The following is a 60948-nucleotide window of genomic DNA, read 5'->3' as shown; positions in this document are numbered from 1 at the left end:
ACCTCTCACAGGGAAACTGAGGGTCACCTGGCCAAGAGGCACTCGAGTCCGGGGAAAGTGTCACCAGGAGACTGGGACTCCCCTGATGCTCCACCAGCTGGGAAGTCCTCAGGGGCCGGGGGTCAGGGTCCCCCTGACCTGCTTCTCCAGCTGAGGCCTGGCTGGTGTTTCAAGTCCCCTGAGGTCAGCCTGACTCCTGGGAGCCTAGCCCTTTCAGCGGAGCCACAGAGACTGAAGCCTCTGTCTGGGGCAAAGGGAGAGGCTCACAGTGTCCAGGCTCCTCTGAGGGGCCAAGGCCAAGCAGCTGAGGGGCGGGGCCCCTCTAGTCCCTGCCTGCCACTGGGACCTCACCCCTCCCTGACCTCTGAGTACGTCACACGGGAAGCATTTCCCCATCTTTGCATGTGGTATGTGTGACATGACCTGGGCACCCCAGGAGTGTCCTGCGTGCTGTGAGCATGGACCGAGACACCACCCATCCAAGGCCGTGTGCTTGCTGTGTGACTTTGGTCAAGTTCCTTAACCTTTCTGTGCCTCAGCCTTTATCTGTAGAACAGGGATAATAATAGCACTGACCCAACAGGGCAGTTCTGAAATTGAATCATGCGTTTGCAAAGTGGTCATTACAGGGACTGCTGAATGCATTGTGGGTGGTGCCTGACAAATGAAATAACCCTGCCTGCTGCCTTGCAGGTGAGGACAGAGGCTAGAGATGGCCTACCAAGCGCAGGCTCATTGCTGCATCAGTGCCTCATGGAGAAACTGAGGCTCAGCCCGTGGCCGGGGGGCCCCCTCCACACAGGCTGGCAGGGCACCTGCAGTAAGGGACTGCCATGGAAACCCCGCCTGCGGGAAAGTCCGGAATTCTACAGGAGCCTCTTCGCTAATCTTGAAGCAGCTGGTGACGCAGGCCGCGGTCCGTCCCAGCTCGATGGCACAGGCACACCTGCAAGGGTTTCACCGCTGTAAAAAAGGGAAGACTGATCTTCCTGGCAGTTTTAAATTCCCCTTAAACCATCGTCCTACAGCTAACGCGTCTCCCAATGTCAGTTCAGCCAATGGGGGGAAAAAACCTACCAGGTGCACAGTGACCTTAGAGGAGGAGGATGCCCAAAGGAGAGGGACGCTGAGCTGCCTGCCGGGGGCGACATTCACTGGTCACCCCTAAAGCCACAGCACCGTGCCCCGGTGCCCCTCGGTGCCTTTGTGTGGGAGTTTCAGAGCCGCTGGCCCAGCAGGTGCCATTAGATGTGACATGAAGTGGCTTTGCTTTCATGAGACCTGGTCCACATGAGTGCGGGGACCGGGAGAGTTGGTTCAGAAGTTTCCTTTACAAAGCAAAGAAAGGCCAACAACCCGCTGGCAGGTGGGGCATGGGCCGGCTCACTCGGTTACGGGAAGTCCCAGTCCTGCCCCTCTGGAAGCCCCCGGGCCTGATTGGCTTTGGGGCAGCACGGCCTTTGCTCTTTCCGTGGGGAGTCCAGTATAACAGGGCACCCGGCAGCGGCAGCGCTCAGCTCCGCGGAAGTGCCCGCCCAGGTGCGCTGGCCCAGGTGCCCGACGGGGCTGGGGATCGCGAGGACCAGGCGGCAGACACGGCCCAGACATCCCACAAGTCCGCCGGCGCTCCGAGGCCGCGCCCCAGGCAGGGAAAGGGGGCCCCTAGACCCACGCTCCAGACCCCGCGATGGCGGGAGAGGCCCGGGCGGGCGGGGACGCGGCCTTGCGCCGTCTCCTGAGGCTGCACCGCACTGAGATCGCCGTGGCCGTGGACAGCGCCTTTCCGCTGCTGCACGCGCTAGCCGACCGCGACGTGGTTCCCGAGGACAAGTTTCAGGTGGGCCCCAACCCAGACCCCACTCGCCGGTAGCCTTCCCCTCCCCCCTCCCAGGAGCGGGGCTGGGGGTGGTGGTGGGGGGGGGTAGATGGGGAAGCTGAGTTCCAGATGGACCCGCCCCCAGCCCCGCCCCTCCCAACTCTCCCACCCCCGACACGCCGCCGCCCCCAATGACCCTAGCTATCCCCTCCCTGCCCCACCTACGAGCCAGGGGGACGATCTCCAAGCCGAGTTAGAGCTGGCCGGGTCCCCACTGCCCCAATCACCAGCTGAGGAGAAGGTCCCAGGACAAGTTCCAGGTCCGCCCCCAACCCAGATCGGCAATGCCCCTCCCAGCGTCCCCAAGCCTCTGTCCAAGCCAGGAGCATGGTCCCCTAACATGAGTTCCAAGTGGGCCGCCCTCTCCCCAACACCCACATGCTATTCCCACGCCTGCCCCAAGCCAAGAGACAGGCACGGTGCCCAGGGCTCGGGTTGGCATCCGCCCTCCAGTCCCCCAGTAGAGGTGGCAGGAAGGGCGGCGCACCAGGGAGGCTCCAGGCAGGGCCCCCACTTCCTGCTGTTGCTTCAGGAGACGCTGCGTCTGACAGAGAAGGAGGGCTGCCCACAGGCCTTCCACGCGCTCCTCTCCTGGCTCCTGACCCGAGACACAGCCGTCATCCTGGACTTCTGGAGGGTTCTCTTCAAGGACTTCAACCTGGAGAGATACGCCCGGCTACAGCCCATCCTACACAGCTTCCCTAAAGGTGGGGGCGCGGGGCTGGGGGCTGGGGCCGGGCGGGACTGTACAAGGGAAGGGGTGTGTATGTCTGGGGGGCGGTAGGGAGCCCCTACACATCACCCAGGACCACCTTGAGTTTTAAGAGGCAAAGGCTGGAGGCCAGGCCCGGCTCCTTCTCACGCCCTGCAGATGTGGACCTCAGCCAGCCCCGGAAGGGGAGAAAGCCGCCCGTTGGCCCCAAGGCTGCAGTGCCCCTGCCCAGACCCCCCACCAAGAGGAAGGTCCTGGAGGAGCCGCGGACGGCCCCGGCAGCCCTGTCCCCAAGGGGTGCCCCCAGCCCAGGTATGCAATTTGAGGAGCCGGCTGGGTCACAGACCACCCCGGGAAGGCCGCCGCTGCCCCCACCACATGCCCTCCAGCTGGCTCCAGGAGCGTCTGCCCCACCAGATCAGCCAGAGCCAGCCTAGTGGGGGCAGCAGAGGTCCCCTGGGGGTGTTAACTGCACACACTGGATGTTGTCCCAGGGGCCATGAAGTAGACAGGTGGGTGTCACTTTTCACTGATGTGGACACCAGAGCCCAGTGAAGCGAGGGAACCCACAGGAGCAGGGCAGACACCCCTCCCCACTCTCCATCCTGCCTGTGGACTGGCCCTGGCAGAGAGGAGGGCCTGCAGCCGCACCTCCCCTGCAGGCTCTCAAGCGAAGGCCAAGCCCCACAAGAAGCCGGAGACCGCTGCCGAGCCACAGCGCCTCCCACTGGGGAACGGTGAGTAGGCCCCAGGCTCCTGCTCCTAGGCCAGGGTCAGGGGTTCCACCTGTGGCCTGCCCTCCAAGGGCCTGTCCTGGCACCTGGGACCATGCTGCCCTGGAGTCTCACCCCAAAGCCACACCCGGGAAAGAGGGCACGCCTTGGGTCACCTCTCCTGTGCCCATCCAATGGCCAGCTCAACTCTGCTTCCTCCAGAGAAGCCTCCTTGGTCCCCTCCCTGCCCCGGGACACGGGACACCAGAGACCTCCTGTGCTCACCGGGTACTGACCTGGGAGCAGGTCCTGGGTATTCTGCTCCCTCCCTGCACAGCCCCCGGGGCCATGTCCTAGGGGGCCCTGTTCATCCTGCCCGCCACGTTCAGTCAGCACACACACACACACATCACACACAGACATATCACACACATATCACACACACACACATCACACACATCACACACACACATCACACACAACAGACATAGCACACACACCACACATATCACACACACCGCACACACACATCACACACACACACCACACACACAACAGACATATCACACACATATCACACACACACATCACACATACATATCACACACATATCACACACACATACTCACACACACATATCACACACACCACACACACAACACACACACACACATCACACATCACACACAGACATATCACACACATACCACACATATCACACACATATCACACACATCACACACACACACACCACACACACAACAGACATATCACACACATATCACACACACATACTCACACACACATATCACACACACACTCACACACACATCACACACATACACATACACCACACTCCTCACCCCTCATCCTCACACTCTCTCTGCTCTGACACAGGGCTTTCTGCCTGTCTGTGTGAGGGGCCGGCCTCCTCTGAGACCTGCCCTAGTGGAAGGAAAGAAGGATCCCATTGCCCTGGACCCTCGGTCCTCACTGCCCCCACACAGGAGGTGCTCAGGGGACATCACCCCAATTGCTGACCACCATCTGGTGCTCCCTTCCCCAGGAATCCAGACCATGTCCGCTTCGGTCCAGAGAGCTGTGGCTGTGTCCTCTGGGGACGTCCCAGGAGCCCGTGGGGCCGTGGAGGGCATCCTCATCCAGCAGGTGTTTGAGTCAGGTAGACGGCACAAGCCCCCTGAGCCCATGACCCCCTTAGCTCTCTGGTGGCCCCAGAGCAGACAGGACAGTGGGCAGCCAGTGGTTCTGCTGGCTCTGGAGGGGCAGGGCTCTGAGGGCCCGCAAGGGGGCAGCGGCTCCCGGACGCGCAGGCCTGGGGACTTCCGAGAGGCCAGCGGTCCATGGCCGCATCCTGGATCACTTCCGTCCACTTGGATGAGCCCTTCCAGCTTGCGCTCACGCCCTGAGAACGAACGTCCTTGCTCACGGGGTCTGGTCTTCGGGCATGGCTGCGCTGCTCGGACCCTCTGGGGGGCCACTCTCTCGGCAGGACAGTCTGTAGCACCCCAGCACCGCCTTCCTGCACTCTCTGTGCTGGGCTCCGGCTGGCTTTGCTGAGGACCAGCTGGCCCTGGGAGCTGCTGTGGGCCTTGGGCTCTCACCAGGGATGGGCCCAAGGACCCCACCTTAGTTCCCTGGGCTGTTATGACAAATTGCCTCAAACTGAGCAACTTAAAGCAACAGAAATTCCAAATTCGAGGTGTCGGCAAAGCCACGCTCCCACGGTAGACTGGAGAGCAGAATATCTCCTTGCGTCTCCCAGCTCCTGGTGGCTGCTGGCTCCCTGGTTGCCTGTTTCCAGCCTCTGCCCCCATTGTCACAGGGTGTCTTCCATCTGTCTTTCTGTTATCTCTTCTCATAAAGACACCAGCCATTGGACGTAGGGTTCAGTGTGAGCCTGTCTTAACTAATTCTATCTGCAAAGACGCTACCTGCAACTAAAGTCCCATTCTGATATTTCAAGGACATGAATCTGGGGGAAACATGCTTCACCCAGTACAGTCCCCCAGCAGAGAGCCCTCCTGTGCCCAGGCCCCTGGCCCCAGACCTGAGTGGGGGCAGGTGGGGAGAAGCACCCAGGTGCAGAGCTCACCTGGCCACGGGCCTGGGGCCTGCAGTGCGGCCCAGCAGGGCCAGCTGGGCAGGCGGCCAAGCCAGTCAGTGTCTCCTCCCAGGTGGTGCCCAGAAGTGCATCCAGGTTGGGGGTGTTTACACACCCAGCAAGTTTGAAGACCCCGGTGCGGGGAAGAACAAGGCTCGCAGTGGTGGTGGCCTGAAGACCCTGGTCCGAGCCAAGGGGACCCAGGCTGCTTCCCCTGTAAGTGTTGTCCCAACCCCCCCAGGGAGGCCCCTTGGCACCGTCCTGCCCCCTCCACCAGCACCCAGAACAGCAGCAGCGTCCCCGCTGGGCCAGGAGCTCTACTGGGGATGGGGGTCCCTGCCAGGCTGCAGCCCCTGTTGGTGACCCTCTTTTCTCCCCTGCAGGCTGGAGGGGACCCGAGGGCAGGTCAGCAGGGCAGGGGCCCAGCCCCTCCTTCCCTCCCCAGCGAGCCCCACCTCCACCAGGTAACGCCCAGACACGGAGGTGCCCCTCACCCCACGACCCCTCCGCCGGTCCTGCCACTTGGCTGCTTGTCCAGGTCACTCACTCCAAAGACTGCAGGACAAGGCCTAGGCTTCTCTCCACAGGGAGGAGTTCTTTTTTTAATAGTATCTTGTTCTGATAACGCAGTTTTAAAAATTCAAATAAGTCAAGGAGAGTGAATCCTCCTGGGCTTTTAAAGTCGTGGTGTTTCGTCCAGGTGCCATCTGTCCCTCGTCTCACAGTTGGCCCATGGGTGGAGCAGTGGCCCCTGCTGAAAGCCAGGCGCCCAAGTGTCAAGCGCGTCCTTGGGCTCCCAGCACCGTTTCTTAATGAGGCAGAACCGTCCCAGGCACTGAGCTGAGCCAGGCACCCAGGAGCCAGCGGCACCCGGGCCTGCTCCCAGCTGGCGGGGTCCAGGGGACTGGCATGAGTGTGCTCATTGCTGTGCAAGGCTGCCCAGCCTGGCAGCCCAGGGGCTTCTGGAGGAGGCAGCATCCAGGAGGGCATGGTGGGTGCCACGCAGACAAGGGCACAGCAGGAGGGCTTGTGTGGAGGGGACAGCAGGTGGCTGGGCCAACAGGAACAGCACCGGGCCTGCCCGGCTGCTGCCCCATGAGGAAGGGCAGCGTGGCTGTGTGCGTGCAGCTGAGGGACCTCCTGGGGCACAGGTGCCCACGAGAAAGCCTGTTCTTCCCAAGAGGGATGTACCAGGACATGTGTGGAGGTGAACGCGGTCTGGGGGGCCCCAGGAGCAGGCAGCAGCCAAGAGGGGCGCTGTTCTGGGGCTCTCGGGAGGGCGTGGCCCCATCCCCCGTCTCCCAGAGGACGCCGTCTCTTCCTGTGTCAGAAGAACGAGGATGAGTGTGCAGTGTGCCGCGACGGCGGGGAGCTCATCTGCTGTGACGGCTGCCCCCGGGCCTTCCACCTGGCCTGCCTGTCCCCACCACTCCGGGAGATTCCCAGGTGAGCCTCCGCACCGCCCATCCGCCGGCTTCGCGGGGCCTCTACTCACTGACCCTGAGTGGGAGGACGCCCAGAAGCCTTTCCAGTCTACGGATGGGAAGTGAAGACTGGTGGGGAGGGGGGGCTTGGTTCAGGTCACTGGGCAGTGGAGCTGGGGCCTGGGCTCCATCCATCCACCTCCCTGTGTGACCACAGTGTCCCCTCCAGCCTGGCCACAGGCCCCTGAGGGTGGCAAAGCAGAATGGAGGCCCGAGGCAAAGAGTGGCCAGCCTGCCCCATCTCACCCCACACTGCGGGCTAATCTCCCGCAAGCAGCTGACCCCCGACCCCAAGCACAGTTCAACCGCAAGTCGGGGTTGAGGAGCACAGAGGCCACAGGGCTGCACCCCAAGGGCCAGTCTGCCTCCTGGCGCCCCTTCCCCTGGCCCACCGACAGAGCCCTGTCTCCCCAACAGTGCCCACAGGTCGTGGTGGTCTGCGGGAACAGCATGGGTGGAGTCCAGCCCTGGCCCTGCCCACTTGCTTTCTGTGTGACCTTGACCTGCTCACATCTCTCTGAGCCTCAGATGCTTTGGCACAAAGCAATCGGGTTCAACCAGGGTCGTCATGCTGCTTCCCCCACCCTTCCCCTGCCCTGATCATCTGTCATTCTTCCATTCTCTTCCTTCTGGCACATGACGGGCTCCTTTCTGCTGGGCACCCGCCCCCTTATGGAAGGAGGTGGATCTCGGGATATAAACCCCAACCTAGCAAGTCCCCCCTGCAGGCCAGGCCAGTGAGAGCCAGGCATGGCTGCTGCAGGTGCAGTGTTAGGCAGTTTGGGGGTTCATCAGAGGAGCACTCAAGGGGACACTGACCACTCTGGTGAGAGCCACCCCACCAGGGGTAAATATTGGGCGTTCTGGGCTCTCCTGCTGACTGGTCAGGCAGGCCCTTCCATTGTGACTCTGCCCACTTCCTGCGTGAGCCTCAGTTTCCCCATCTGTAAAAGGAAAGGGTGACCTGGAGGAGCCCTCAGGCCTCCCCTGCATTGTGGCTTTGGGACTCTATCGTCCCCCTGTCTTGCCCTGCATGCCCCTGGCTGGTGACACGAGCAGTGGTACCTGGAGGTGCTCCAGCTGCCTCCAGGGAGGAGTCCAGAGAGACCTGCCCCGGGCCGAGCAGCCGTGGCCCCCGGAGCTGCCTGCCGAGACACCGGTAAGCACAGGCCCAGCCCCAGGCTCTCTGCTTGCCTGGAATACTGCCCTTTGGCCACTCCTGTGGGTCAGTCCTGCCCCAGCCAGTGAGCAGTGCACCCTCACTTCAGCCCAGCCACATGGCCCGTTTCTCAGTGCTCTGACTGGGGGCCTTGGCTCTGCCCAACACAGGGAACGCACTTTGGGCACTGATAATGTTTCCCCAAATGTTTGCAGTGTCTGTTGCAGCAACAACATGAAGGCTATGACACATGCCTGGGTGTAGACCCTGGGTTTACTCTGACAGCCGGAAGCCCCAGAGCACCCTGTCTTTAGATGGGGAAAGGGTCGCAGGCTGATGACCAGAGCTGAGACTACCAAGCCCTGTCTGACCCACTGTGGGGTTCCTCCCAGGACCCCAATAGTCACTACCTCCCTGGGTGGTGCTGGATAGGCCCCCTGCCGCACCACAAGCACTGACTCTGATTCCAGGTCATCCTGGGACTCAGGTCGGCAGGAGAGGAGGCGAGGGGACTGCCCAAGGAGACTCCAGCTGGGATGCACACTGCTGTCACCTACAAGCACCCGCTGGCCCCACCTTCCGCGGCCCCCCTATCCACGCTGGACCCCTCGGCCCTGCGCCCCCTACTATGTGTGGGCCCCGAGGAGCAGCAGGTCAGGGGGCTGGGGTCTGGTAGTTGGTTTCGGGGAGCTCAGGGCCTGCAGGGCAGTCAGGCAAACCTGAAACAGGAGAGTGGCGCGGGGAAAGTGGGTAGGAGTCTGATGGGGGTGAGGGGGCAGGACTCCACGGAGGCCTATGACAGAGCAGCCAGATTGGCCGTGGGGCGTCAGGTGGGAAGAAGCTGGAGGGAGGCACGCAGCTGGGTGCTATGGGGAGCACCCAGGACAAGGTGGGGGCTCCCGGAGGGATTCCAGCAGGGGTGAGGCATTCTCTCCTCATTCCTGAAATCCCCACCCCAAAAAGAGGCAGGACAATAGCCGGGATGGGATGTTGGAGAGCACCCAGGTCCCCCAGCTTCTCCCGCCTCCTTTGGGGCGGGCCATTCCGGGGACTCATGGACCAGCTCTAAAGGGGGTAAGGGGCCCACTAAGGGGGAGCGGGTCGGGGCACCTGGTTTCTCTGGGCTGCAGCCCTAAGGTGCAGGGCGCCCCTGACTTCCTGAGGCTGGATCCCCAAACCGCGGGGCCTTACGAACGCCCCTCCCCGACGTCCAGCCCCAGTGGGGTCCCTGGGGCGGTGCAGAAGGCGCAGGGTGGGTTGCACCCCTTTGCTAGCCCCGGGTCACAGCTGTGTCCGCTCTGCAGGGCCCCACGTCCGGCGCGCGGTGCGGAGTGTGCGGGGACGGCGCGGATGCGCTGCGGTGCGCTCACTGCGCTGCCGCCTTCCACTGGCGCTGCCACTTTCCCGCAGGGGCCAGGCCGGGGTGAGTGCGACGTCAGGGGAAGCGGGGTGGGGGGGCGGCCCCCGCGGCTACAGGAAAGACCCCTCCACGCCCCCTGGCCGAGCCCGGGCAGCCCGCAGCCTGTCTTCTGTGCGCAGGGCCGTCCTGCGCTGCAGATCCTGCTCGGGAGACCCCGCCCCGACTCCTGCTCCGGCTCCGGCTCCAGGGGAGGGGGCGCCCGCCCCGAGCTCCGCGCGCCAGGCACCGGGACCTGCCAAGGTCAGTGCAGCCGTGGGGAAGGAGGGCCACGTGGGGTTGGGAGGTGGGGGAGCCCATCTCGAGGGGAGGCTCCCGCTCCAGCTTCGCGGGTTCGAACTATATCCCCAACCGTGTGGTCCTTATTTATATGCAGTGTTTTTGTTTAAGTCGACTTTTTTTTGGTTAATGTATTTAAAAAGGAAACACACCTGAACGGTAGTGATAGGAAGTTGGCTGCACGTCTGTGCCCAGAGCTTCTCTAGCCCCCAGCGCCGCTCCCCAAGCCCGGGGAGTGCTGTGCACCGAGCTCTGCTGCCCCGGTGAGGGGTGGGGTGACCTAGCGGTGAGGGGTGGGGTGACCTAGCGAGCGGAGGGAAGCCCCGCACTGGGGATGAGCAAGCGCAGGCGATGACCGAGGGACACACACACGCACACACACACACAGCCTAATCTCACTGAGTCTGCTTTCACCCCTGTCCAGGTAAGAAAGTCCAAACCTGTATAGAATTTTTATAAAAATTTATTGGAGGTAAACAGAAGATATGCCTCAGAAATAAGGTCTCAACAGACTGAGATAAATGCTTCTGCCAATTGCAGTTTCTTTTATGCATCTGAGATGAAGGCGGTGCCGTCAGGAAGGGTACATGGGGACGGGAGAGCGCAAGGTGGGGTTACAGGTTGTTAAGCTCATTTGCTCTCTGGAGGGTGGTTAAGTCTTAGGAGGAGGGTCTGAAAGGCATGTCAAAGGTGTGTGAAGCCAGACACACAGGAACGAGGGACAGGGCTGCTTAAGGCAAAGATAAACCTTTTGCTGAGGAAGTTAGATGCCTGGGGCCAGACTACCCGCCAGGGCCTGCCCAGATAGGAAGTGAGGATCAGACCACTTGTGAGGTTCCTTTCCCTAGAACCCCTCCTCCGTCCACACCCCCATCCACCCCGTCCTGCCCCATCCAGTGCCAGGAGTTCCTGGAGAGAAGAAACTCTCGGTCCTCACTTGGCCAGGGCCCCAGCTGTGAGTGAGTCACCCAGGGCTCCCTCACATCCTGGAGGAGGGGTGGGGTCCCGTGTGTCCCCAGTCAGGAGCCCCCACAGTGTGGCATCGCTCGCCTTGGCTGCCCTACACAGAGGCCTTCCTGACCACGTCCCTGCCCCAGAGGAATCTTTGGGGGCCCCATGGGGGTGACAAGTCCTCACCCCATCCATGCCCATCCTGCTTCTTAGCCGAGCCTGAGGCTCGCAGACACACTGTGTGGGAGACAGGGTACCCCAGACACTGCATCAAGGCCCCGCCCATGAGGGGGGCTCACAGCTGCGGGAGTCCTGCTCTGGCTGGAAGCCTCTCTCAGGGTCCCCAAGCCCCCTGACATGGCTTCTCCTCCAGGAAGCCTTCACGGAGGTCTCCAGGGAGGGGGTGCCTCCCTCCAGAAGATGCTTTATTGAGACCTGGGTTCTTTTCTCGTAACAGCAAAGGCCCCTTTCTTTTCATTTGATGTAAAACGTGATGCCATTTTGAAGTAAAAAGTGGCCCCCCCCCTTGCCCCTCTTCTGGCCCCCTTCCCAAGGTGTAGTCACATGCCTGTGGGTGTGGCCCCAGACCCTTTCCTGAGGCCTCTGTACACCTGGGGCAGTGCGCCTGATCCCAGCACCTAGGGCTGCTGGGCCCTGGGCAGGGCCTGTGTTTATCAGGCCTACCCAGCTGGAGGTGCTGACATTTGGCTGTTCTGAGCTACAAACCTGGCAATTTCACAGGGTTCCACTTAGAACAGCCTTCTGTTGTCCCTCCTGGTGGCAGCCTCATTGCCCGCTCTGGCCCCTCGCCCAAGGGCATGGCTGGCCCTGGCCATGCTTGTTGGCTGGTTGAGTGGCTGGCAGTGGACCAGGCACTTTCCTCTCTGGGCCTCCGTTTTCCATCAGTGGCAGGGTTCTCTGAGTTGCCTCCCACTCCCCAGAGGGCCACACACAGTGTGTGGAGGCAGGCAGGCCTGGGGGGCCTGGGGCAGCCAGCTTCCTGAGGTGCAGGGCCCTGGGCAGGCCACCCCAAGCTTGCTCATGCCCCAAGTTCGCCTGTGCCCACCACCCCCAGAAGGAGCGAGGTGTTAGAATTCAGTTCTCACCCCCCCACCCCCTAGAGAAGCACCTGCAGCTCCCCCACTGCCCTGGCACCAGCCCCCCCCCCCCCCAGCTCCTGCTGCCTCTGTGGGGAGCCCTGTTGCCATGGGATATCCCAGCGGGGGTGTGCAAGTTGGGCTGACCTCCCCTTTCCTCGGTTCCAGGCAGGGGACGATTCTGGTCACGAGCCTGTTCTGCACCGGGATGACCTGGAGTCCCTCCTGAGTGAGGTAACTACCACCTGGCTGGGCCTGCACCTGCCCTTCTCCTCCTGCTGTACTGCTCCCCCCATTCCCGCCCCAGGGCAGCCAGCACCCTAGCCACCACCAGGGGCCTAGGACACCTGGCCCCGGGCACTCCATGCAGCACAGGGCCACACACTCCAGGATGGCGCTGACCCCTCCGCACACGCGCAGGAGCCCTGAGTGTACAAACACACTAAGGAGCCCTGAGCCACTCCCCCTTCTAGCCTGCCCAGAGGTCCCAGGGCCTGGACATGGCTGCAGAGCCAGCACTATGGCCCCCAAAGCGTAACTCGGAGGCCACGACTTTCCCCAGTGTGGGGTGGGCACCCGAACCTGGGCCCTTTGTGGATCTGCCACTCCTCGACCCGAAGACGAGCAACTAGAATCTCTGGGAAGAAAATGTGGCTTTTAGGGGCCCATCTTCTTTTGACAGGAGGTCCACTCCTCCAGCCCTTCCCAGACCCAGGTCCCCAGCGCCCTCGCTCTGCTCTGTCCCACAGCACTCCTTTGATGGCATCCTACAGTGGGCCATCCAGAGCATGTCCCGCCCGCTGGCAGAGGCGCCCACCTTCCCCTCCTGATACGGGAGGGGCCACCGCAGCGCAGGGGGAGGGGCTGAGTGAGAGCAGGCCCCACCCCCACATGGGTGGACCTGAGTGCTCCTGCTCATTGTGACTCTGCTCCGAGAGGGACAGGGGACGCACTCCCGCACCCCTGGAAGTGTCCAGGTTAGTGCCAAGAGGACCTGGAAAATTCCAAGTGCTGGCAACACTGGCTTGTAAACACAGCCCGTCTGCGGTGACACGAGCCAGCATGTGTGCTGAAATTAAAGTCACTTTTGTGTGGTTTGACGTGCTCTCCAGGGGTGTGTGTTTATTTTGGGATGTTTGAACCCCTGCGTTTCTGGTGCCTGACGTGTAGGCTGAGCCGGCTGGCTAAGAACTCGCCGTAATAGCAGAGAAATGCCATGAACAGGAGTCACAGCGAGATGAGACACAGACATCACACCCCACTCTGCCCGGTGCCACCTGTGCCCGAGACCCACCCACCTCTGCCTTTGGCCCCACTGTGCCCTGCCCCTCTCTGTTCCTCAAAGGTCCAAGCTCCTCCCTGCCCCAGGGCCTTTGCACAATGGTGCTCTCTGCTCAGATTTCCTTGCCTTGGTGCTTCACAGTCCATGCCACCCTCATTCATTCACTCAACAAAGCTTCCTGTAGGTCCTCTGTAAGCTGAGCATTTTGCCAGGCACGGGGTCTGGAGGGATATTCCGGTGGAGGGACAGGTCACACACAAGAGGACTGTAGCCTCAGACAGGGTAATAACCGCTGTGAAGCAGAAGGCAGGACAAGGGCGGGGGTGAGAGCGTGCTGGGAGGGGCCGGTGTGTCTGTGGATGGGGGGTGGGCGCCCAGAACAAGACAATACTCTGGACGCAGTTAGACTCAAGCTAGTGAAGCCGCCTGGCTCTTGGCTGGTTACCTGAGCTGGGCTGGACGTGCACCTCACATGCCTGTCATTTGACTGCTGACCTGCTGCTCTGAGGACAGTTTGGAGAGACCACACCTCCGTTAATTCTCGTGGGACTCTGAGAGTCCCCTCTGGGAAGCCAGTAGGGATCCTAGGGACAGGCCACTGAGAGGGAGCACATACGTAAAAAGAGAATATGCACATATGCATATAGATATGAGTATGTATGTGGACATGTGTACATATTGGAAGGAAACGCTGAACAATGCACACAGTGTGCGGCAGAGGGGATTCCAGGCTATTCGTCCTCTGCACGTTGTCCTGCCATTCTGATTAAGTTCTCAGTAACGGAACAAGCATGACTTCCGAAAGGCAAATGCACTTCACAGCAACAGTCAGCTGCCAGCCGTGCACATGAGCAGACGGGCAGAGTGGCCGGGCCGTGAGCCCCGTGGGCTGGGTGGAGTTGCCACCGGCCCCAAGGCCCGGCCTGCCGGTCTCAGCAGTGCTGTCCATGAGTGCATGAGTGAATGAATGAATGAATGAATGAATGAATGAATGAGTGGGTGAACGGACACCACTTTGTCCTTCCACGTATTCAAGTGTGGTGTTCCCTACCTCAGAGGTGGAACCCGGGTACCCTGTTCTCTGTGAGCAGCTCACCTCATTCCAGCGGAGCTGACCTCATTGCAGAGGGCGAGAGGGGTAGCCTGGTGGACCAGGCAGAGCAGCAACCCAGCCAGAGCTAAAGGGGTGCAGGGGGGCAGGGCAGTGGGTGGGCTTCCCATGTGGACCCCCAGAAAGAGGCCCTCCAGCCCTGGCTGGCCTGCCCCTCCCTCCAGAGTGACCCAGCCCCTCCAGCGTCCCCCCCACCCAGGCGCTTTGGTTGGGCCTCCTAAACATCTTACAGACCCGACCCTTCTCCACCGTTACCACCCTAGAACCAGCCATCACTGCACGGCGACCCCACTGGAGCCGCTACCCCCAGGTGTGCGTGTCCTTCCATGCTTCGCCTAGAGTGGAAACCTTTGTGGGGGCTGCAGGGGACGTGGGGCCATTTTCCTGCTCTCTCTACTTAAGTGCCTGCTTGATCCTCCACAGCAAAATGGAAAAGGCAGCCAGGAGCCGAAGACAAACCCCAGACAACAGGCTTCCAGGCACATGCTCCCAGCCCCAGATTCAGCTTCCAGCCAAGTCCAGCCGCCTGCCTCCCAGAGGAGCCCCGCAAGCGACTCCCCCGTGAGGAGCCCAGAGGAGTGCCATGCTCCGGGCAGGTCCCCTGCCAGCTGGCTGTGGGACCCTGTACCTGGGCTGCAGCACCTGCATCTCCTGGTAACCCACAGGCCAGGAGTTGGGGGCAGGCAGATGAGGCTGTTGTGGGAGCCCAGGGAAGGTCTTCCTTTTGGCTGATGGATGAGCCGGTGGGGCAAGCTCCAGGCCAGAACAGGTGGGCGGGGAGCTCCTCCAAGTTACATGCCACAGTCTTCTAGAAGTTCTCCAGGCATAAATGCCCATCTGGTCAAGTGTCGGGTGGCTCTGAGGCCTCGGTACACGTGCCCGGTGGGACCCCACCTCAGTGGAGGGGTCGGGAGAGCCAGCTGAGAAGCAGGTGGAACCCACGCCCCTCTGTCACCCCTGCAGAGGTCGGGAGATCTGTTCTCTGGAGTGGCAAGCAGAGTGTCTGCACCGGCAATGCCACAAACAGTTGCAGCAGGGGCACCACAGGGAAGGCGCGTGGCCAGGTGACCACAGGCAGAATGCTGAATGAGGGACCCACCATCTCTTCCTTCAGCTCTAGACAAGGGACAGGAAGATTCTGGACTCTGACCAATCTAAAAGGACAATGGAACAAATGGCCCAGCAAGACCATCTACAACAAGGCTCAACCAACCTCCTTGTCATGGTCTGAGGTTCTGCCCACTCCCCGACTGTATGCCTACCTAACGTCTCGGACCTGCCCGCACCCCAGCCTGCTGTCCATGGTGTGTCCCCAGGACTTGGACAGGCCTTGCTCACACCTTCCCCGGAAGGGGCTGCTGGGGGCTTTAAAAGAAGTCGGCACATCTTTGATACTGGTCTCTTCCAGCGGTGGGGCTTTGCTCCCTCCCCTCCAGCGTGGGCTGGACTCAAGAGCTTGCTTCTCATGAACAGAACTGCTGGACTGCCGTGTGTGACTCCTGAGTTGAGGTTGTGGCTTTCGTCTGGTCGCTCACTCTGGGGGAAGCCACGTTGTGAGAACAGGTGCCATTCCAGAAGCACCTCCTCCAACCCCGGTCGAGCCTCCAGTGATGCTGCTCCGTTAGAGACCCAGAGCCAGACTCACCCAGAGGAGCCACTCCCAAACCCCGCCCCTCAGAAGCCATGAGATAAGACATGTTTCCTGCTGTCTCGGGCCCCTATGTTTGGGGGTACTTTCTTACATGGCACCAGGTATCCTGTGCCGTGAGCTCTCAGGGAAATGGGCCAGATCACAGCCAGAGACTGTTTGTCTTCTCTGAGAGCTTCCATCCAACAGGCTCTGGTGGCCTTTCCTTGCCCAGTCGTACTGTATTTGCCACTTAGCTTTTCATGACAAAACTGTGTATTTTTAAGAATATACACAGGCACACACACACGTAATAAAACTAGAAGAAAAGCAAGAAAACATAGCAGCACATCAGTTACTCCAGGGGTAACACGTGGTTCCTTACTCATGCTAATTAGTCCGGACACGGAACTTGTCCCTCCTTACGTCCGTACATGTCACCATTAAATAATGCAAGTGGGCTGCATTCACGCTCACCATCTCCTGGGCCCCGCCCCTCTCCTTGCCAATCCCATTCCTCCACTATTTCCAAATATTTTACAAAATGTAATATTGTATTTTTGGGAAAAAATATTTAAAAATTTTTCTCTTGCTATAGGGATGGAGTCCCAGCGAGCAGTTTCCAGGCTCTCGACCTCATGAGGAAAGGTGCTGGCTCAGGTAGTAGATGGCCATCGGCTGTAAGCAGTTAGCTGTTAGCCACTGATACAACTGCCATGGCTACACTCAGGGGTTGGTTGGTTGGTTGGCAGAGAAGCGGACGGCGGATTGCGGCTAGCAAGTGTGGTTAGCAAGTGGAATGTGGATTATGGATCGTGTTGATACTACTTCCTGTGTCTCGCCCGACTGCCAGTGAGATGGGGGTGCAGGAAGACCCCTCATTGGGGTACTGGTGGATGTTTGCTTTTGTGTCTCAACCCGCCGCCATACAGTGGTATGACTCCCCTGTCTATGGCTCCGTTGTTCCTTTTTGGCCTCACCATACCCTGTGTCCTTGTGTGGGGAGCGGGAGCTGGGACTCTGCATTACACTTGCCTTCTTTATTTCATTATAGTTATTACGTAATTATTACTGATAAGAACGCTTTACATGAGCTCTGCCTTCATAGTGAGGTGTGAGTGTACACCAGAATTACTAACCACGGGTACGAGCTGGACAGCAGAGGGCCCGCACTCAGTCACCTTCCGAAAAGGAAACCCTGCCCTCTTTGACTGACAGCTCCGGCTGCCGCTCACCCTCCCCGACAGTGGAATCTTTTTAAGTAAACATTTTATCAGAACATACTACATATAAAGAGACTTACACAAATCATAGGTGATCAGCTTGAATGTTCATAAAGCAAACGCACAGGTGTCACCACTCAGCTCAGGGTTAGCCACGCCTCCCAGCCCCAAGGCTCCAAGCAGCTGTCTGGGCCTTCCCCACAAGCAGTCTGAAGTCAGGGCTCCCAGGGGTGGATGCCTTTTGTCACAGCCCTGGATTTGGTTCACGGGAACTCTCCTACCAGTGACCAGGCACCCTGTCTGCCAGGGCTGGGTCTGTTCTGCTGACCACACTGGGTCCCTATGGGGGGGAGGGGCGGGGCGGAAACCTAGCTCAGAAGTCTCCATCACCCAGCCTGAGCGACCCCCCTGAACATCCAAGGTAGAGGCCACTGTCCTGCCCCAGTTCCCCCCCACCCCCCTCAACGCTGCCTGGTGTGCAAGAGTTTTCCAAGGGGCCAGCAAATATTTACCGAAGTAATGAATAAATAAATGCCGGCTAGGGTTCGTCTTAATCCCATTCTGCATTTTAACCAGTGGCCCCTTTCAGTGGACCCTCAGCTAAAGCAGGAAGGCCAGCACTGCCCAATGGGCGTGAGGGTGACTTGCGGCTTCCGCAATGAACTTGAAAAACAAAGTTAAAATTGTTCCAGGCCTAGGATTACAAATTCTGCGCGTCCCTTCAGCAAAGGACTGTCCGTGGGTCCTGCCTCGCGTTTGGCTATGCCTTCGAGGGTCAGGCCCTTTCCAAGGCCTTGGAAAGCTCCTCGGGTGGATTTAAGAACACCTGGACGACGATGAAATGCACTCTCAGCGAACGGACGTTTCTGTTAGGTCCAACAGGTTTAGAAACTTAAAACGGCTGCCCATGGTCAGCCAAGGTCGCAGATTCCCAGTAGTGCGCTGCTTGCTGGGCAGCCTGTTATGGAGGGTTCAGGCGACCCACATGAGCCCGGGGACCCAGGGACCTTGGGGACAGCTTTGGGCACTTTCGGAGCGGGGGCGCTGGACCCCTCTACCACAGCATCCCACCTGCAGCCGCCCTACCCGCGTGGGCAGCGGTGACCTCAAAGGGGGGCGGGGCCGGCGCGGGGCGGGGCGGGGCGAGGGCGGGATCGACAACAGCGCGCGCCGCGGCGCTGGCAGAGAGCGAGAGGCTCGACTCCGCGCCGCAATGGCCACCGTGGACCTGGAGAAGCTGCGGATGTCCGGGGCCGGCAAGGCCATCGGCGTGTTGACCAGCGGCGGCGACGCGCAAGGTGGGCAGTGTGCGGGGTCTGCCGGTGGGGGGGGCGGGGGGGCGTCCACCTGTCCCCGGGACCCTCTGCGCGCGCCCGCCACCCTCGGCCGGGCCCTGGGAGCGCGCAGCCATCGGCTCCCCCTGGCACACGGCGCCGCCTGTCCCAGACCCACCCTGTCCACCCGGGACCCTCCCCGACGCACCGGTCGCTCGCGTACGTGCTGCACGCCACGGCCTCCGCGCCCCGCCCTCGCACGCCTGCAGGGGGTGTGTCTGCGCCCCGGCAGTGGCTGGAGGACGTAGCGCGGGGCAGGCGCTGGACTGGCCGCTGTGGCCCCTCCTGCTGACCCGGGCCCTCCCCGCGCCGCTCCTTGCATGGCACGTGTCAGGAGTCTTGTTTCATGGAGGCCGTGCTGAGCTACGCAGGTCCCTCCGGAACCTGAGAGCCAGGCTCTTCCTGGTTCTAAAAGGCACCTGGGAACCCTGTGCTTCCCCCAATCATGGCCTCCAGCGTGGCACTGATGCCCGCACCCCTCCCATCCTACCCCCTCCATCCTGGCTGGCAGGAGTGGGGTGGCAGACCGACCCAGAACAGCCCTCTGTCTCCTTTGAGGCCTGGTGGGGAAGAGGGTGCCCTGGGGAGGTGTTTCCTTTGGCTCAGACCTGTTCTCAGCCCCGTTGTACAGGGGAAGCCCGAGGTGGGGGGCTTCCTGGTGGCCTGCCCAGGACCCTGTAGCCGAGGCCTGGCAGAGCTGGGCAAGTGCCCTCCCTGAGGGGTGGGGGAGGGAGGATGTCTGTCCCAGCAGCCTCCCTTCTGGCAGCCTGGTCTTGTCCTGAACTCGGCTCTCCCGTGCCTCTCACCTGGGATGGCCAGAGGGCTCCAGAACCCCAGGACAGACCTCAGTAGACCAGGAAACAGGACTGGAAGGGATGGAGCCTGCACAGCTGGGCTTCGTCTGCCTGCCTCCAGATCAGAAAGTACCAACACACACCTCCGCATCTCCCCTCAGAAACGGAAAGAGCTTTCACAAGTCTGGGCAGGCAGAAAGAGTCAGACTCAGTGTCCTCGCCTGTGATGGGCCTTCCCCTGAGGGGCCCTTCCCTACCAGGGCAGATTGGGGCTGAGCCTGCAGGGCCTGGCCTGGCTGGCAAGCAGTGTGCCCTGCTGCATATCCGCAGCCCCTCATGGCCAGTGCACTTGCTGCCTCCCCTCCCGAGAGCATGGCCAGTGAGTCAGGCCTGGGGTGAGTGGGTTTGGAGGGTGGCCTGAGGGAAGTACTGTCCTGTGAGATTAGACCCCGGGAAAGGTCACCCTGGGAGGGCTGGACCACCTTGCCAGACGTGCAGAGAGGCCGGTGAGGCCCCCACTGCCATGGCTGCTGCGCGGCCGGTCTTCACCGCAGGATCTGGTCTGTACAGTGGAGACAGCAGCACTAGGAGAACCGAAGGACAAATGGCACGCATTCAGGTCAGGGGGAAAAGCCCTGGGGGTGGCATGCACCTGTCCTTTCTTGGCACAGGTTGAACAGAGGATGGGGATTGGTGGGGGTGGCTGAGGGGCCCGGGAGGGTGCTGCCAGCCTGCGCAGGTGGGCCAGCCCAGGGCAAAGCCTGTCAGCTGTGGCCTCGGTGCCTCACACAAGACAGGCAGCACTCCCTTGATGTGGCTGGAGTGTGGCCGTCAGTCGTCAGTGCAGCTGCTGGCTGACTGTGGACCACTTCACTTCATGCCATTTGCTGCAAGGGTCCCTACTTCCCAGATCCCTGGCAACCTTGGCTCCCCCCCTGTTCACTCCTGCCAACCTGCAGACAACTGTTCGCCATGGTTTCTGGTTGGGGCTGTACAGACTTTCCCGGTTTAGGGCTGGGTAGATGTGAGGAGGAAGACGCAGGGCCAGCTGGTATGGTGGGAGAATGGAGCCTTTCTGTGTTGTGAGTTCTGGAATCAGTCAGTGGGCGTGCCCCCAGCCAGCTCTTCTCTAACCATCACTGCTCCTGCGATCCAGCTCCAGACGCGGGTGCTCAGGTTGCCTTCAGGCCCCCCGCCGCCCGCCCCCCCACATCCTTCTAAATAAAGGCTGATCTCGTAGAGACCTGATGGCACCACATGGGCCCTCCCGTGTGTGCCCCCCGTGTGTGCCCACGGCTGATGGCAGCCAGGGTGAGTGGGCACTTCCCTCCCAGCCACTGCGGTCTGCATTTGTTGGGATGTATGCCAACCAGCCAGCGGATGGAGTGGAGGGCCAGACCCACGTCCTGGTAGGGCTGGCATTGACCACCTCTGTGACAACCCAAGCACTTCTCTAGGGCCTTGGTTTCTCCTTATGTAAACAGTGGAGGAGTCAAAAGGCCACCTGGCAGTTTCCTTCCAGCCAGCCTGGAAGTGGCATTCTTTGCCAGCTCGGGGTCTGTCCTTTCCTGGTGGCCACAGGAAGTGTCAGTGAGGTGAGGGAGGGCAGTTGTTCAGGGGTCACAGTACTTTGTGCAAAGTAACGAGAGACTGGCCCGCCCACCATTGCACCCTCAGTCTCTCCGGAGGGCGACACCTCCCAGCGCCTAAGTAACACACAGGTCCTGCTTTTTCCCGGTTCATCGGTAGGATGTGGATATCCTGTATTTGCAGGTGAGGGTTTAGCTCCCGCGCTCCCCACCCCATCTCATTGTGTCCCAGCCAGGTTTCATGTCTACATGTCATCTGGTAATGAAATGTCCTGCTGAGCCTGGTGTCATCTCATGGTCCCCACTCTCTTGCACATTTGTTTTCCCGGGAGCTGATTGTGACGAAAAGTCACAAATGCGTTAACCTCAGACATGAGTTTGGTGGCACCGTGGATTTCCTCCAACAGGTCATGGGTTGTATCTCCCTGCGGTTGGAAGGGTGAGGGGTCACGAGCTCCCTCAGCTGGTAGACGCAGCTGCTCTCCTGCCTACTCTTCTGATCCAGCCTAGTGTTTATTTTGAGGAAGAAAAGCAGATTAAAGGGCTATAAAAAGGCCTTTTTAAGAAGGCAGCTTACAGTGAGGTGTACAGAGGAACCCACACCCTCCAATGGCCGTCTCCAGGGCATCCGGTTCCTGGGCTAAAATTCAAGTTTTCACTGAATGTGGTCATGTGTCCTTTGAAGCTGAAAATGGTACCCTACCCCTGGGGTCCCTTGAGCCCTGCAGCAGCTGGCCAAGATGGGGTGACCAGAGAGACGGAGAGACATCCGGCTGGATGTGTGGCCACTGCCCTCTCCCCTCTCCCCCTCCTCACCCTGTCCCTGGCTGCTGGCCTCCCTCCTGCCTGCCCCAGCTGGGGTTTGCACCTTGAGACTGCAGTGGGCCCAGAGTGGCCTCACTAGTGAGGCGGGCTGTGGGAGGGTGAACTGCCCTGGCTGGCCAAGGCCAGTGAGACGCCCGACACCTCTGCCAGGACAGGGCCTGATGGGGTGTGAATCGGGGGAGGGCAGGGACATGTGCTGTTCCATCCCTCCACCCCACGAGGCCAGGGAGGGCAGGGGGCCTCAAGCAGCAGGTTTGTGAGCTTCAGACCCCGGTCCTGGGGCGGCCCAGCTGTCTGGGGAGGGTTGGTGCCCCCTGGGCTCCTGCTGCCAACTTCCACCTCCGCAGCCCCAGTTCCATGCATTTGGGGGATGTGAGACATTCATGATTTCTTTAGAAATGGGGTTCTCTGGCTAAAGTCCAGCGTGGGAGCCGCAGGTGTGGCCATCTCAGGTCCCGCGGGCCTCTGCTCTGCCTGCCCTGCCATCTGGGTGCCCCTGTGCCGGGAGCCCCTGGACAGTGGCCAGCTGGAGCCTCGGCTGTGGGTGGGGATGGGGGGCTCGCTGTGCCCAAGGAGGAGTCGGGGTGCCTTCATGCTGTGCCTCTGGGACCCAGGCGTCTCACCCAGGCGTAGAATGGGCATATTGCAAATGCCCATGTGCTGTCGTGGCGGCTGGTGCCCTGAGCCTGCCCACTGGCTCTTCCTGAGGTGCGGGGCAGTTCTCCGTTGTCCCATGAGACCTGCTCTTTGCCCCTGGGCCCTGCCTTCCAGGCCGGAGACGTGTAACCAGGGTAAAGGTCGAGAATCCCCACGCTGGGGTCACCATGTGGACCACACAAGCGGCAAGGGACCCCGGAAGCCACGGTGCTCCTGCAGGACGCCCAGGCAGATGGGTACTGCCCACCTCGACAAGCTCAGGGACCAGGAAGGCAGGGATTCCTGGGGTGTGTGGCCACACTGCCATTGGCACCGGCCTCCAGGGAAAAGGCTTTCGAAAGCTTAGGGACAGGTCACAGGATATGTGCACACTCGCATGCTTCAGGCTCAGCTGCTGGGAGGAAAGCGGGGGATGGAGGAGGGGTCCTCGGGGGAGCCAAGCACAGGATGTGACTTGGCCCTGGACCTCGCATCATAGGATGAGACCCTAAATGGGTGACTGAGGCGGTCATTCTTCCTCTCTAAGGACATGGGGAGTCCTGCCTGCCCCTTTTGTACCAAGGCACAGATGTCTTTTGTGGTGTGGACTCTTGAGAAAGATGGTTTGCATTAGTGTGGGGGCTGGGCCTGCCCGGCATGCCCGTGCGGGGCCACCGACCAGCGTACCTGACTGGGCATTCTCTAGGCCCATGGCAGCTGCAGCCCTGGCCATCTGGTCACCTAGAGGCGAGGCCCCATCACACTCTCAGAGTGTGGCAGGGGGACCAGCACGCAGGTCCGCCTCTGGTGCTCCGTGCCTCTCTTGGGGCTGCTATGAGGGCTTCGTTCTGGTTGCATCTCGTGGAGGGAGCTCGGGCAGACACCTTGCCCTCTGTGGGCTTGGAACCAGCTGTGAAGGAAGGAGGCTGAAGATCTCCTGGGCTCGCAGCCTTTCCCACATGTCAATCTTTCCAGGAAGCCTGTGCTGCAGGGTAGTTGCTAGGCACAGGGGACCAGACTAGGGGAACAGGGAAGAGGGGTGGCGGCCCCAGCCTCGCGGCTCCCCTGTGCGTGTGCTGTGGGTGGCTGGAGTGCTCAGCTACACTGCCTGAGACTGTGGACCCCCCAACCCCCAGGCCCTGGGAACACTGCCCTCTGGTTGACTCATGGAGCCCACCCTCAGGGTGTATGATCTCAGGGCTAGGGGCACGGTGCTCAGGACGCTCCCTGAGCTGCCCCCAGGGTGTGGCTTGGGAGCACAGCAGGGCTGTGGGGGGAGCACGGCAGGGAATGAGGAGGGAACCCATGTAATGTTTGCCCAGCGGGTCTCCACACTCTGGTGGGAGTTTTCCTGGTTGATCTCTGGGGCAGTTTATTTCCAAATGCTCAGAAGCTGAAATGACTCGTCTTCACCCTGTGATTTGGGGCTGGAGCTCTGCTCTTGGCTTGGCACCCCCTGAAGAGGGTGGGGTCCTGGACCCCGACATCTGTGCATCTGCACTGACAGTGTCACCCTGACTCCCTTGCAGGTATGAATGCTGCCGTCAGGGCTGTGACACGCATGGGCATCTATGTGGGAGCCAAGGTCTTCCTCATCTATGAGGTAAGGCTGGGCAGGGTCCAGGCACCACGCTGGTGGGCTCTGGGCTGGGGGTGGGGCGCTGGTGGCTGCAGAGGGGACACCTGCCCTGTCCCACAGCAGTCAGTTGTTCAACCTGGACTCAGGCCCAGAGGGAGGGGACGATGACGTGGCGGTGGGACAGTGATCGACCAGGTGATGACTGGGGCCCTCTCTGGGGTGGGTTGAGGACCCCGCCTGGGTCCTGTGGGGTGCACTGTGTCCCTGGGGAGACAGGATGGTGTGAAGCTGCTACCCTCCTCCTCTGAGGCCTGGGACCTCAGCCCCCACCCATCGTCCTCCGGCCAGGTCCCCCTCTGATCCCCAACCCTCCTGCACCCTGACACTCAAACCATGCGTGCCCCTTTGCCTCACCCACCCCCCAAATCCCTGTGTCACAATTGGGGCTGACACACACACACACACACACACAATGAATTTCTGGTTTTCTGGTGTTGCTGTGTTACATTGTTTTCACTTTTTACTCAGAAAGTAGCTAACCCAGTGCCTCCCTCCTGGCCCTGTGGGCTGTCCCTGTCCCTTCCCCTGGCCCCAGGTTGGGCAGGGCACAGCCAACCCCTGGCAGCAGTTTGCAGGCCCCTCCCCTGCAGGGCTCTGACCCTCAGACCAGCCCCAGGTTGTCTTTGGGAAGCAGGTCTCCTCAATCTCAACTGCTGGGCAGGTGGGGCCCACGCCCTGATAATGGCCTAGAACCTGTGGAGCACAGGGTGAGACTGTCCCAGGAGAGGCCTAGGTTCGTGGACGGTGGCCTCCAGACGGGCGGGGTGGGTCCAAGTCCTGGCTGAAGTCCACCTGTGGCAGGTGTGTCCCTTCACCCTTCTGACCCTCAGCTGCTTTTTCTGTTAAGTGGGGATACCCGTTGCTTCTCTGGGGATGGGGTGGGATGGTGTTAGGACACAAGAGCTAATGCAGTGTTGTGATTTAAAGCACTTTTCACAGCCGACCCTGAGAGGGGCTCAGTGAACGGGGGTGGCTTTTATTCATCCAGGAGCCCAGACTGGAGCTATCAGAGTTGATACAGGAGAGCTGCCAGCAGTGCACTCGGCCAGCAGCCAATTCTGGGGCTGCCTGGGGGCCTGGCCTGGGGCGGGGGGGGGGGAGGGCAGAGGTGACACAAAATGGGTGGTGTGCAGACATTCTAGAAGGTTCCAAGGCTAGGAAAGGAGGGTTGTGTCTGTGAGACTTTGATTCAAGCTGAGCTGACTGACCGGGTTGGGGTCTCTTGGGCCTGCTGGGTGCACAGTGGGCAGGGGCCAGGCTGGCACCACCCGCGCTCGGGCTCTGTGCCTGGTCCTGGGTTTTTGCAGACTGAGATCCACCTGATCTGGTAGCTGCTTGCTAAGGACAGTGCCTGCTGTGGGTTTGCAGGCCATTTTCCTGTTTTTCTGTGCAGGGGTGGTGGTGGCAGAGCTGGCTTATATCCTCGTGGCCAAATTCCTGACCAAAGGTGGGGGGTGTGGGGGTAGGGAGGGAGGGACATGGCCCCAGCTGTTGAAGGTGGTTTGCTTGGTGGTCCCCAGACTGGGGCCTCAGTCCTCCTGTGGCCCTGAGAACCTTCTCCTTGCTCCGGTTCCTGCAGAGTGGGCCCCTGCCCCTCCAACCTGGCCGGGCCTGGGTGGGCTGGGGGCTGGGGAGGGAACCTACCATGCCCTGAGTTGGAGAACCATCCCTCCCTGGGCCCTCACTGTACTCCCCATGTGTAGTCCTCCCTCTACCCTCAGGGGCAGGAGCATTTGCCCACCCCTCCAGGGCCTCACTGCCCAGGACCTTACAGGCCTGCGTGACAGAACAGCATGGGTGAGGGTGGCCCAAAGGGAGGAGGCGGAGGGTGAGTAGATTCCCAGAGCCAAGCTGGGCTCCAGCCGCAGGCAGGAGCATGGAGGGCTGCCCGGAGGAGGCAGCCCTGCTCACCTCAGCACGAGTGCTTGGCAGCATCTTTCCATCGTGTATAAAACGCACCTGCCGTCTATGCAGACGGTGTGAAGAACTCCTACTAGTAAGAAAGCGGAGGCCACGGTACAGAGGAAATGATCTGGACACCTGCCCAGGCACTCCTTACAGAAGTGGTCCAGACGGCCAGTGGCTTGTGTCATAGGGAAGCAGTGTGTGGTCTGACAATTAGGTTCGCGAACTTGCCACCGTGCGCTTCCATCGGCAGCGCTGTACACACAGCTCGGGAAGGTTTCATAACCTCGGTCTGTATATCAGTGTCCCACAGCTGTGTTCCTGTCGCCATGTGGCGGTGTCTTGCTCAGTGGTGTTCATTATTGTTGTTGCGTGTTTCTGTCTGCTGTCGTGAGAACGTCTGAGCTTGAATTAGAGCAACGAACAAACATTAAATTTCTTTAAACTTGACAAGAGTGGAAGTGAAATCAGCGATATGTTAGTCCAAGTTGATGGGGATAATGCCAGGAAGAAAACTGCAGAGCACAAATAGATGAAACATTTTTCTGAGGGGAGAGAACGCATCGCGGATGAAGACAGGTCAGGGCAGCCAGTAACGAGCAGAACTGACGAAAACATTGCAAAAATTCATCAAATTGTGCGTCAAAATCGTAGGCTGACTGTGAGAAGCACAGCAGACCAATAAACATCGATGGAGAAACAGCAAAATCTTAACTGAAAAGCTTGGCATGAGAAAGGTGTGTGCAAAAATGGTCCCAAAGGCGCCCACCGATGACAAAAGCAAAGGAGAGTGGAAGTTTGCCACAACCTTTTGGAGAGGCAGACGATGTTTTGGGCTGTGTTATCACTGGTGATGAAACATGGGTGTACAATACGACCCGGAAACAAAGCGTCAAAGTGCACAATGGAAGTCAGCCAGTTCTCCACGACCAAAAAAGTTCCGTCAGTCCAGATCAAGAGTCAAAACGATGTTGCTGACCTTTTTTGATAACAGAGGGGTTATTCGTTATGAGTTTGTACCAACTGGACAAACAGTTAACCAAGTTTACTATTTGGAAGTGCTGAAAAGGCAGCGTGAAAAAGTTAGATGAAAATGACCTGAACTTTTCGCCAACAGCTCATGGCTCTTGCATCACGACAATGCACCAGCTCACACGGCACTGTCTGTGAGGAAGATTTTAGCCAGTAAACAAACAACTGTATTGGAACACCCTCCCTACTCAGCTGATCTGACCCCTATGACTTCTTTCTTTACCCGAAGAGAAAGGAAATATTGAAAGGAAGACATTTTGATGACATTCAGGACATCAAGGGTAATACAATGGCAGCTCTGATGGCCATTCCAGAAAAAGAGTTCCAAAATGGCTTTGAAGGGTGGACTAGGCGCTGGTGTCAGTGCACAGTTTCCCAAGGGGAGTGCTTGGAAGGTTACCATAGTGATATTCAGCACTGAGGTATGGAGCACTTTCTCTAGGATGAGTTTGTGAACTTAATTATCAGGTGTGTGTGGTCATTGGGGAAATTCAATATGGAACCACCTACAGGGACTGACGTGCAGCCGCTGGGATGAGGACTAGCCCAGGCCAGCGCTGTGGCGTGGTGTCCAGGAGCCCGGCCATGAGGCTGGTGGCCAAGGAGGTCAGCACAAGCATAGTGGGTGCTGTGTGGCGGTGCCACCGCTGGCTGTGCATGCACCCCTTGGTCGTGCATGCACCCCTTGGTCAGAAGCCCTCTAGCAGGAGGTGTGTGCGTGCTTGGCAGCCTTATTTCTAATAGCCCTAAACAGGAGGCCTCCCAAATGTCCATCTCTGTGGACGGATCGTGACTGGTGCACACACAGTGGCCTGTGGTGCCGCAGACAGGCTGGGCATGGCGACATGGGACCTTGCAGACACCAGACACAGACAGTGGACACTGCTGTCATGTCTACATCTAATTGGCGCCCTTAGGAGGCAGGACAGTGCGTTCCTCTGGGAGGCTCGGGCCTGGGAAAGCCAGAGGGCTCCTGTGTGCTGGGCTTCTGTTTCTGATCTGGGCTCGGTGACCTGGGCATGGCTCGCGAACACCTATGGGCCACGTGTGGCATGAGCACTCTGCCGTGTGAGTCACACTCTGTAACACGCAGCCTTGCCAGCCCTGCACTGGGGTTCCAGAGGCCCGTCTGGGCATCCTCGTCTCTCCCCAACAGCCCATGACCGCTGGCCGACCCCGGCTTCCCCAGCCACGGTCCTGGGGTAGGGGCCTCGGCGGGCAGATCCATCGCCTGCTGCCTGTCACATGGGGTTGGCCAGGTTCCCAGTGCCCCGCTCTCAGGTAGAGTCTGGCTGCTGGGGGCACCGACTCATGCCTGTGCTCCTTGGTTTCAGGGCTACGAGGGCCTCGTGGAAGGAGGTGACAACATCAAGCCAGCCAACTGGCTCAGTGTCTCTAACATCATCCAGCTGGTAAGGCCTGTGGCAGGCTCTCCATGCATGGGAGCACACGTGTGTGCTCGCACAGGAGATATACAGAGATACGGGCACACACACAGATGTAGACACACACACAAGACACACACAGAGAAGCACACCACGTTCCACAGAGGCTCGCCTCCAGGCTGACCCTGTCATCTGGCTGCCGTGGGGTCATGGTGTCGTAATGGCCCTCGGACATCTCCACGTGGGAGTTCCCTCAGTTCCAGCTAAGGGTGCAGGGGAGGAGGGACACTTTGGAAAAGGCACGGCGTGGCCTGCGTGGCCTCTCCATCCCTCTGCCTGGCCTCCCCGTCATCACCATCCTGAGCCTCCCAGCGACCAAGGCCTCCCTCTAACTTACTGAGGGGCCAGGATTCCTAGGAATGGTGGACTTTGAGCCATGTGTCTGGGGAGACCCTTGCCCTCCCACAGAGCTGGGACGGTGGTGCGGGCACTTGTCACCTGTTTATCCCAGGCCGCCAGCTGACACTTGGCTCATTCTAGTGGGCAGTCATCAATATTAGCCACAAATAGGCCTGCAGGAGCAGTGGGCCGGCCGGCCTGGACCCCAGTGCCCAGTGAGCTGGTGCAGGGCTCACCCAGGTATGGCCCACCCTGAGGGGCCTGCCCGCTGCTCCTGCCCAGAGCAGCCATCGCTCATGGAGTGAGTTCTCCTTGTTCCTGGGGGACAGAGTGGGTTTGCTGCCCTGGCCCTGGTCAATCCAGTGGATGTGGACATGTAGAGGGATCGGGACAGCCATTGGGAAGCCCGAGGGGCACTGGTGGGGGCAGATGAGGGAGAGTTTGGGCTCTGTCTAGAGCGTGGTGCCCCTGGGCTGGCCCATTTCAGCCTGGGGCCCCGCCTGGTGGGTCCCAGGAGCAGCATGGTGGGGGGTGGGGTGCAGTTGGCAGTGTCCTCGGGGGGCCCAACTAGAGCTGAACGGGGAGGGGCTGTGTGAATGTTGGCCTGAGCTGCTGCAGGCAGGTGCCCTTGGGGCTTAGGGAGCTTCTGGTGTTGGTGCCTAGCCCGTGGGCACGTGTGCCTGCCCTCAAGTGTGTGTGTGTGTGTGTGTATGAGTGCACGTGTGTGAGATTGTGTACGTGTGTGAGTTTGTGCGTGTGTGAGCTTGTGTGTGTTGTGCATGTGTGTTTGAACGTGTATGTGCATGTGTGAGCATGTATGTGAGCATGTGAGCATGCGTGTGTGTGTGGTGCCTGCTCATTCCATTACCTCGTTGGGCTTCCCATCAGTGGATACTGTCCTTCTCATCATGTATTTGAGGACAAAGACCCAGGGAGGTGGGACAGGCTCTGGAGGACGACTTGGACTTTGCCCTTTCAGTTCTGCGGGTCCACCAGGCCCTGCTGCCCAGCACCGGGTCGCCCCAGTGTCCCGCAGGGCCCTCTGCTGCCTTGTTAGCCAAGGCTCCTATCTCCGTTGCACAGGGTGGCACCATCATTGGCAGTGCCCGCTGCAAGGCCTTCACCACACGGGAGGGGCGCCTGGCAGCGGCCTACAACCTGGTCCAGCGCGGCATCAGCAACCTGTGCGTCATCGGTGGGGACGGCAGCCTCACCGGGGCCAACATCTTCCGCAGCGAGTGGGGCAGCCTGCTGGAGGAACTGGTGAAGGAAGGTGGGTCAGCGCTGGAGCAGGTCACGGACGGACGGCTCGGGGTGGGGGCGGGGCGGCGAGAAGGCCCCAGCACCTGTCTTTCTGCGGCCGGGCAGTGGGAATAGGCAGGGCGACAGGAGGCGGCGAGACACTGCCTGGCTGCTGGCTGCCCAGCTGGGGTCAGGATGGCTCTCAGTGGCTGCAGAAGCAGTTGGCTGGGTTTGGTTGGCAGTGCGATCAGTGTCTGACCTCCAGCCTCTGGGACGCAGTGTCAGGCACACCCACGCATGTCGGGCCGCCGTCCCAGGCTGCCTCATCCCAGGCTGTGTGGTGAGTCCCAACTGTAATTGATTCCCAGATGTGGTTTACAGACTTTGTCAGTTGGGAGAAGCGTAATAGTTAAAGTTACGTAACACACAAGACGCGGTCCCAGGGTCACCAGTTGAAAAGTGACCTCCTGGAGTTCAGTTCTGTGCCACTCGTGTGGCACCCGGAAATGAGGGGCGTGGTAACTCTCCAAAGCTGCACTGGAGGTCCCCGGGTCAGGGTGCTGCATTACATGATGGCATTGGGTTCAGCTGCCTCCTGCCCTGCCCTCGGGATTCCCTGTGCAGGACCTGGGAGGGGGTGGCTCCTCCCTGGGGGTGGCTGGGGTGGGGGATGGTGCGTGGCTGGTGGGGCCTCAGCCCGGCTGCTCCTTCCCAGGTAAGATCTCGGAGAGCACAGCTCAGACCTACTCGCACCTGAACATTGCCGGGCTGGTGGGCTCCATTGACAACGACTTCTGCGGCACCGACATGACCATCGGCACGGACTCCGCCCTGCATCGCATCATGGAGGTCATCGATGCCATCACCACCACGGCCCAGAGGTGCGTGACTCCTGTGACCCCCTGGCCCGGCCAGGCCTCTAGGCCAGCGAGCTGGGGATCCCGTTCTCCTGGTGAAGGGCGAGGCCACCACTCGGCAGGGGCCTTGGGCCATGGTGCATCCCATTGGGGGTCCTCGGGCTTATGGCTGGTGGTGGCCAGGCCTGCACAAGGTGAATGGCCGTCAGCCTTAGGAGCGGAGGTCAGTGAAAACGAGCCCAAAACCAGCCCAAAGGCTGGTTGGGAGCCTGAGGCCACATTTTGCTCAGACACGTGACTGCCCTGGGAATGAGAAGGGCTGTGTGTCCTGCTACTCCTGTGTCCGCAGCGTCACTTGGGCACACATGGGGCGTGAACAGCGTGTCCTGGTCCCTGTGGATTGTAGGAGACTGTTTCTGCTGGCCCATGAGGCCGAGCTGCACAGCTCAGCTCACAGAGGCCTGGCACTAACGCCTTCTGCCCTTTCCGTGTCCACAGCCACCAGAGGACCTTCGTGCTGGAGGTGATGGGGCGGCACTGCGGGTAAGGGGGGGTCAGAGGGCTGCCCTGGCTAGTCGGGGCCTCTGGGGAGCAGTGGGTAAGGGGGGTCAGGGGGCTGCCCTGGCTAGTCGGGGCTTCTGGGGAGCAGCGGGTAAGGGGGGTCAGGGGGCTGCCCTGGCTAGTCGGGGCTTCTGGGGAGCAGTGGGTAAGGGGGGTCAGGGGGCTGCCCTGGCTAGTCGGGGCTTCTGGGGAGCAGCGGGTAAGGGGGGTCAGGGGGCTGCCCTGGCTAGTCGGGGCTTCTGGGGAGCAGCGGGTAAGGGGGGTCAGGGGGCTGCCCTGGCTAGTCGGGGCTTCTGGGGAGCAGCGGGTAAGGGGGGTCAGGGGGCTGCCCTGGCTAGTCGGGGCTTCTGGGGAGCAGCGGGTAAGGGGGGTCAGGGGGCTGCCCTGGCTAGTCGGGGCTTCTGGGGAGCAGCGGGTAAGGGGGGTCAGGGGACTGCCCTGGCTAGTCGGGGCTTCTGGGGAGCAGCGGGTAAGGGGGGTCAGGGGGCTGCCCTGGCTAGTCGGGGCTTCTGGGAGCAGCAGACAGGCGTGGTGCCTTCTGGGCACCTGGCACGGCTCATTTAACACTGCACATTTAACGCTGTGGCTATGAAGGCTGGGGTGCAGGAATCCATCATCTCTGGGGCTGGGATACAGGGAGAAGGACAGGAGGCGGGGCTCAGAGTGACCTGGGTCCGGCCCTGAGCAGATGGCCCCTCCAGGTACCTGGCCCTGGTGTCCGCCCTGGCCTCGGGGGCCGACTGGCTGTTCATCCCCGAGTCGCCCCCTGAGGATGGCTGGGAAAACTTCATGTGTGAGAGGCTGGGCGAGGTGAGTGGGCAGGGTCTTCTGCCAAGGGTCCCGCTGCAGGCCACTCTACCAGTGCAGAGGCAGGTGTCCCCACGGGAGTGTCCCCAGGGCTTGTGGCCAGCTCTGACCCATTTGTCTTCACTGTGGCTCAACAAGCATCTGCCGGTGTCCCCCTGGGAGCAGCACCCATTGAGGATGGGGGAGGGGTGCAGTGCTGGCGCAGTGGACATGCCTGGAGCAAGGGCAGAGGGGAACAGTGATGGCATTCCTATCCCATGTGACTGTGGTGGTGGCATCACTCCCATCCACTGCTGGACACTCCCCCCCCCCCCCCCAATGATGGCTTTCCAGCCCTGCCTAGGGCACCGGGAGGTGCTGAGGGTCAGGACCAGCTTCTAGAACCTTCCTCAATAAAGCCAAGGGCAGGGCCGAGTAGAGCCCAGCGGGTGAGGCTGGCCAGATGCCCATGTTCTCTCCTGAATGGAGTCCTTTCACCCCTCGGGGCCATTGCCCTGGCTACCTCCCTGTGGTCAGTACTGACACGGGGGAAGGGGCAGGAGCAGGGACATTGTCAGGCTGGCTTCCTAGGGGCTGTGAGCTCGGACCCTGAGCTGGGGGAGGTGGCCTCGTGAGCATGGGGAGATGGGACATGAAGCAGTGTCCCCAGCAGAGAGGCCCAGAGTGGGCCGTGGAGGCAGGAGCAGACAGGGAGGCAGCTGGGGCACTGAGGCCTTGTCTGGAGAGATGACAGGGGGGCCTGGATCTGGGGTGCCCAGAACATGGCTCTCTCCGGGCTCCTCAAGGTGGAGTTGGGGAGGTGGTTCTGGCCAGGGCAGGAAGACGCTACCCTGGGAACCCCCAAGGTCCCCGCACTAGGGCCGGTTGGCCCCTCTGCCAGGCCTGGGTTCAGTGGTGGACAGGAGGGCTCTGATCAGGGCTGGGGGGAGGGAGGTGCTGAGCCAGGAGAGGCGTCCTCAGATCAGGGGTCTTGAGGCCTGTCGTCTGGATTCGAGGCAGGGGCCTCGGTATTGGGGGTTCTTGGTTGAACTTGGCCTTGGCTTATTCGCCGAGAACTCAGGATTGGGCTTTCCTGGAAGTGGCCTGGACTTGGGGTGGGCACGCCCTGGTTCTTTCTGCTCCCTGTGAGGCCTCAGGCCCTTCTGGGTCTTCCCTCAGCCTCAGTTTACCAACCTGTAAGGTGCAGGTGCTGCCCTCTGCCCTGCCTACCTCCTGGGCTGCAGCAAGGGAGGCTCAGGCTCCTCTGCTCCCCCTGCAACCCCATCTCTGGGCGTCACCTCACCTGCACCAGTGCCACCTCCTCCAGGCAGCCCTCCACTCCCAGTTCTGCCCACATTGTGCAGAGACTATTTTACCCTGTGAGGCTCTTCAGGCAGATGCTGTGGGTTAGTCACGTGGCTTGTGGGTCAGAGTGAATCCCACCATGTGCGTGTCAGGTCCTTAAAGAAGTGAAGGCATGAAAAGCACTTCAAAAGCCCCAGAGAGCATTCCTTCCCACCCCACTGATACATGGCGTGTGGGTCCCTTAGGTGCCACCTTTCAGCCTCCCACAGCCCCAGGGAGGGGGAATTGCTCCACAGGCACAGGTGGCTGTTGGCCAGCTCTGTGAGGTCACCCATTCTAAGGACGAGAAAGTAGAGGCTCAGGCGATCTCAGTGTCCCAGATTAGTGGCTGGCAGGACTGGCTCTGCCACCACAGGACCTATTGGGGGGGGTCCCTCTGCCCCTCCATCCCAGCTCCCAGCCCCTAGTCCTGGGGAGGCTGTGGTACCATGTGTCTTCCTGCCTGGATGGGAGTGTCACACCCCAAATGCCACCTGAACCCTTTGCCTGGTCCCTGCCCTGAGGGCCCCTTGTCCCTTTGATGCCCCCCACTTCCCAGGCCTGCAGCAAAGACCCCCCAGCCTGCCCTTCCCATATGTCCCCAGTCATATGGGTTGTGGGCCCCATGGTGTGGACCCCAGCAAGGGCTGGAGGGTGGCGGCCATGTCGGGGCTGGTGTCTGAGGCTGGCCTCTGAGCCCGGGTGTCTGTGACCCAGACGCGGAGCCGAGGGTCCCGGCTAAACATCATCATCATCGCCGAGGGCGCCATCGACCGCAAAGGGAAGCCCATCTCCTCTCGCTACGTGAAGGACGTGAGTGCGGAAGGGCCCCCAGCAGACCTGGCCACGTGGGCGGCTCCCCTTTATCTCCAGTCCTCAGTGCTCTTGCTGGGCCCCCCTCCCTGCAGACAGGAGGCCCTGGAGGGCTTCCTCATGCCCAGTGATAACCAGATGTGGGCTGCATGTACCCAGGGGTCCCCAAGACGACCTGGCCCCAGAGGCGAGGTGTGCCCCCAAAACTGTTCGGAGCCCCCCATCCTCTGGTTTCCAGTCTTCATTCACAACATGTTCCCTGCAGGGCGAGGCCCTCCTGGCATCTCTACCCGTGCACACTCGTGGAGACACACGTCTGTCCTTACACGGAGACACGTCCACACACTCCCATGGAGACACACACGAAGTCACACATCCACACACTCCCATGGAGACACACATGGAGTCACACGTCCACACACTCCCATAGAGACACACACGGAGTCACACGTCCACACATTCCCATGGAGACATACACGGAGTCACACGTCCACACATTCCCATGGAGACACACACGGCGTACACGTGCACACACTCCCATGGAGACACACCCGGAGTCACATGTGCACACACTCCCATGGAGACACACATCTGCACACTCACACAGATACACGTGCACAGTCACACGGAAACACCCACATATACACAGAAACACATCCACATACTCACATGCTCTGAGCATGAACCTTGGGCTGGCTCTTTGGGGACCTGGGGTGCTGACACCCCAGAATTCCGGAAGCGGGACATGGGATGGGGGAGGACCAGGGTTGGGGGCCTGTGGGAGGCGGGACAGTGGGGTGGGCAGCAAACCCAGGGAGGCGCTTACTGTCTCCCATTGAGCAGCTGGTGGTCCAAAGGCTGGGCTTTGACACGCGTGTGACTGTGCTGGGCCACGTGCAGAGGGGAGGGACCCCCTCAGCATTCGACCGCATCCTGGTAGGTGGGGCATTGCTCTGGTCCTGGGCATGTGTGTGCGGGTGAGTGTGCGTGCGTCTGAGTCTGGCCCATAGCCTGGGCTCCATAGCTCTTACCCTGGGGGAGCCATATGCTGGGGAGGGGCCCCGCTGGATTCTGGCCTCAGTGCCATCGTCATTGTGATGACTGTTGGGTCCCCCTCATCCTCTACAAAGTGGGAATCATGTTGCAGCCACATGGAGGCAGGGTCAGGGACCAGGGAGGCCCCATGGGTGGTAAAGTACCTCCACGTGAGGGCTGGTCACCCTGGGTGGGGGCTGGGGACCACCCAGACCACTGCTGGAGTGAGGCCCTCGGTGAGTCACAGCTGCTGTACCGCCCGGAGCCTTCCCAGGAGGCCTCAGTGTGTGGTCTCCTCAGCCCCACACAGCAGCGGGGACGCTGCCTTCCCAGAGGGGCCTTGCTCACCTGGCCAGGTACCTTTACATCCTATGTGAGGCCTTGGGTGCACTCGGGGAGCCTTCTGAGGGGCCTGGGACATCAGGGCCAAGCACTGGCCCCCCATCAAGCCTGGGCAGCAGGGATGGGCTGGGGTCTCCCCAGCTTGCAGGAGAGCAGGCTGGCCTGCTGGTGTCATGGATGCTGGTGGAAGACATGAAATGCTTGGGTGAGACAAAGGACAGTGTTACCCATGGCCAAAGAGACAGCATTTTGTGCTGGTCCCTGAATCCAGTTCCCATAGGACACCTCCCCACAGTGTGTCTCATCACAGGAGAGAAGCCTGAGCTCAGGGAACCCGTCCTTCCCAGTGAGCTGTCAGCATGGTGCTCCCAAGGGGACAGGGAGTTTCTTCCTAGGCTGTTCCTGACACAGACCTGCCTTGCTCCCAACACGGGCAGAAGGCCCCAAGGACACAGGGAGTGCCATCTGCGGGCACAGCTGGAGCAGGGGACCCGTTCACCGTGTCACTGAGCAGAGCACGGTGACCGCAGACCTGTCTGCTCCCTTGGCAGGGCCAGGACCTGCATTTGTAATTTGTCCCCAAAGAGGGCAGTTCCTAAATGTTTTAGCTGGTCCAGCCTAGCAGCCCACATCCATCATTTGCACACACACCAGGAAAGTTGTGACATAAACGAGCCCCAATCAAGAAGCCTTGTCATAGTGGAAAGAACCCCAGAAACCTGGCTCCAACCCTGCCCTTCCCCATCGGGCTGAGTGACCATGGACGAGGCATGTCACTGCTGTCTTGAGGTGCGGGACCACACGGTCCTGGCAGGGTTGTGCAAGACCCGGGAAGTGGTGCCCGGGTGACTGTTGTGAATGGTGGTCATCGTAAGTCACTGTTTCTGGTGCCACTTGTTCTAGAAACTTCGGCCAGTGTGTGTGGGAGCTCTGGAAGTTGAGGGTCTGTGCATCTGCAAAGTGACATCGAGCGCATGGTGTGGGGGCCGGCTCAGTGCAGCCCCCAGAGCAGAGGGGGGCCAAGCAAGTGTGTATGTGCGTGCATGTGTGTGCACGTTGAGCGGTGGGCTGCACCTGCCTGAACCCCCCGCTCTCCACTTAGAGCAGCAAGATGGGCATGGAGGCGGTGATGGCTCTGCTGGAGGCCACGCCCGACACGCCAGCCTGTGTAGTCAGCCTCTCCGGGAACCAGTCCGTGCGGCTGCCCCTCATGGAGTGCGTGCAGGTGGTGAGTACATGGCCTCCCGAGGGAGGTGCCCGGGGGCCTCTGTGGCTCTCCCCTTCCCCCCAGTACCACCTGTCCTTCCAGGCCTCTCGGGGCCCCAGCAGGCTGCCTGCAAAGGTCCCTCTGCCAACCTCGTCTCTGTGTCGCATGGAGCAGGCGACACACACATCGCCACCTCCTGTCCTGGCTGTCTGAGTGCATTACCCGCCCCTCCCCACCCCCAGCTGGCCTCAGGGTATCTGAAGCCTATTGCCCTCCAGGTGGGAGGGGGTGTGAGCATGTGCTCCAGGTGGAACAAGCCCCAAGAGAGGTGGGAGTTAAGCTGAGGGTATGTAGCTTCCCGGAGCTGGTGGCCGTGGACTCACCTTGCCAACTGGGTAGGGGGGCATTTGGTGGGAAAGTGGGAGCAGGAGGAGTGGTTGGCTAGAGCCACTGGGTGAACTGGCAGGCAGTGTGGGGACATTGGGTGTGGCCGGACCAGGAGCCGCCAGAAGGAGGAGTGGGAGGTGAGGGCCGAGAGGCCGAGAGGCTGAGTGTGGGGACGCTGGCCCCGGCTCCACAGGTTGGGGGGCCCTGCAGCCAGGGGTGGGGGGTGGGTGGAGACGCTGACACTTCTCTTGGAAGAACCTCCTGCCACGACTTCCACCAGCCCTGTCTGGGCAGGCGGGGTGTCGACTGTGGGTCTGGGGACCAGGCAGGCCCTCGTTGGGCCCCCAGAGGCTGGGGAGGACCTGGTGGCCAGGTCAGATGGGGTCTTCTGGGCCTCAGCAGCCCTCCTGATTGCTGTCCTTGGCAGTGACTGCTGCCTGGCAGGTGTGGGACAGACCCAGCGACTCGGGGCAGCCGTGCAGGCTCCAGGCCCCCTCCCCCAGGCTGTGCTTTTTGTTTCCTTTAAGACAAAGGAGGTGCAGAAGGCCATGGATGAGAAGAGGTTTGAAGAGGCCATCCAGCTCCGCGGCAGGTGAGGGCCTCGCGGGCTGGGGGTTCACGGCACGTGGAACATGCACACCTGCAGGGATGGCACACTGCACCTGCCGAAACCCTTCCCTCTGCGTGTGTGCGGCCAAGCAGTGTGCAGGAGGAGGGGGCCCAGCGGTCCTTGAGGCAGGAAGTGGGCGGGCCGAGGCCCGGACAGGAGCTGCCAGCCAGGACAGGCGGGGTGCGGGCACTGGCTTTGCTGAGAGGATGTGGGGATCGTGTTTTCAATGGGGTCTCCCACCGTTATGGCACCCAGCCAGGGTGTGTGGTGATGACACTGGGGAGGTGGGCCGCACCTTGTCAGCCCCCTCCTGGGAGCAGCGGGCAGGCCTGCGCTGTGCTGAGTGGTATGGGTGTGGGCGTAGCCGTGGGTGTGATTGTGGGCGTGTCTGTGGGTGTGGCTGTGGGCATGGGCGTGGCCGTGGGCTTGGGGCACGATGCACAACTGCTTCCCTTCCAGGAGCTTTGAGAACAACTGGAACATTTACAAGCTGCTTGCGCACCACAAGCTCTCCAAGGAGAAGGTGAGCTGGTGCAGTCGTTACTGCTGCTGCTGACTCTGCCCGCAGACTCTGCCTGCCGCCCACCAGGGTCCGGCTGGGCCAGACCCTGCCTCCTGTGTGGGGTCCGAGCCGTGGGCTCGGCCTCTGCTTGACCATTGTGGGACTCCAACAGCCAATGTCTGGGCCTGGAGGTCATGCTGGCTGGATGCTTATGAGACAGCGGCAGGAAATTAAGTCAGGCCCACAGATTTAAGTCAGGAGAGAAGGGATCTGATGGCTAAAAACTGGGGAAACGGGCTATCTTCAAAATAAGGATGAGCACAGGACTCGTTTCTGAAGCCCCGGCAGACGTGGAGAGGATCCCAAGACAGTGCTGGGCAGTGGGGCCCGGGCCATGGCCATGGGGTGGCCAACAGAAGGCAGCGGCTTCGGGGTTGGTCAGTGCCTGAGGCTGTGGTCACTCATGTTGCCACCATTTTGAGGCGAACCCTGCAGTGTGTCTCCAGCCTGGGGTGCTCACCACCCTACCAGTGTCACCTTTTGTGTCCCATCCCCAGCCCCCCTGTTATCCCAGGAGCTAGTGAGGGACAGGCAACCCCACTCCCCGCCCCTGAACTGGCTGTAGTGTGGGCCGCACGTCCCCTCCCAGAACTGGCAGGAGCGTGACAGCCTCTGGGCAGCAGGGCTGCTCTTTCCGGGACCCACTGCAGCCACGCCACTGGGGGAGCCCCTGGCCACATGTGGCCACGGAGCCTCTGGAATGAGGTGTGCCGGCCGGGGTGCAAGGACACATGCAAGAGGGGTGTAGAGTGGCAGTCAGTAGTTTTGCACGTTGGTTCCAGGTGGAGGAGATCACATGTCGTCAGGGTAGATAAGCCCTCGTAGTGTCACCTGCTGCCCCATGCTTAGCATGATCTCCCTCTCTCTGCATCAGTGCCGCTCGCTGAGGACTTGGGGTGCTGGCTGCTGACTCCTGAGTGCGGGGTGATTGCTGAGCTTCCAGGCAGGCTAGGACTGTGGCCTGAATCCTCACTGCTGCCCCCACGAGGGCGCTGGGCCCGTGGGGACCCAGTCCTGCTGAAGTCCGTGGCCTGCCCTGCAGTCTCACGAGCCAGGCCTGCCCTGCAGCCCGTTCACTTTTTGCCAGAAGCTTGTGGCGTCCTGAAGACAGATTTGTCACTCCCGAGGGCGTCAGGCTGGCAGGAAACTGTCTATCCTGATTGTGTCAGGTCAGTGGCCCTCCGCAGCCCCCTGCTCACACCCTTTCTCGTCTCCTTCTCTGAAGACCAGCTTCTCTCTGGCCATCCTGAACGTGGGGGCCCCGGCAGCCGGCATGAATGCAGCAGTGCGCTCGGCGGTGCGTTCCGGCATTTGCCAGGGCCACACCGTGTATGTGGTGCATGACGGCTTCGAAGGCCTGGCCAAGGGTCAGGTAGGTACACGGTGGCCAGGCGTGTGGGGCATTGGCTGGTTTATGACCCACCCCCGACTTTCTCACAAACAAATGAGGACTCCGTGTGGAAATGCAAGGAGTGGCCGTTCAGGTCCCTGAAGAAAACGGGTCAGAGGACGAGGGAGAGGGGTTAGCTGTGCCCTGCCCAGGGCCCTGAGACCTGCGGCATGATGGTCGGCACTGGCATGGCCTCTGTCCCCGTGCGTACATGCTGTCCCTGAGCACAGGTCCGGCACCTGAGGGAGAATCGCCCAGTACCTCTGGCCTGCACCTCTGCAGCTGTGCCTCCCTCTTGCAGGTGCAAGAAGTGGGCTGGCACGATGTGGCCGGCTGGCTGGGGCGTGGCGGCTCCATGCTGGGGACCAAGAGGTGAGCAGTGGGCGGCTGGGGTGGGAGATGCAGAGTGTGGGCTCAGCAGGGGCTGCACGGGGACCAGCCCGGCCCGGGCTAGGTTACCCCTTCTGGCTGGCAGCCTGCCACAGCGGGCTACAGGGCGTCCTGCCTGGGACTTCCTGACTGAGGGTTCCCCTGAGGCCACGTGTGTAGGGGAAGGCTGCTCAGCGGCCTCACACCTGCAGAGATCTCACAGGCTGCAGAGGCGAGGGGCTCCCCATCACCTGGCCAGTGCCAGCGAGGATGCTGAGTGGGTGCCAGCCCCCCCGCCGCATGGCTGGGTGCTGAGCTTCTGCTTCTGCCTCTAACCTGCAACAACACCCCCATGGGGCTTGTGTTGTCCCCGGGTTAGAGGCGGGTCAGGGACAGGTCAGAGCAGCGTGGCTGTGTGAACAGTGGCTTGGTGGTCTGCACCGGCCACATGCTGGTCTGATTGTTCCCCACTGTAGGACGCTGCCCAGGAGCTACATGGAGAAAATCGTGGAGAACATCCGCACGTACAACATCCACGCCCTGCTGGTCATCGGCGGCTTTGAGGTGAGGCCACCGCCGGGGACAAAGTTTGGGGAAGGGACCCGAGAGCGGCTCCCTCTGCCCTTCCAGAACCACATGTGCAGGGAGGTTACCACAGGCCAGTGGACTGATAGGAGCATTTGGCTTTGGAGGGTTTTCACCTTTTTCTGAACTTCACTGTTCAGATTAAAGCTGGAAGCCCAGGTGCTGGTGGCGGGGAAGGGGAGCAGGGGGTGGCCTCCTTCCTGTCCTCTTTGGATCCCACTTTCCCTGGCCCATGGGGGCTGCAGAGCTGGGGTGGAGCCCCCCTTCCCCACCACCCCAGCCCCACTGGGTCCTGAGCCCCTGGTCCCCGCAGGCCTACGAGGGGGTGCTGCAGCTGGTGGAGGCGAGGGGCTGTTACGAGGAGCTGTGCATCGTCATGTGCGTCGTCCCAGCCACCATCAGCAACAACGTGCCAGGCACCGACTTCAGCCTGGGCTCCGACACCGCTGTCAATGCCGCCATGGAGGTAGGACGCCAGGACCCCTGCCGCCCACTCGGGCTGGCCACAGCGGGTGGGGTGGCTGCGGTGTGCCCCCAGGAGGCGGGACACGGGAGGAAAGAGCACAGTGGTAGGTGCCCGGGGGCTGCCTCGGGTGCAACAGGGTGTAGGGCCCACCTGGCTGCCTGTCTGCGGGGTGGGCAGAACCCGGCTGTGCCTTGAAGCTTTATGGGTGCCAGGCAGAGGTGTGGCTCGGGTCACAGAGCGTGAGGATAACTCCGGTCAGGGCTGAGCCCACTCATTGTCCTAATGTAGAGGTGTGGACGGCGAACCATGGTTCCGTCTAGGGAAGTGGTCACCCGTGGATCTGGTGGGAACCGAGGCTGCCAGATGGGCCTGGGGAGTGATTGCTCGGGGGGACCCGGCAGTCATTACAGCTGTTCTCCTCCGTGGGCGTCCCAGGAGCAGGACCATTCCCGCAGGAGCCCAAGCAGGGTGTCCCCAGCAGAGCCTCTTGGGGGCCTCCTCACTGCACTCTCCACCCTCGAGCCCTTTCCCACCCTTCTCTGACCCCACAAAAGCTCAGCTTCCCTTGGGGGCTCAGACCTCTGTGTGGGGCCCCATCAGGTTCTGTGTGTCAGTAGAGAAAGGAGACAATACGACTACAACAAACAGGGGACTGAAGGAGACCCCCTCAATCTCCCAACCCAGAGATCCCCTGATCCTCAGGGCTTTCTTCGAATCCCTGGCCATCCCCACCAGCTGTGGGTCGCTCGTGGCTGCTCTGAGCCTTTGGTGCCTGCCCCTCATCAGCCCCAAATGTGGGCCTGTGTTCTTTGCCTCTGTGACAGGGGAGGTGGTTTTTTCCTTTTAAATTATCTTTTTTTATTATTTGCCCATTTTTCTCTTGACAAGTTTTCTTTTTTATTTGCAAGTGCTCTTTACATATGTAGGCTGTTGACCCTTGGGCAGACATTACAGCTATTTCCTACTCTTTGTTATTTGTCTGTTATCTGGGATTTAACTTCATGGTTCAGAACCCAGGAACCTACTTATGTTATTTCCTTTTTCTCAATTTTCTATTTCATGTTACAATTCTTTTCAAACTCATTCAGAGTTAAGATTATTAATACAGGTCACATTGTCAAGAGCATCATGTTACTTGTTATGTTGCCGATCCCTTGTTTACAATGACATACAGTGGCAGCATTGACTTTCCCCGTTCACAGATGAGACGTGAGGGCCCCACGTCAGGGAGACCCTCTAGCAGTGTCCCTGGCCTCTGCCCCACGATATGCCAGTGACACCCCCGCTGTCCCCCCGGGGGCAGAATCTCCCCAGTTGAGGACCCTGATTCTGCGTGGTCTGTGGAGAGCCTGTGGTGAGGGCTGTAGAGCCCTGGGCACGAGGGGTGTGAGACTGCCCGGGCCTCCTCCCAACCTCTGTCACCTTTGGAGAGAGACCAGGTCCTTGCAGCATAGCGGCTCCCTGTGGCCCACTGGGGAGGGCCCTGACCACTCCTGACCCCCCAGAGCTGTGACCGCATCAAGCAGTCGGCCTCGGGGACCAAGCGCCGTGTGTTCATTGTGGAGACCATGGGGGGCTATTGCGGCTACCTGGCTACCGTGACCGGCATTGCCGTGGGGGCTGACGCCGCCTACATCTTTGAGGACCCTTTCAACATCCAGGACTTAAAGGTGAGCCGAGCCCTCAGCCTTCTGCTACTGCAGACCACCCAGCGCAGCTGAGTGCGTTCCTTCCTACAACACATGAGAGCCAGCCCGGCACAGCGGCTGGGCCCGGCCAAGGAGCCTCGGCCCAGCAGGCTGGGGGCTCACTGCCTGTGAGGGGACCTGGCCCGTGACCACTGTGCCCTGACCCATCTGCATTGTCTTGCCTCGTGTTTATGTTGTGGCTTCCGTGGCTTCACAGTCCAGCCCCACCTCCCAGCGCCCTCCTGCATGGCCCCCCATCACCTGTGGGCCCTGGTGTTGGTTAGGCTGGAATACTCCTTCCCAGGCAGCCTGCCTTCCAGCGGCGGTGGGGGCAGTGCTGGCTCACCGTGTCCTTTGCCCCTGCAGGCCAACGTGGAGCACATGACGGAGAAGATGAAGACGGAGATCCAGAGAGGCCTGGTGCTTCGGTGAGGCCGTGGGCGGGCCTGGGCTCTGGTGGGACGAGGGTCTGCCCAAGCCGTGGTGGGCACCAAACAAGGTGCAGGGGGCTTTGGAGAGCGGTGGTGGGGTCAGCGTTCCCAAGAGGCTCCCACTTAAGCCAGGCCTCCTGCTCCTCTTTCCAGAAATGAGAAGTGCCATGAACACTACACCACAGAGTTTCTGTACAACCTCTACTCCTCTGAGGGGAAGGGAGTTTTCGACTGTAGGACCAACGTCCTGGGCCACCTGCAGCAGGTGCGGCGTGTGGCATTGTGGATTCTGGAAGGTCGTCCCCTGTGGGCCCTGCCTCCATCTGTTCCCAAGCCAGGGGCCCCAGGAGGACATGGCAGGATGAGGGCTTCCTGTGCGTGTCCTTCTGGGGCACCTGGCTCTGGGTCATTGCTGCTTCATGCTCACACGCCCTGGCCGGAGGGAGCAGCACTGCATCGCACAGGGGGGAGACCAGGCTCCTGTCCACTGAAGCCTCCCTGCTGGGAGGGGTGGGGCCGCACCCCTGTGGCCACCTCCTCCACGTCTCCTCCCCTTCTCAGCCTCCTGGTGGCCCTGCAAGAAGCTGGATCTGTGGGGTTTCCCAACCTGACATGAGGGTTGTGTGCACCCCAAAAGCTCCCCACTCCCAGAGGGTCCTTGCTCACTGGTGGTGGGGCCTGCCTGCTGGATGCAGGGGCCCTTGGAGGCCACCCCATCCAGTGACTAGTCAGCCTACTGCCCAGCCTCTGCTTTTATGCCAGATTTGAGGTGGAAAGAGGGGCCAGGAGTGCTCCAGGCAGAGGGGATGGGGTATCAGAAGCTGGCGGGAGGGCTCACCTGAGGTCACAGTGGGGCCAAGTTTAGGGACTCCTGGGGGCTGGACCTTAGCCTCACCCACTATTTCCAGGGTGGGGCTCCAACCCCCTTCGACCGGAACTACGGGACCAAGCTCGGGGTGAAGGCCATTCTCTGGATGTCCGAGAAGCTCCGGGCTGTCTACCGCAATGGTAGGGGGGCAGTGGGCCAGCCTGACCTTGCCCTTGGCTGCAGCCTGGGCATGGCGCTGCAGCACGTGCCTGTGTCCACAGGGCGGGTGTTTGCCAACTCCCCCGACTCGGCCTGTGTGATCGGCCTGAGGAAGAAGGTGGTGGCCTTCAGCCCTGTCACTGAGCTCAAGAAGGATACGGACTTTGAGTGAGTCCCTGGGAAGGGCAGGTGGAGCATTGGGCCCACAGCTCCCAGGTGGGTGTGTGGGACGGGGCAGGGGTGAGGCAGGCCAGCACAGCGCAGGGGTGAGGCGGGCCAGCAGCACCGTCAGGTCTGAGTCCCCACGAGTGTGCTGAGCCCTCCTGGCTGCAGGCCCCAGAGGGACGGGGACCCCAGACGCCACTGCCATGGGCCCCTCACATGCAGGAGCCAGGCAGGTCGAGGGTTCAGAGGAGGGGTGTGCTCCTGGTGGGGGCTCTGGCCCCAGGAGGCGCCCTGACCCCTGACCCCGCCCGCCCCAGGCATCGAATGCCCCGGGAGCAGTGGTGGCTGAACCTCCGGCTGATGCTGAAAATGCTGGCCCACTACCGCATCAGCATGGCCGACTACGTGTCTGGGGAGCTGGAGCACGTCACCCGCCGCACGCTGAGCATCGACAAGGGCTTCTGAGGCTGCGCCGCTGGGCTGCGCCGCTGGGAGCCTGCGGGCAGGCGGCAGTAGGCAGGCTGCGGCCCTCTCGGCCCTGCTCCAAGCGGCTCACAGGACGGAACTGCCCAACTTCCTGTTCCCCACTGGGCTCTCCTCCGGGACGGAACACCCCGGGCACCCACCTTCCAGCCTTGGGGGATGTGGGGCACCTGAGTCTTGACACCACTGCCCCTCCTCCTCAGCCGCCCGCATGGCCTGAGCCTGTCCCCCTGCCGGCTCCTCACCCTCACCAGTCCTTGGGGTCCAGCACCTAGGTCTCTGTGCCAAGGGGGGGGTGTCCCCATGGGCCTTGCTGTGACTGCTCCTGTATGCACTGGCCACTGTGGCTGACCAGAGCTTGTCACCTTTTTTAGAAATAAAATCACCCTGACAGTGGAGTGCTATCAGTCTGTGGAAAGCAGGGCCCATGGAATCTTCTAGGGACGGTAGGCTGGCTGGTGGTCGGAAGGGGGGTTGACTCTAGAGCTGTTCTCTGGTCCGTAAAGACCCTTTGAGGGGGTGGGTATCGAGGAGGGGGAGGAGGCCAGAGGCTTCACCACCATGGGCTGTGGGCTGATCCCCCACAAGTTCTGGGGCACCTGGGGGACCAGTTAACCTGGACCACACCAGGTCACACTTTGGTGGGACTCCTGAGCTCACTGCACCCTCTTTCTTTTCCAACTGTGGCTACCTGGGCACTTAGCCAGGCCTGCTCCCGGCCTGCACTCCTGCCATCAGCACCTTCAGGGGCTCGGGACGAGGTTCTGGGACACATGAGGCTTTTTGGGGAGGCCCTGGCCACATCAGGGGTCCTGGGCAGGGGGCCTCCTGGTTGGGCCAAAGCTGGCTCAGTGGCTCTAGGGACCAGGCTGGGGCCTTTTGTTCCTCGGGCTGCCTTCATGTCCCCACAGATCTTGGCAGGCAGCCTTGGTCACTCCAGAGGGACAGCAGCCATGGTGGGGCTAGCCCTGCACCAGAGGCCCACACCAGCCTCACCATTTTGGCCCAAGAGCCTGACAGCTTCTGGGTGCCCATTTCTGGAGCAGAGCCCTCGGGTCTGCCCTGCTGCCCTGAGTGGGGGCTGTTCCGGGGCAGGCTGAGTGAGTGATGTGTCCTCCTGGGCCTGAGGCCCCTCCTGTGTAAACGGGCTAATGGGACACACACAGGGTGTAATGCCAAGGCCCGCTGCACCTGAAATCCTTGCTTCAGGGTTACGTGGGGAGTTTGGAGTGGGCACTGTCAAGTGCCTGGCAAAGACCAGAGGCCATGGATGGACATGCTGTCTGTCTTTGGTCCATCTTGAGGGCTTCACAGAGCAGTGAGTGAGCAGGTGGCCAGGAGTGGGGCCCAGTGAGCTCACAGTCTGATTTGGCAGGGGGACCATGGGAAGAGGGGCAGTGAAGAGCGGAGGGGCTGAGGCAGGCAGCTCACCCTCACTGGGCTCCATCTAAGGGTCCCCGAGTGAGTGACCAGGTTGGGGGGCAGTTGGTGTGAGTCCTGCCTACCTGGTGGTGGGGGAAGGGGGTGTTCGCAATTCAACCTGACCACCCCAGCTTGTTGGAACCAAGGCACAGCTTTATTGAGAATGTCCAAGCTCCCTAATTATGGGAAGACATGGGCCCTCAGCCCTTCTGGGGGCCCTCATGTAGCACCCCTTTGCTTCCCACAGCTCAGCGCTCACCCCGTTGTTCCCGTGAACTACAAAAGAGCCCCAGACAAAGCCCCCAGCAATCCCAGGCTCCCCCAACCCTGCGTGCAGCGCCCTTCAACGGTGTGAAAACAGTTTGCACCATGGCGGCTCCGCCGTGAAGGAGGGCTGTGGTCTTCTAGGAGCTGTCACTCTGTCACTGGCTCTGGCCATGCACACACTGTGGATAAGTCATGCCTTCAGTTCGTGCGGCTGTCCCACAAGCTGACACCCTCAGCTCACCCAGAGATGTGGGCATTCCCGCCCCAACGGGAAAGGGGCAGACGGGACATCCTGGCTTGCTCTCCAGTCCCATCATTTCAACACCAGTAAGAAGGGACTTTTCCCTAATGGCTGGGAGATCATATTGCTCCCCTTCCATGTGGAGACATCCTTGGCTTTTGGGGGCACTCGGAAGGCCCCCAGGGCTGCAGCATTACCGCCTGGATCCTGTGCACCACGGCAAGGCCTGCAACTCTTCCCAGAGGAAGTTTCCAGCTGCTTCACCTGTGGCTGTACCTGAGTCCCCAGGCAGACACGGCAGGCCTGTCCCTCCAAGGCTTCTCATGCAGGGTCCGCACAAACACACCCTGCATCACTGCCGGGCTCCTAAACAGGTGAGCGCCTTCCAGCCCGCCAGCCAAACCAGGCATCCCCCGGGGCAGCTGTGCTGTGCATACACCGATGTGAATCCGAATCCGAGGGGGAGCCCGTGTCTGTAAGGCCAGGGTTCTGGGAGGCTCCCGTGGTCCAGAAATCACCGCACGGGCGAGTCAGAGGCCTGACCAGGGAAAACACGCATGAGCAACGGCTCTCACCTTTAAAAAGAAGGTCAAGGCCATGTCTGGCACAGGAAACCTCTCCCAGGTGGAGCTTTGGGAAAGGTTTATTAGGGAGAGCTGAGTCAAGCCTCACGTCCTGCGATAGGCGGGCACAGCAGCGGGGCTGCCCAGCCAGCGCCCGACGCCCCTGCTGGCCTCGACAGCCACTGCTGTCCACAGTGACAGCTCGGGGCGGCCTGAGGCCTCCTGAAGACACAGCCCACATGCTGGGACTCAGCCCGGGTCCAGGGGAGGCTGTGTCTGTGGTGGTCACCTCCACCTCCCAGGTGCACGGGAAGACACTGGGACCTCAGCAGGGGGCCCGAGGAGGGCCTGGCAGCTTGGGGTCCCCGCCAGGTCACTCCATGTCCTGCAGCTCCTGCTTGTGCAGGGCCTGCAGCCGGCTGACCACGGTCTGGTGCACGGCCTCCAGCCCCTCGGTGTCCAGGTCCTGCAGCAGCAGCAGGATAGCAGCCAGGACGTTGTTCTGGGGACACACAGAGTCCTGGCTGAGCCCCATGCCCGGCCGGGCCAGGCTGCCCACACCACGACGCGCCCAGGGCCCTGGACAGCAGCACGCCATGTCACGGAGATGGGCCTTCCAGGTCAACCAACAGCAGACCACACGACAGGGACTCGGGCCGCCTGAAGCCACAGCTCCGGTGTGGTGCTCACGGCCTCAGGGACGTCCTACATACCAACCGACTCATCTCATGCTCACAGCCTGGAGGCCCCGAGATGCTGCGTAACTGGTCCTTGGTCACACAGCGGGTCATCAGTAACATGCTCAGATGCACACGGGCTTGTCTGTATGGTGTGTGTGGCCGTGTGCCTGCACCCAGTTTCTATCTGCATTTGAGCCAATATGTCATCGTTTCTGCTATAAAAATTCAGGAAGTATTTTTTGGGAAGGAACCCAGACTGGAGCTCCCCACCCCTGGGGCCTGGCTTTGTGAGTCCCTGGGTGTCTTCAGCCACACAACCCCAGTCTGCGCAGAGGGAGCTGGCGGCCACCCCATCACACTCACCCTGTTCTTGTGACTGTTCACAGCCTCCCTCTGTGAGAAGGAAGGAAACTGGTCCCGGCCCGGGGGCTTCAGGCAAAGCTGCCCCTGGACGCTGCTGCTGGGGGACAAAGACGGTATGAGGGCCGAGGAGCACGACCCATTTCTGCAGGGTCAGCCCCCAGAGCCTCGGAGTACAGCGAGGAGAGACTGCTAACAATGGCCCCCCTTGTCCGCTGAGCATGCAGGGAAACTCCCATCATGTGACAGGAGCACTGGACGCGAGGGCGGGAGGGTAGAACCGCTGCCCCAGCACCTATGACGTCAGACAATGAAGTTTGTGAACTTGTTGCAACGATGTTGCTGACCTTTTTTGATATCACAGGGATTACTCATGAGTTTGTACCAACTGGACAAACAGCTAACCAAGTTTGCTATTTGGAAGTGCTGGAAAGGCTGCAACAGACGACCTGAACTTTTCACCAACAGCTCATGGCTCTTGCATCACGACAATGCACCAGCTCACACGGCACTGTCTGTGAGGGAGTTTTTAGCCAGTAAATAACTATATTGGAACACCCTCCCTACTCACCTGATCTGGCCCCCAGTGACTTCTTTCTTTACCCAAAGATAAAGGAAATATTGAAAGGAAGACATTTTGGTGACATTCAGGACATCAAGGGTAATACGATGACAGCTCTGATGACCATTCCAGAAAAAGAGTTCCAAAATGGCTTTGAAGGGTGGACTAGGCGCTGGAGTTGATGCATAGCTTCCCAAGGGCAGTACTTCGAAGGTGACCATAGTGATATTCAGCAATGAGGTGTGTAGCACTTTTTTCTAGGATGAGTTTGCGAACTTAATTGTCCTACTTCACATTTCCCTCTGATCCCCTGGGGGCTGCCTTCCAGCACCCCGAGCTCCTACCCAGCGTCCAGGTGGGGGCACTAAATGCAACAATGCTTGTGACAGCCTCTGCGGGTGACAACCCAGGAAAATAAAAGGTGGCTTTGCCTGCTAAGTGGACTGAGCCTGGCGGCCCCACTGGGACAACTGTTTACGTTCCCCACATTCAGTTTCTGCTCAAAAACGTCTGTGACAACCAGAGAACTATCCCCAGAAGCTACCCTCTGTCCCCCACAGGCTCCTGGAGGATGCACTGCAGCTTTCCCTCTGCCAGCCCAGCTGCCCTTGCATGCCCTCTGACCCCCACGCAGGGCTGGTTCCCCACTTGCACACACGCTATGCCCTGGCCTTCTCTTGGACACCGAGGGCCAGATGAGAAAGAGCGGCCGTGGACACTGGCTCCCTTCCCTCCCCACAGAGGTGGTCACAGGTCATGGACTCTCCTCGGAGGGAGGATGGTGACAGGCCTGGTGGCGCACCTTGCCTCCTCCTCGCCAAAGCTCAGCAGGTCCCCTTGGGTCTCAGCAGTGGCATTCACGGTGCTCTGGGTGTAAGACAACTCAGGCCGGCCATTCCCCGTGCCCTGTCTGCTGGGGGCCGTGATGTCCTCTCCCTCCATCAATGCTCGGGACAGCTCCTCCTCAGTCACAGCTTCGGGGGGAACGAGAGGGGACAAAAGCATGAGTGGCCTCAGCACACGCCGGCCCCACGCACCTCAGCATTTAGCACAGTCTGCCTTAGAAAAGGGGTGTTTGTCCACCCGACGGCCAGTGCCTGGGAACAGGGCCAGGTCCCCAACCCTGGCTCCCGCTGGACACACAGCAGGTAGCCCATGACTGCTTGTGAATCTGAATTTCAGTGTTTCTCAAACGCAAGTACAGTGGTACCTCGGTTTTCTAACGTAATCCATCCGTTCGAGTTCTGAAACGTTTGAAAACAGCCGACAGCTACACCTCAGGATCTTGCTCTCAGCGGAAGCCGCGTGACATGTTCAACTTCCGAGGTGTGTTTGAAAACTGAAGCATTTACTTCCGGGTTTACGGTGTTTGTAAACCGAAATGTTGGTCAACGGAGACGTTAGAAACCTGAGGTACCACTGTACTCAGAACCTCAAATTAAAGAGGCACAGAATAATACAGCGTTCATCCCATTTCTCTCACATGTGGCTGATTTCCCTGGAACTTGTCTGTATTGAAATTGGTCGTCAGGGAGAAAGTAACTGTGCGCGTAAGACTGGGAGGCAGTACACTGAGAATGGGGGGCTGACCAGAGAAAGGCGAGGCCTCGTGTGGGTGGGACTCGCGAGGTGGGAGCACGAAGCTCGCAGTGCCCTGGGCACAGGTGCAGGTGACACTCTGCACCCAACAAGAAGAGGGACACCAGGTAACCCAGGGCTGGGGCGGGGGCACTGCCACCCTGGGTCCCCGGAGACCAGCAGTGACACTGCTCGGTGGACATGTTTGGTGCAGTGCTAACAGGAAGGAAGGGGCAGAGAGCCCAGTAGGCAGGGACAGTGAGGAGGGCAAACGGACAGTGGAAGGTTCACCGAGGTCCCGCCAAGGAACGGGGTCCCGCACACATTCTGAAAGGAGGCAGAGAGCGGGGCTCCTCGGGAAGACTAGAGGTGGGGCTGTGTGTCCGTGCCCGGCCCGGTCACCCACTCTGGTTGTCCAGCGTGTGCAGATGTGGCAGGACGCGCAGCACGGTCATGCGGTACAGGTGGGGGTCGGGGCCACAGCACGGGTTCTCCGCCAGCCACAGCACACGCAGGCGCGGCAGGTCCTTCAGGTACAAGAGCTCGTCCAGGCTGCAGATGCGGTTTCTCCTCAGGTACAGCTCGCTCAGCTGCCGGCACCGGCTCATGGGCTCCAGGGTCGACACGCTGTTGACGCTGAGGAGAGAGCGCAGGGAGCTGTCTGCCACCACAAGGACACTGAGGCACAGAGGTCTGAGCCTCCCCCGGTGGCACAGCTCTAAACCCTGTCATTCATTCACCGACCAGACAGGCTCGGCCAGCGCTGGGGCTGCCGTGAGCACACGGAGGGCAGCACAGGGACCCAAAGGCGGCCCTGGAAGGCGCAGAGAACGCCCAGAGCTAGCGAAGGACAAACAGGGTGGCCAGCCGTTTGATCAGGAAGGTAAGTCACGGGGTCTGCACACGAGCTGGGGCCTACGCCCACAACACTCAGTGAGTTCCAGAACCTTCTCAGCTGCCAAACCGGGACAGTGTGCCTTCCTTATAGTTTAAGCCCGTCAGATTTCACACATGGGGACCTGCAGGAGACTTACAGGGATCTTACACCCACCCCAGCATCATAGCAACAGGCTCCCACCAGCCTAGGCTGCCTCCCTGGGTCCAGAGTGGGCAGGAGGAAGTCAGGGGCAGACCCTCCAAGCTCCCCAATGCCTGCAATCCCAGTGACAGAATTTGGTTCACTCAGTCTGTTAAAACACCAATGACTCCAAGAGTTAACAATTATGAATGACAGATCATGGGATACAAAGAAACCAGCAGAGCTCCGGGCTGCGATGGAAGCAGGTGAGGAAAGGCTGCGGTACTGGGGGCAGATGTGGCCATCCACGAGGGGCTGCAGCCCTGGACTGCGAGGGTGGGCAGGGATGGAGCAGGAGGTGGCCCCCGGGGTGCACCAGAAAGGGGGGCAGCTCAGGCGGGGACTGAGAGTGAGTGGCCCTCCCACACTCTCCTGGGGGTTTCGGGTTGTTTAAGCCACAATCGCAGGAGGGGTCTGAAAGCTCTCCTCCTCTTTCCAGCCCGTGACAGAGCGACAGCAGCATCCAAGTACCTGAGGGTGATCACTTCCAAGCTGGGCATTTCCCGGCAGATGGAGATCTAGGGAGGAAAGAGTGTGCTGCAGACCCTGCTGGGCACGGGTATCGTGGCATCACTTCTCTCCATCAGCAAAGCAGAGAAACAGGTTGGGAGCAGTGGACTCCACCTGCATGGCCTACGTGGCGAGGCCGCTGGCCGCTGCACGCGCACGGAACACACAGGCATGTGGGCTCCACGCAGCCTGCCGCTCTGCAACCACACCTCAGCCTGAAGGGGAAACATGCGCTCTCTCGAAAACTTTTAAAACTACATCAATGCCGTCAGATGCTGCCGACCATCGAGAAAGCAGTTCTCATCTTAGAAGACACCAAAATACATCAGGTAAGGGGACCTCAATACCCACTATGCTGGACAGACACCCTTTATTCTTGCTGTCCTTGACCTACAGGAGGACGGAAGTCTCTTCTTGCCAACACAGCTGGGCCAAATGGGACATAGGCTTGAAACTGGGACCTCAGACCCTACTGACACTGTTGATTGAGCAGCAAGGAGTGCTGAGGAGCTCAGGTGGTGCTCAGGCTCCCTGACCTGTGAGGCTGTTGAGTGTGCAGCCCCTGGTATCTGCGTGCCTGCCATTCGCCGGGCACCGAGCCACACAGGCCCTGACCACAGCAAGTTCATGGTCAGGCCAAAGCCTTGCCGTGTGCAATGGATCTGTTTTCTGTCACAGTGATGTTTCTGTTTTGTCCTGCTAAATGTGCGGCCCTTTGGCTACTGCAGGCGGTGGAATCGGCTTTTCTGGACAGCCCATTTGCAACTTTGTTTTTAAGGAAGGGTACAGTTCAAGTTACAAAACTAGATAAGACCGAATGACTGGCACGCAAACGGCGCCAGGTGGGGACATCCATTCTAGGAGTGACAGAGAGAAAAGAAGACATCCAGTCACAGACCCACAGCTCCCTCGGCCATGCACTGCTGCCCCCCTCCCCCTCCCCCGGCCCCATCTCTTCCTGCCATGGGCTGGGCGTGAAGCTGGACGTGACAGGTAGAGCTCAAGTGAGGAGTCGTCTCCTCATCGACTTCAAGTCCAGAAACCCACAGAGAGCCTCCTCCCCCAGCCGAGCGTACTTCTCTGTAAAGTCAACCCAGCCCCTGGTCCCCCAGGTTAGAGTGGGGCTGAGCTTGGTTCTGTCCCCTCTTCTGAGACCTGCATGGACATGGAAGCCTTTCAGTGACACGAGAACGTCCAAAGGAACTTCAGATAAGCTGGGACACAAGGGATTCTTAGGGTTCTGCCTTACAACAACTGCCAAATGAACAAAGTGCTGGAGTAGGGCCTGAAATGAATGGGTGCAGTCCTGTCAATTTAGCAATTCCCTGTGAAGAGGCTACAGCTGGGGGTGGGGGGGGGGGCGGTCAGGGCTCTTTGGAGATGGTCAGCATAATACTTACATCTGTGAGGCGGCTGCCCCTGGGGAAGGAAAAGACACACATACTTTAATTTTGTTAAAGGTGAATGCATAAACTAAAATCAAAAACTGCAAACGTTAATGACAAATGTCGACAAACTTTAAGATCCTATGATTTCAAAGACAAAGTAAAAGCAAGCTTGCCCAGATAACTGACAAAAGTGCCAAAAATCGTCCCCTGGTTGATTCTCAACAAAATCAGGCCCATGTTTGGTGCCTGAGGGCTGCCTCTCAGCTAAGGAGCAGCAGAGGCGTCTCCACCGGGGGACACAGAATGGACTCATTCACGAGGCTCTGGGAGCAGGACCACTTCCCTCCTGATGCAAACAAACAAGCGAGTCTTTATAAGAGGCCACGCTCCAGGGTAAACATGCAGCTTATGAAACAAACGCTAGCCCAAAATAGGGTGGTGGTTTCTCCCTGCTTAGAGAAGGTATCATCACCCCCCACAGAACAAAGAAATGGTTACTGAAAACAGATTCGGGGATGTTGTGGCCAATGACCACATGTGCCAGGGCAGAGGAAGAGGCTTTTTAATGAACAGGTGGCGCTCCCATATGGCAGCCAATGTGCTGACACCAGGACACTAGCGGGAGGAAGGTCTGCTCTCGGCTGAGCACCCCCTTCCCGCCCCCCACAGCCCGGTGCACAGTGTCGCGTGAGGCCTGGCCCCGAGTCCCCAGGGAACACCCGCACATCTTTCAGAAGCTCAGGAAATGCTTCTGGCCCTTCCTGGGCCCAGTGAGTCCTAATGCCTTGAAGCCTGCACTGACCCCACAGCACCTGGATCCCACTGTCACCTCCCAGACCGCGAGCTCCTCCCTCCCAGGACTCAGTTACCAAAAGGACTACTGACTCACTGCTGTAGCATCTCAGCTCTTTCCTTCCCCTAGAAACGGTGTGAATCACCTGCTCTCCCGCCTTGTTAGTAGCTGTGGCTCCCGGTCACTGGCAGTGTCAGAAACCAGACCCTTCACAGAGGTAACCATCTGCCCTACTGTCGCTATCTAGAAGCCCACAATGAGTCTTCAAGGTAATTCTAATTGTTTCAGGCAACGATGGCAGGTTTGGAGCCTGTGCCTGAAATACCACCAATGGGAAGGGTGCCGGGTGTGTGTGTGAAAACTCTGGAATGACTTTTGCCAGTGGCCACCTGAGGTTGTGGCAGCACCTCCCGGAGGCTGTGGGTCCTTGGGACCCAGAAGGCCAGCCTGGGACAGAGGCCGGGAAGGCTGGGCTGGAAGTGCCCCTTCCACCCCAACCAGCTCCTCTACAGGCATCTGGATCCCATCCCAGGGCCGCGGTGCCGGGCATAGGTCTCCGGCCCCGGGCAGTGGTGCGGGCAGTGGAGCGGGACGCGCGAGCACGGCCCCGGGGCTCCGGGCCTTACCAGCAGTTGAGTTTCCGCACGCTGTGCAGCTCCGAGGCCTTGGCCCGGGACAGGACCATCTTCCGCGTCAGCTTCATGGCAGCGGGCCGCCGGGACCCCAGACCCCCGCCCGGCCCCCTACCCGCCGGCTGTCCTGGAGAATTTCCGCTCCTCGGCGGCGCGTCTCCAGGGGGCGGGGCCCGCGTCGTTAGGGGCGGGCCCTGCGAGCCCATTGGCTTCCCGGTGAGGGGGCGGAGAAGCGCGAGCGCAGTGGAGCCGCGTGGGCTCGCGTACCCCGCGGTGGCTCCGCCTTCCTCGACCCTCCGGCCAAGGTCCCCGTTCTGCGCATGCGCGGAGTAGGGAGGCGCGGCTCTGACGTGATTCTGCGGCGACCGGCGATGGTGACGCGTCCCCAAGTCCAGAGCTCCAGCCCCAGCCGCAGTCTTCGAACCCCCAACCCACAGTCCTGAGCCCCGAGCCCCGAGCCCCGAGCCCCCAGCCCCGAGCCCCCAGCCCCGAGCCCCCAGCCCCGAGCGCCGAGCCCCGAGCCCCCAGCCCCGAGCCCCCAGCCCCGAGCCCCGAGCCCCCAGCCCCGAGCCCCCAGCCCCGAGCCCCGAGCCCCCAGCCCCCAGCCCCGAGCCCCGAGCCCCGAGCCCCCAGCCCCGAGCCCCCAGCCCCGAGCCCCCAGCCCCGAGCCCCGAGCCCCCAGCCCCGAGCCCCCAGCCCCGAGCCCCGAGCCCCGAGCCCCCAGCCCCCAGCCCCCAGCCCCGAGCCCCGAGCCCCCAGCCCCCAGCCCCGAGCCCCCAGCCCCGAGCGCCGAGCCCCGAGCCCCCAGCCCCGAGCCCCCAGCCCCGAGCCCCGAGCCCCCAGCCCCGAGCGCCGAGCCCCGAGCCCCGAGCCCCCAGCCCCGAGCCCCCAGCCCCCAGCCCCCAGCCCCCAGCCCCCAGCCCCGAGCCCCCAGCCCCCAGCCCCCAGCCCCCAGCCCCCAGCCCCGAGCCCCCAGCCCCGAGCCCCCAGCCCCGAGCCCCGAGCCCCCAGCCCCCAGCCCCGAGCCCCCAGCCCCGAGCGCCGAGCCCCGAGCCCCCAGCCCCCAGCCCCGAGCCCCCAGCCCCCAGCCCCGAGCCCCCAGCCCCGAGCCCCCAGCCCCGAGCGCCGAGCCCCGAGCCCCCAGCCCCGAGCCCCCAGCCCCGAGCCCCCAGCCCCCAGCCCCGAGCCCCGAGCCCCCAGCCCCGAGCCCCCAGCCCCGAGCCCCCAGCCCCCAGCCCCCAGCCCCGAGCCCCCAGCCCCGAGCCCCGAGCCCCCAGCTCCGAACCCCAGCCCGGGTGTTAGAGGTGTTCTCTTAGCTACGGGAATGACAGCGGTTTAAACTTGTTGAAATAGGAAATCCAGGGCAGCCCTAGGGCGTGTTGATTCCCTCTCCCTCCCTTCCGTTATTTAAGAAAATGAGGCAGGTGCTAAAGACAGGGGGCCAGCCCCAGCAGAGACCTCAAGTACTTAAACCTTTTAGAAATTAAAGGTTATTTGGGCTGCAAATTACATTAAGACAGGCATTGGGATCTCAGATGGGTTAGCGGAGATAAGACCAAACTTCGTGCTCAGCCTCCTCTGAGACCTCGGTTCCACTAGGCCCGGGTCCTGGCTTTGCCGCCCCAGCCCCGTCTCAGCAAAGGTCCTGCTAAGTCACCCCCAGCCTCGATGGCTCATCATTCCCTTGTCTGATTAGGTCCTTCCCCCCACCCCACCCCCAGGTGGTTTCTGGTCACCTTGACCTGCCTTTAGCAAGGTCCACAGCCCTGGAAGTGTCAGTAATTTCCCATCACTGGCCCCCAACTCTGCTCCTTGGCTATAGCGCCCCACTTGTCCTGGTATTGGAGTTGAGCCCAATCTCTGTCCCCTTTGGCAATAGTCTTGGATAAAGCCCTGCTTCCCATTTTAACAAGTGTCACGGTAATTTCCCCCCCCCCACACAAAAGTCAAAGATTGCTTTCCCAGGATGTCACAGCAACATCCAAAGCCCCGGGCCCCCAAGACTGGCAGAGGACCTACTTGTATAAGAGGCTCATGGCATGGCGAGGGGTGTGATTTGGTGGGTTAGAGTGGAATTTTGCTATGGGAGCTCCCATCCTGCCCAACCTTGCCATTTTTATCATAAAGACAATCTAGGGGATTCTAAAAGGAGGAAAATGTTCCCACTTTAATGAACAACTGCTGCTGTTTCCTGTGTGGTTCCGTGGGCTGTATCTTGCTGGGCCATAGGGTGCTGTGAGGGGGTTACCAACCAGATTCTTGCCCGAGCCCTCTCATTGGTGCCTGGGTGAGATGGCCCAAAAGCGGTGTGTGAGGCTCCTCAGGCAGCAGGGAACTTTGGCGTTCTTTGGAGGAGGAAGGCAAGCTCGCAAACAGTGCCAGTCACAGGTGTCAGACAGACACTGGCATTCGTAGTGGCCTCCTGGAGAACTGTCCCAGGTATCAGGGCCTGAGAGGGTGGCTCTCACGGTGGAAGCCGACAGTCACAAAAAGCCAAGGTTTCGGTGGTGGCATGCAGGGACACTGGGTCCATCACAGGGAGGAGACATTCCAGCAGTCAGATGGCCTGTGGGCTGGGGGATGGGGAAGGGTTCGGTGCTCGGTGGCCATCAGTGGTTGTTGGGTCAATGTAAGATTGGGGAGGGCAGGGCCGGCCCGGTGGCTCAGGAGGTTGGAGCTCCGTGCTCCTAACTCCGAAGGCTGCCGGTTCGATTCCCACATGGGCCAGTGGGCTCTCAACCACAAGGTTGCCAGTTCAATTCCTCGAGTCCCACAAGGGATGGTGGGCTGCGCCCCCTGCAACTAGCAACGGCAACTGGACCTGGAGCTGAGCTGCACCCTCTGCAACTAAGACTGAAAGGACAACAACTTGAAGCTGAACGGCACCCTCCACAACTAAAATTGAAAGGACAAAAACTTGACTTGGAAAAAAGTCCTGGAAGTACATACTGTTCCCCAATAAAATCCTGTTCCCTTTCCTCCCCCCCCCAAAAAAAAAAAAAAAAGATTTGGGAGGACAGGGCGTCTCCGAGCATGTGTTCCAGGTTCTTAACCGGCAAGCAGGCAGAGGACCATCTGACTAATGAGGCTTGAGCTAAGAGAAATGCCAGTGACACCGGGGCTCAGCCCCATCTAGTGGCAAGAAGCTTCCGGCAGGCCCAGGCTGTTTGAGTTTGCAGAGGGTCTCTGGCTGTCCCAGCTGAAGAGCCGTGTCAAGTGACAGGGACAAAGCAAGGGCTGCCAGGACCTATGGAAAGCAGGCTGGGCCAAGAGGTGATGCAGAAGCATCCAGAGAGACTGTCCAAGGTGTGGAAGGATACTGCAGGCAGATGGAAAAAAGCAAGCCTGTGCAGCGCTAGGTTCTGGGGGAACTGAGCAGGCATGTGACAGAGCACTGTATGTTGTGATGGATGCCAGTGGGCCAGTCGCTGATGGGAAGAGGGCTTTAGTGTTGTTAGCCCTGCTCGTCCCAGGCTTGACCCCACCTGGCTGAGATGGCCCCTCCCCCTTCTACCTGGACTGGTGTGGCCTTGCCAGTCACGAGAAGTGGCACCTGCCCTGTGCCCCTTGATAACACCCAAGGGGTTGGGGCCTCCCTCTGGGAGGGCTGCACCTGGAGGGTTTTTTGTTGGTGATGGGGCCAGGGAAGAGGTGTGGAGACCCTGCAGGTCTGCCCTGAGAAGGTCAAGGTCAAATCACATTCAGGGCATGTGATTTCCCTGAACCGAGGAGTCACTAGGGAGCAGGAGCCACTCCCCCGAGTCCATGTGGCCTGGTCATCTGACAGGAAACATCTGCTTCTCTTGTCAGCTGAGGGTGAGGACAGGCTCCTGTCAGGTCCCCACACGGAAGGGAGGAAGAGGGCACAGGCTTGCTCAAGTGGGTACCTGTGAAACCCCTGCCACTTCTAGGTGACAGGGTGGTTGGGTGCGAATCAGCTGAAGGTCCTGGCGATTCTGATGACATTTGTGAAGTGAAGACTCTGCATGGTGGTTGGGCTGTGTTGCTGTGCCTTTCCCAGAACTCCATCCCCACGTAGCTCCAGTGCGACTTGTCCCAGAGAGGAGCTGCTATGCGCTTTAGAAGGAGAAAGTAGCAGCGGCCATGACCCGTGAAAGCCGTCTGGTCAGACGTGGGAGAGACGGGGTCGTGTGCTACTCTTCTTGACAGCTGCCCTGCCCCCTCCCACTCCCCATTCCTTGGCAGACTCCTCCTGGGCATCGCCTCCCTGCCTGGGGGCTGCTCAGTGACCCCCTTCTCCAGCTTCTCCTTTTGGATGTGCAGGTCTGCAGCGCCCCTCGCACCGCTGTCAAGCTGAATTGCTATAACATATTTTGTGTTTCATAATACAGGGCTTTTGCTTCCCTAAACGAACCCTGACAGGAGAAGGGCAACCAAACTTAAACCAAAAGTGAAACCTTGGCTCACATAAATAACCCAGAAGCCAAGGGTGGGGGCCTCAAGCGTGGCTTGCTGCAGGGTCTGGGTCTCTACCCACCCCCACTACCAGTGACCGCATCCAGATGCCCCTCACCCTCGGCTCCCGGCCCAAGAGCCTCACTGTCGCGTCCAGCGCAACACGGGCAGTGAGGGTGTGAGAAGGGGCGGCTTTGGGTTAAGTTTTAAGAAAGAAACATACAGAGACTTAATGCAGTTAAATCTCAGAAGGCCAGGGGTCTCACAGTTCTGAAAGGCTGGAGCCCAGATTTGAGCCGACTGGAGGTTTTTATTGATAAGTATACAAGGGAGTAGCAGTGTTTTTGGCACGGTCTGTGGGACTCACTTATCACGTTATAGAAACAACCCAAACCAATTATGTTGACCTTCAAACAGCCGAAGCAGAAAGTCCTTGAGGTGAGGAATGCAACTCCTTTAAGGGACATACATCACATGTTGAAATTGTTTCACAGAGCCGAGCAGAGAGAGTTTAATCTTATCACTTTCAAGACTTTTCTCCCAATTAAGTGAGAGGGAAAAGTCAGAGCCAGCAGCCGCTTTTCCCAGACAGGGAGAAGGGGAGACAAGGCCCCTTCCCAAATCTTTCTGAGGCAGCACATTGGGGGTCTCCATGGGATTTGCCTGGCTTGAGTTGCCCCCCCCCCCGTGGGGGATCTTACTCGTCATTGGCTGCAAACCCTCTTTTGGAGACTAAATAGAGAGAAATACACAGTCCCAGAGATGCACAGTCTCACAGACTCTTCTTTCCTTAAGGAAAGACATGGGGGGACAGTCTGCCAGGCTGCTGTGTGACAACACCTCACGTCCAGTACAAAGAATGCTTTCTTCCAATGGCTCAGGTGCAAGTTTGGGTACTGGCCTGGCATGGGTCCCATGCCACCTTGAATCCATCGTTGTGGCTGTCTGCAAAATGCCCGATGGCCAGCCTGAGAAGGTAGGGGACCCAGAGGGACATCTGAGAAGAAGAGGAAAGTGCTGCCGCTGGGCCATGGTGGCTGTGGGACAGGTGACCACCAAACCCTTCCTTGAGTCCCCTGCTAAAACTGCTGTATTTCAGCAGAGGCGTCCCTCCTCCAGCAGAGGAGACCTCTGGGTCTCTGTTCCCAGAATTCCCATGTGGCTGGCGCCCCAGGGTTGTCATTGTGGCCCTGGCCACAATAGGATCGTCTCTGCTCTTTAAAAAAAAAAAAATAATGATTCAGCATCTCTAAAGACCTTGCTGACTGAGTCCAGTTGTGACGCAGCTGAACCACGAGCTTCGTTTCTGCCAATGCCAGGTGCCCAGACCAGCATGGCTCCCTGGACTCCTGAAGCAGCATTGGCTGCACGCACACCTATGGCAGCTCCTCCTTACTGGTCCTTTGAAGCCCCTGGGACCATAGGGGGATGGGAGGGGCTTCCTCATGTCAGATTGCCTGCAGGGGGCGCGGAGGTGGGGGTGGGATCCTGGGCCCCCTGCGTCTTTGGTGGGGGCA

The 60948-nt window shown here is 60.4% G+C and overlaps 3 protein-coding genes and 1 long non-coding RNA gene across 11 annotated transcripts; 3 read left to right on the top strand and 1 right to left on the bottom strand.

The window, feature by feature from the left end:
* The first annotated feature begins 1045 nt into the window (after positions 1-1045).
* On the top strand, positions 1046-16410 carry AIRE (autoimmune regulator). Of its 6 annotated transcripts, none has more exons than XM_074324441.2 (15): positions 1076-1837; positions 2409-2583; positions 2748-2900; positions 3251-3325; positions 4368-4481; positions 5497-5639; positions 5807-5887; positions 6754-6869; positions 7967-8066; positions 8537-8719; positions 9371-9489; positions 9606-9726; positions 11979-12044; positions 14627-14857; positions 15167-16410. In XM_074324441.2, exons 1-15 carry the CDS (start codon positions 1688-1690, stop codon positions 15269-15271), a joined length of 1932 nt encoding a protein of 643 aa, XP_074180542.2. In that variant the 5' UTR covers positions 1076-1687; the 3' UTR covers positions 15272-16410. The 6 variants fall into 6 exon arrangements, with proteins under 6 accessions (XP_088650501.1, XP_074180551.2, XP_074180542.2 ...); XM_088794374.1 differs by having other exon boundaries at positions 1079-1837; positions 6757-6869; XM_074324434.2 differs by having other exon boundaries at positions 1081-1837; positions 15318-16410.
* Positions 16411-18194: 1784 nt separating this feature from the next.
* Positions 18195-45339, top strand: PFKL (phosphofructokinase, liver type). Its single transcript, XM_019745745.3, has 22 exons — positions 18195-18351; positions 23761-23834; positions 28142-28219; positions 29675-29864; positions 30549-30714; positions 31189-31233; positions 31953-32061; positions 34099-34194; positions 35038-35130; positions 36674-36799; positions 37693-37757; positions 38235-38298; positions 39563-39709; positions 40029-40099; positions 40573-40660; positions 40995-41147; positions 42653-42817; positions 43202-43263; positions 43420-43531; positions 44175-44274; positions 44356-44461; positions 44776-45339. Exons 1-22 carry the CDS (start codon positions 18267-18269, stop codon positions 44921-44923), a joined length of 2343 nt encoding a protein of 780 aa, XP_019601304.1. The 5' UTR covers positions 18195-18266; the 3' UTR covers positions 44924-45339.
* A 1156-nt stretch (positions 45340-46495) lies between these two features.
* CFAP410 (cilia and flagella associated protein 410) lies at positions 46496-55205 on the bottom strand. 2 transcript variants are annotated; one of them, XM_019745775.3, is made up of 7 exons: positions 55010-55203; positions 53603-53621; positions 52164-52210; positions 51021-51250; positions 49839-50010; positions 48478-48571; positions 46496-47936 (listed from the first exon to the last, which is right to left on the bottom strand). In XM_019745775.3, exons 1-7 carry the CDS (start codon positions 55084-55086, stop codon positions 47808-47810), a joined length of 768 nt encoding a protein of 255 aa, XP_019601334.3. In that variant the 5' UTR covers positions 55087-55203; the 3' UTR covers positions 46496-47807. The 2 variants fall into 2 exon arrangements, with proteins under 2 accessions (XP_019601334.3, XP_074180560.2); XM_074324459.2 differs by lacking the exon at positions 46496-47936 and adding an exon at positions 48039-48329 and having other exon boundaries at positions 55010-55205.
* On the top strand, positions 51181-53306 carry LOC148754724 (uncharacterized). Of its 2 annotated transcripts, none has more exons than XR_016019781.1 (3): positions 51181-51497; positions 51849-51898; positions 52132-53306. It is a non-coding gene; the product is annotated as an uncharacterized LOC148754724 (long non-coding RNA). The 2 variants fall into 2 exon arrangements; XR_016019780.1 differs by having other exon boundaries at positions 51801-51898.
* Positions 55206-60948: the final 5743 nt, after the last annotated feature.

Source organism: Rhinolophus sinicus, chromosome 17 (genome assembly GCF_057876585.1).
Source record: "Rhinolophus sinicus isolate RSI-liver-muscle chromosome 17, RSI-T2T, whole genome shotgun sequence".
In the NCBI taxonomy this organism is placed as follows: domain Eukaryota; kingdom Metazoa; phylum Chordata; class Mammalia; order Chiroptera; family Rhinolophidae; genus Rhinolophus; species Rhinolophus sinicus.
The sequence above is the reverse complement of the archived record's forward strand: the minus strand, read 5'-3'. Positions and strand labels throughout refer to the sequence as shown.

Coding starts and splice junctions, on each gene's coding strand:
- AIRE (XM_074324441.2), top strand. CDS start 1,688: ATGGCGGGAGAGGCCCGGGCGGGCGGGGACGCGGCCTTGCGCCGTCTC. Junction 2,901..3,250: donor AAGGGGTGCCCCCAGCCCAG/GTATGCAATTTG, acceptor CCTCCCCTGCAG/GCTCTCAAGCGAAGGCCAAG. Junction 5,640..5,806: donor GGACCCAGGCTGCTTCCCCT/GTAAGTGTTGTC, acceptor TCTCCCCTGCAG/GCTGGAGGGGACCCGAGGGC.
- PFKL (XM_019745745.3), top strand. CDS start 18,267: ATGGCCACCGTGGACCTGGAGAAGCTGCGGATGTCCGGGGCCGGCAAG. Junction 30,715..31,188: donor ATCACCACCACGGCCCAGAG/GTGCGTGACTCC, acceptor CCGTGTCCACAG/CCACCAGAGGACCTTCGTGC. Junction 43,264..43,419: donor CAGAGAGGCCTGGTGCTTCG/GTGAGGCCGTGG, acceptor TCCTCTTTCCAG/AAATGAGAAGTGCCATGAAC.
- CFAP410 (XM_019745775.3), bottom strand. CDS start 55,086: ATGAAGCTGACGCGGAAGATGGTCCTGTCCCGGGCCAAGGCCTCGGAG. Junction 51,251..52,163: donor TTGGAAGTGATCACCCTCAG/GTACTTGGATGC, acceptor CTCTCTCCTCAG/CGTCAACAGCGTGTCGACCC. Junction 47,937..48,477: donor TGAACAGTCACAAGAACAGG/GTGAGTGTGATG, acceptor GTGTGTCCCCAG/AACAACGTCCTGGCTGCTAT.